This window comes from Protopterus annectens, chromosome 3.part1 (genome assembly GCF_019279795.1).
Source record: "Protopterus annectens isolate FY-2018-M chromosome 3.part1, PAN1.0, whole genome shotgun sequence".
Classification (NCBI taxonomy): domain Eukaryota; kingdom Metazoa; phylum Chordata; order Ceratodontiformes; family Protopteridae; genus Protopterus; species Protopterus annectens.
In genome coordinates this window covers 1,249,666,956-1,249,739,044 of record NC_056732.1, presented here as the reverse complement: position 1 = coordinate 1,249,739,044, position 72,089 = coordinate 1,249,666,956, and positions in this window count along the sequence as shown.

Sequence of the window (72,089 nt, the reverse complement as noted above, 5' to 3'; positions counted from 1 at the left end):
AAACCCCAGATAAAGTCACAAACCGCACCACATGTAATGAATGCGACACCACAATAGCAGCGGATTCGACACTTCCACATTCATCATAATGTAGTTTTGAGTAACTGCACTTTCCACTATTCGGTCTCGACGTACTGAAATTCAAGATTTCAGTACGTCGAGATTGTCTAGTGTATCCTCACAATGATATCTTCAGAGTCCTTCCGAATCTTTACAATAACCCTGGATAGTAGTTGAAGGGATGAAAAAGTACACAGGAACATTTCTGTCCAAGAAAAAGAAACAGTATCTGTCTTCCAGCATTTTGGCATGGAGTCCTGGAGCAGAGTTTTGCCAAATGATTGTTGTTAGTGGCAGCAAAACAATTTACTTGAGGTGTTCCATACAGCTGGAGCAATTCTTGGAGGACCCCTGATTAAATTTCCATTTGTGATAGCCTGTTCTGGTCTTATTTAGCTTATCTGCTACACAGTTTTGCTTTGACAATATGTAGCATACCTTTCATCTGTAATTGATTTTCCGGGGATGTCCCTGATTTTGACTAAAACTTTGGCTCTGCTCTCATAATCCCTCCTAAAACTGCTGACATCTGGAAAAAAGGTGTTGAATTACACTTAATAAATAATGACAATGGGTTTCTTTTATATCATAATATATATATATTAATTAATATTGTCTTATTCTGTCAATGTTTCAAGTTGATAACATTAATATTTTAAAAGTGCCCTTCATTGTCCTTTATTATTTCTGGATTTATCACTGATTATGTTGAGATTTATCCTAAATTCGTCAAGAGCTATGATATAAAAGATACTTGTAGAGTAGGATTGTACTGAAAAGCTATAGCCAACACTATCATGAGTAGTCTGTACAGAGGGTAAGATAAGGTCCTCCTGTTTGTTTATGTACCACATCACTGTGGTGTGTCTGTAAACACTTGAAGAGGTCCTAGGGACCATAGATAAGTGAGAGTTGAGAGAATTTCTAGGTGGCAACAACTGTTGTTTATGTGTTTTGGTTTGTCTCTTCTATTCCACAAACCTAACACTTTTATCCCATAGAAACCGTTCCCCCAGTCAAGTCTAAGCCACCTGTTGTGACAGACTGTACTGGAGTTGGAAGGGAGAACGGGGGACCTGGGCTTGGATGCCCTTGGTTTCCCCAACAAAAATAGAATTTCCTTTTTCACAAACCCTAATCTGGAATCTGGAATATTGATATTGGGACCATACAGATTTCAGGCACCATTGTATTTTTCTCATAAGGAGTCTGGCAAGATGGCACATGAGAATCATAGAAGCCACAAGAGCCAGAATCCTAAGAAACTCCCTAGCTAAGACATTAGTCTAAGTAGAAAAACTCAGGAATATATCTAGATACAGAAAGTATATTTGAAATGAGGTGCCCAGCAGACACCTCAGGAAAACAATCCTGAGAGACAGAGTCAAATTAAACTTCTACATGTTCTCCTTGAAACTCAGTCATTATAGGATTTTTTTTACCCAGGTGAGAGATTCCTGACACTTCGAGCAAGACTCCACAAAGACAAGCAAGTCATCTAAATAAGGAAAATGTGAACACTTTGCTTTCTGCATTGGGATATCACAGGGGCTGTACACTTTGTGAATACGCTTGGAACAGTGAATAGAACAAAGGCTAATGCAGAGAAGTGTAATGTGATCTAGATACAGAAAACCTTAAGAAACATCTGAAATCTGAAAATATAGGAATGTGATGATATGCATGTCTTAAATCTAAGGTCACCAGAAACAACAAATGGGGAATAAGGGGAAACTAGTTATGAAAGGCAAACATTTTGAACATGTGCACTATGGCAGACAGATTGAGAAAGGAAAGATACAAAACTGGTGTCCAAGAATCATCTTTCTTTCTTTGGTACCAGAAACATTCTTGAGTGAAATGCCTTCTCCTATCTGAGAAGGGCGGACTGCTTCTGTCCCCTGCTGAGAGAGAGAGAATGCTGAATGATGGGAGGGAAAGGAGATATTTGGTCTGGTGGATGAAGAGGAATGCCTTAAAAATGAAGGAGAGACTCCCACCACCATTTGTAACCTTTATGAATTACTTTCAGTACTTATCTGTCTGAAACTATCTGCTGTCAAAGAGAGAAATGGAGGTGCAAACTTTCTGGAAGGACTATGGGTTTGCCAGGCTGCTAAGGGGAAGAGAAGGATTGAAGATAGTTATTCAGACTTAGACTTTCCCTTGTTCTGGGAGTTTCCACCTTTCTTTTTGGAACCACCTTTCCATTGCTTTTTAACTGTTTGCTTTCCAGCAGCTTGCTAAGTTTATTTATTTAGCTTTTTAAAGAAGGTTATAGATGTGGCATTAACTCCATCCACCAGGGAAGCTGCCATTTGCTTGACTCAGCTTACCTATCTCATCACACTTTTTAAGGACTACTGCAGCAGATGGTCCAAAAACTAAAGTTTTATTGAAGTTAAAATTCCAAATTTCAGTTTTGGCATGTTCAGGAAGATTTTAAGAAGACAGCCAAGCAAATCTCCACATAAACTTTTAAGTGGCAGAAGGGCTGGAATTCCCATCAGCAGAATCATAAGCACATTTTGGACAGTGAGTAGCCACTTGAGACATAGACACAATCAAGTTATACAAGGCAGCTTTTCCCTCAGAGGAGGAAATAGATTCTATATTATTCCTTAAGTTTGCAAAAGAGGCAAGCATAAACTTTGACATATGAGCTTGACAACTTACAATTGTAAAAAACAACTGTTGCAGAGGAAAACACGTTTCTCAAATATATCAAATATATCAAAAGCTTTCCCATCCTTATCAAAAGGAGGACTGGTATTAACCAGATGTTTAGCCACACCTGGGTTCATTAAATTAATACTTGATAGGTCTGATCTGGGATGAGTGTATCTGTTTGCTTGGGGGCAGCAGGCCAGCTGTCAGACAAGTTACAGGCTGTGACAAAAACAACCTCTAATTTTGAAAGAACAGGACGAATAAAGGTAGGTTCTGGAAAATCCAGTTATAATAAATCATAATGCTTATTCAGGGTCAGTTAAATTTCATTATATTCCTATTGCAATAATTGATTCATTCTGGAAGTAGTTTCAAAGACAGATAATCCTTCAAAAGGAATGGCAGAAGCCACACTCTTATCAGAATCTGAATCAGAAACCTCAGGAGACAAAAACAAATCTTTTCTTTACAATTATTTTGTGACTCTAAAACTAGAACCTCCCTAGAAAAAAAGAATCTCCTTTTCTTTTACCAGAAACAACTAAACTGATAGGGTCACTGAACTAAACTTTGAGTTAAGCACAGGAAATCACTCCTATCCAAAGGAATTCAGACAGGAGAAGAAATATGTCGAAGGTTTTGCTTCTTTTTGACATGAATTTGCTGGCCCATTTTTACCCCCCCCCTCAAAAAAAACCTCCCTAGGGATGGGTGTAGGTTTCTGGCTAGGCAAATTGGTATTCTCTCCTCTTTTTCCAAAGACCACCAAGAATGGCTCTCCCTTGCAACTCAAACAGTCATACAGCATGTCCAACCCCTGATCCATGGTAGCTGTAGGAACTACAGAAGGAGGAACCATGAAAAATAAGATGAATGGCCTGAAGAATCAAAAATGGCAATAGCAGAGTCACCCATCTCTGCCAGGGGCATGCTAGCAGCCTGCTGTGGTGGCAAAAAATGTTTAGTAATGTTCTTATTGTGGCTGAATTAAGGAAGAACTGAGGAATTAGTAAGTTGTTCTATGGTTAAGCCAAAATGGATGCCTGATTCTCAGGGAAGCCTGGCAGCAGTAGTCTGTAAAACAAGTAAGTAATAAAAAAAAATACACCTCCACCCAAAAAGCACAGCAAAAATATTTTAAACATTTACCACAGCCCCCAAAAGTAAAATAACACAACTTTTACCTAGGAAAATGTAGCTTTAAATGTATCTTTAAATTAATTGCAACAACTTTTTTTCCTGATTAGTATCAGCAAGAAACTACAATCCCTCATAAAATCATCCAAGGCTAGCTTTGAAAGAAAAATTGCCAAGGACTCCAAAGATAACCACAAGGCATTCTTTAGCTATGTTAAGAATCTAAGTGGCGGGGGCGTGGCCAAGGATGAACACAGGATAGCAGCAGATTTCTTCAGCTCCACCAATTTCATTACACTGACAGGAATTAATTACTTAAAGAAATAATTTTTGAAGTAATTTTCTTTCTAAATATGTTTGTTTTATATAGTTCTTGAACTATATCTAAAAAGAAAGGAAATCTTAACAATATTCCTGTCAGAAATCACTTTGGAAATTTTCCTGTCAGTTTATCAGTCTGAAATGAGTTCCAGTAAGACAAATTCTCAAGACTCCAGCATCAAGAAAGAACTTCAGTCTCTGATAATTATAATCCAGCACCTTACTGCTAAGATGGATAAAATGGATACTAAAATAGACACCTTCATAGAAAAAACTACAAAACAAATAGACTTGTTACATATAGACCTGCAACAACAGAAGATCCAGATGACAGGCATAGAAGAAGCTGTGAATGACATGGAAAATAGAATCCAAGAAGAGGAAATCAACATTGAGTTTCTGCTGAAACAAAATACACATTTACAAACAAAGCTGGATGACCTGGAAAATAGATCTAGGTGCAATAACATTAGGATTTTTGGACTGCCAGAAAATATTGAAGGTAACAATATTACTTCTTTTTTAACAACATGGCTCCCTAAAACTTTAGACTTACCAGAAGCATTCTCTTTTGGTATCGAAAGAGCACATAGATCTATAGCTAATACTAACTCTTAACAAAAAATATCCTAGATCAGTTATAGTTAGAGTTCCATCATCTTTTGATAAAGAGATGGTTCTTAAATCTGCTTGGGCTAAAGCTCCTGTTAAGATTAATGAGACAACTGTGCGTTTTGACAATGACTATTCTTCCATGGTAATAGCTAAAAGAAAAGTTTTTCTGCCACTAATAAGGGAGCTTAAAAAAGCACAGTTTAAAACATACCTTCTGTTTCCTGCCAAGCTTAAAATCTTCCTTCCTGATGGTCCTAAAATTTTCGATGACTTAGACTCTGCTTTACTGTTTATCAAAAATAATAAGATTTTGGATAAAATAGAGGAAATTGAATGGGCTAGTCCTTCATTAAAGAGACTGGCAACTGAAACTTCGTGGAAGACTTCAGAGAAGAAGAAGAGACTAAAAAACAAATGATTTGTTCTATGTTTTTTTTCTCTCATCATTTTATTTCATTATTAATCTTTTTAAATATAGTTCCTGCATTTCCAGAAAGCCACGGATATTCTGAAAAAGATTTAATCAAAGTTATTCTCTGTGTGCAAAGAAATGTTTTGTTTCATAACCAGTCAAAATATCTGAAGATTTAATAAGCTATGATTTAATTTGTTTCTCTTTCTGAAAAAGAGAAGTAAGGTCAGTAATTTGATACATTTTTTTTCTTTATCTTTTTTTTTCTTCTCCTTTTCTTCTTTTCTTTGTTTAAACAATGACATTCTATTTAGATTATGTAGTGGGTAAAGGGTGGGGGAGGGCTGGGAGAGAAGAGTAATGAAAATATGATTAATAGAATAATAACATATTTATTCCTTGTAAAAAGTTTATATGTTCTTCAAATGCTATTCCTAATTATACTTTCTTGATTATACTGCTTATGCTTGTTTGTAAATAATCTGTCATGCTTTAACTAATAATAATTAGAACTAAATAATAGTAAATAATATGTTTTATTTTTAACTCTATTAATATAAACAGTAGTAATATTCCATTGTATATACTTCTTATAGCTTTCTCTTACATTTTTTTTATTTCTGCCTTACACCCTTTTATTTTCTACTCTCTTTTTCTTTTCTTTATTAATATATAGAAATGCTTTTGATCATATAGACACAGTAAATAATAAGATTTGCATAAAAATTGAGTTGGGACAAAAATATTGAGTTTTATTACTTAATAATAATTTTGGGCTTAATTTCACTTACATAGAGGCTGTAATAACCTGTAAAATACATTGTGAAGGTTTTGTCATGTTTAGATGCATTTACTCTGCTAAATGAATGTTTGTCACTAGTTTTTAATAAGTTTCCCGTCAAAATGTTAAGGGAGACAACCTGGGATGTGGGCTGTCTCATGCACAGTGTCCATGAGCTACTTCAAAAGCTTCAACTCTCAGAATTCTCACAGAGAAGCTGAAAGCAGTTAGTCTAACCTTTGACCTAGATATCACACTGACACATCACAGATTCAGGAAGAACACTCTACCAGGAAATAGAAATGATGCAAATGTGACTATGTGAAGGAAAATGAACTCTTTAACATCTAAATGTGAGTTATTTTATATAATTACTTAAATATCTATGTTATAATTCATAAAATATGTCAGTTATAATGAGTTTAAATGATGCAGTTTCTTGTAGTAAGTAAATGTCTTATTTTAGAAGGCATAGAAAATGAAACATTTATTCAAGTGTTTTTGAAAATCTACTTAACAGCAGCATAATAATATGTGTTAAAAACTTATGTTCCAAACATATACATTACTATAACTCATTTAATTCATCTGATTGACAAGCATAAATAATTTTATAACTCTATTCTGGAAGAAATTGTCATGTGATATATTTTAAAGCAGTAGTATAGCATGGTTGTAAAATCTGGTTACTAAAATGTAGTAAGGAACAGGAACCTCCAAGGAAACTCGTACACGAAGGAGAATGAAATCGTTTATTCCAACAATTGTGCAGTTAAGCGCTTTCAACTGGAACCCAGTCTTCTTCAGAACCATTTAAAAAATGCACACAATCTCATATATATACTCAACCCACATCACTCAATTTAAAAAGTCCGCCAAAACTCTTAAAGGTGCAACACTCATAAAGCAACTTGTTGCTAATACATCAAAACTGTTGCAATGATTGTATCAGAAAGGGAAGAAAATACAATAACATAGTAAAACTCTACAATACCCTAAACAATACCACATGTCAAGGATAATTTTACATGTCAGAATAAATAAAAAATTAAAAATATTATTAAAAATACTGGCACATAACCAAGATGCAAAGATGTGTCCCATAATAATAGTAACAAAGAACGTACTAATTGTTCTAAAAATCAAATCCCAAATATGTAATACTAATATTCATTAGCTCCATTTACTGGGAAAGTACTAAAAAAGGTTTAATACTGATGGATTCATTTAATCCAGGGGGTCTTGTGGCGTCCAATAAAATCTGCCATCTGCTTTCCAGGGCACTTAAGTGCATCTTCCAATTACCCCCAAATAATGAATTCCTGATCGTGTCAATGATGGCAAAACAGAAAGAATGCTCAGCCCCACATTCATGGATGTGCTTATATAAAGCATTCTTGGAATCTTTTTTCTGGATACGGTAAAAATGCTCATAGATGCGTTTTTTTAAAGTCTTTTCTGTTTTGCCAATATAGTACGCAGGGCATAAAAGACATGTAGCTATGTAAATCACCCGGCTTGTATTGCAATTCCCTGTTCTTGTCTTGATACAAGTAAAATTAATATCTTTAAGTCGAATGTATCTAGAATCATTAATGTACTTACACTGTTTGCATCTACCACATTTGGTAGTGCCTTTATACATGTCCATATTAGTAGTGTGGTTGGTGGCCTTCTCTAATATTCTTTTTAGATTAATACCTGTCTTGTATACAATTTTAGGTGAGTGTCCCACAACATGTTCCAAATTGGAGCTTATAAGGATATCCCAATGTTGGCGTAAAATATCCTTAATTAGAAAAGTATGTGGGGTGTATGTCAAGATACAGGCACGTCCAAACAAACCAAATTCGTTCCCTCCGTCTTTTCGATTAACCACATAATTTCCCAATAAAGGAGGATATTTCTTCCCCCATTCGTTGCCCACATAATCTATAACGTCTTGGAGCATATTAGCCGGATATCCACGGTTAAGAAATAATTCTCTTATAGTGTCAAGTTCTAATCTCATGACCAGCTCGGTCGAAGACATCCTAGCTGCACGGATGCACTGCCCCTTAACAATATTTTTAAAAATGTGGGGTGGATGGTTGCTAGTGAAATATAAGTAGTCATTGGAAAACGTTGGTTTTCGATAAATTCTAGATGTAAACCCATGACTGTCGAGACCAACCAACACATCCAAATATGGTATATCAAGGGTACTGATGTTATGGGTGAATTTCAAGAATGGGGAGGAATTGTTGATAAAGGACATGAAATCTTGCAGTTTCTCTGTCGAAGCCTGCCATAAGATGAAAATATCGTCCAAATATCTGGCGTAAAATTTAATATCAGTATAAAAATTACTTTTGAATAATACTTCTTCCTCCCATTCGAGCATCACCAAGTTGGCAAATATGGGAGCACAAGATGCTCCCATAGCAACCCCCTTGATTTGCTTAAAAAATTCCCCTTGAAATACAATGTAATTATGTTCCAACACCAATCCCATCATGTCACATAACAAGGAAATCCTGTCCCAGCTAAGGCCTGAATACTTCCTTAAACTGCTGGAAAAATGTTCTATACCTTCGTCTCTAGGAATACTTGAAAAAAGGTCTACCACATCTATTGTAACTAAAATAAGATCAGTTTTCCAATAATCCTGTGATAATTTCCCCAGGAAGCTCCACGAGTCTTTCATGATGTGGGGAATGACCCCATACATGTGTTTGAGCTGATGATCTATCCATTTCCCTATGTTGAATGTTTTGGAATGGGACCCTGAGATGATCGGTCTAAAAGGTGGTTGCTCTAGAGACTTGTGTAACTTAGGAATTCCAACAATTTTGGCCAACATTGGATGATCATTTTTCAAAAACATATAAGTCTCATTGGTGATCCTGTTGTCAATTAAATATTCCTCAATGGCCAGGTCAATACGATGATGTCCAATATTGATCTGGTTAATGGAAACATTTTCATAAGTATCAGTCTGATGTAATATATCATATATACTAGAGACATATGCTTCAACCTGAAAAAGTACTATCCCACCTCCCTTATCGGGTTTCATGATACGTACCTCTTTATTGTGCATCACTTTGTTTAAACATTCCCTCTCTGACTGAGTTAAATTGGTCTGAGATTCGTAATGTAAAAAGTCCCTATGTAGTCTATAAATGTCTTTACTAACCAATTTCTCAAAATTGGATATACTTGGGTGAGAAACAGGTACATAGGAACTCTTTTTGCACAATTGCATATTCCCCGTTCTATCTAACTGATCTACTTGATCACCATAAACCACAGCCAAATTGAGCTTACGACAGAAAAGCTTCACCTGTTTGATATTATCTACTAAATTGTTGCGGACAGTAGGAATAAACTTCATGCCCTTGCACATAACACTAATGAAATCAGCATCAACCTCCAGGTCAGTGTGATTATAGATGTTGAAACCTTCATGGCATGTAATAATAGGGTAATGATGAGAAGGCATGCAGCTGCCCACCGACTTGTCATCAAAATCAAAATTTAGGTCAAAAGAAGGTTCCAAGGTCTCAGTAACAATCACTGGAGTCTTATTTTCCATAGCTACACTGACTCTAGTGTGGAAATTTTTATTTATTTCTTGTAATTGTTCCACTGTCTGTTGGGATTTCTGAAAAAGGGGGGCTTGGCCCTCTGAAAATCCCTATGATCAGATCTAGGGGAAGTGGATATAGGACCTTGTTCAAACTGTATGTCTTTGGGCCAAATATAGGCCCTGTTAGTACTATATGCTTCTTGATCTCTAGATAACTTCTTACATTTTCTCTCTCAAATGCTGTTAGCTCTACTGTCAGCTTGAAAGAATTGTTTCTTAAACAATTCCTTCCAAGAATCATATTCAGCATCATTAGTGATAGTCTCATACATGCACTCCAGCTCATCCCCAAGTGAATCACATTTTTCCTGTTGATATCTAAGTAACAGTTGCATATATGCATATCCAAAGCTATCAAATAATCCATTAAATTCAGTCATCACATCTGAATTGTATGGGATGCCTAATGGCAATTTAAAAAACCGGAGGCCCTTAGGTACTACCTTAATTTTCATACAATTATTTAGAAAGCTAACATCTATCTTCGAATTTTTATATGCAGTAAGCTTTTTACCGAAATCAAAGATCATTTCCTTAAGTGAACTGTAAATATAATTTTTACTGTTAAAATTGTTAGCATGACTTTTTTTCCCAAAATCGTACACATCATGTTGACCATTTAAAACATTTTCAAAAAGTTCTCTTTCATTGGTACTTCTAGATAGCAAATTGTGGCTAATCGGTTCTGTAAAGTCATTACGACCAAATGTCTTAAAATCCTGCTTTGGACTAGATATAATGTATTGAACAGTACCTTTTTTGTCACAATTAGGCTTCCGCTTGTTACACCTATTTGCTTTATTAACATATGCTGTTTTGGGTCTAGCACCATTTCGTTCAGCCTCCCGTCTTGCCCGTGAAATACTGAAATCGAACGTAAAGTCCTGTGCTGGTGTGAGTCTCAACGGATCAAACATATTGTGTACTTCATCATGGATAATGAACCGGCGTTGCTCCTTAGGAGATGCTGCAGATCCGTCACAGGCATCAGGTAAATCAATTGCTCCGTTGATGGTATGAACTGCATCCTCTGAAGACTGTAGAGCTGCAGGAAATCCTCTTTCAGGTGTAGGCAACATCCTCCTGGTACGTGCACGTTCACAGTCGTGTGCACCGGGAATCGGTGTCTTCCGGTATACTTGGGGAACCTCCCCCTCTCCTTTGGAAGCCGACGGACTTCCATTTACATTAAAGGCATCACAAGAATGAGATGAATGAGACAAGTTAAAAGTTTTAACATTGGTGACATTTTTCGAAGCGAAACTGTTAACCAGTTCAAACAGTTTATGGAGCTCACTCTGCACGGCTGAGACTTCAGCGCGAAGCCCATTAAACTCCTCCCGAGACAATGAAGCCCCTAAGGTGGTCTCCTGATCTGACATAACAACCAACCAGTAAAAAAGTGAACCAACAACTCCAAGATGTAGTAAGGAACAGGAACCTCCAAGGAATCTTGTACACGCTGCAAGATTTCATGTCCTTTATCAACAATTCCTCCCCATTCTTGAAATTCACCCATAACATCAGTACCCTTGATATACCATATTTGGATGTGTTGGTTGATCTCGACAGTCATGGGTTTACATCTAGAATTTATCGAAAACCAACGTTTTCCAATGACTACTTATATTTCACTAGCAACCATCCACCCCACATTTTTAAAAATATTGTTAAGGGGCAGTGCATTCGTGCAGCTAGGATGTCTTCGACCGAGCTGGTCATGAGATTAGAACTTGACACTATAAGAGAATTATTTCTTAACCGTGGATATCCGGCTAATATGCTCCAAGACGTTATAGATTATGTGGGCAACGAATGGGGGAAGAAATATCCTCCTTTATTGGGAAATTATGTGGTTAATCGAAAAGACGGAGGGAACGAATTTGGTTTGTTTGGACATGCCTGTATCTTGACATACACCCCACATACTTTTCTAATTAAGGATATTTTACGCCAACATTGGGATATCCTTATAAGCTCCAATTTGGAACATGTTGTGGGACACTCGCCTAAAATTGTATACAAGACAGGTATTAATCTAAAAAGAATATTAGAGAAGGCCACCAACCACACTACTAATATGGACATGTATAAAGGCACTACCAAATGTGGTAGATGCAAACAGTGTAAGTACATTAATGATTCTAGATACATTCGACTTAAAGATATTAATTTTACTTGTATCAAGACAAGAACAGGGAATTGCAATACAAGCCGGGTGATTTACATAGCTACATGTCTTTTATGCCCTGCGTACTATATTGGCAAAACAGAAAGGACTTTAAAAAAACGTATCTATGAGCATTTTTACCGTATCCAGAAAAAAGATTCCAAGAATGCTTTATATAAGCACATCCATGAATGTGGGGCTGAGCATTCTTTCTGTTTTGCCATCATTGACACGATCAGGAATTCATTATTTGGGGGTAATTGGAAGATGCACTTAGGTGCCCTGGAAAGCAGATGGCAGATTTTATTGGACGCCACAAGACCCCCTGGATTAAATGAATCCATCAGTATTAAACCTTTTTTAGTACTTTCCCAGTAAATGGAGCTAATGAATATTAGTATTACATATTTGGGATTTGATTTTTAGAACAATTAGTACGTTCTTTGTTACTATTATTATGGGACACATCTTTGCATCTTGGTTATGTGCCAGTATTTTTAATAATATTTTTAATTTTTTATTTATTCTGACATGTAAAATTATCCTTGACATGTGGTATTGTTTAGGGTATTGTAGAGTTTTACTATGTTATTGTATTTTCTTCCCTTTCTGATACAATCATTGCAACAGTTTTGATGTATTAGCAACAAGTTGCTTTATGAGTGTTGCACCTTTAAGAGTTTTGGCGGACTTTTTAAATTGAGTGATGTGGGTTGAGTATATATATGAGATTGTGTGCATTTTTTAAATGGTTCTGAAGAAGACTGGGTTCCAGTTGAAAGCGCTTAACTGCACAATTGTTGGAATAAAAGATTTCATTCTCCTTCGTGTACGAGTTTCCTTGGAGGTTCCTGTTCCTTACTACATCTTGGAGTTGTTGGTTCACATTTTTACTGGTTGGTTACTAAAATGTGTTTGCTGTGCATTATTTTGTATAAAGCAGACAGATTTATTGTAGGGACAGCAAGTAGGATAGTGCTCAGCAAGGACACAACTCAGTGAGATCATATATATATATATATATATATATATATATGTGTTTGTGTGTATGTGTGTGTGTGTGTGTGTATGTGTATGCATGTATATATATATATATATATATATATATATGTGTGTGTGTGTGTATATATATATATATATATATATATATATATATATATATGTGTATATATGTGTGTGTGTGTGTGTGTGTGTGTGTGTGTGTGTGTGTGTGTGTGTGTGTGTGTGTGTATATATATATATATATATATATATATATATATATATATATGTGTGTGTGTGTGTGTGTGTGTGTGTATATATATATATATATATATATATATATATATATGTGTGTGTGTGTGTATATATATATATATATATATATATATATATTATATATGTATGTGTGTGTGTATATATATATATATATGTATATATATATATATATGTATATATGTGTGTGTGATGGCTTCTTTTTTTTTTTACAATAATGCAAGTGTTTCTGAGAATCTACATAACTATGCAGTATGATTTATAACAATTTCTATGAATACAATATTTTATTCTATTGACAATAATGAGTTTGAGTAAATGCTCATATACAAGCAATTCAAGGTTTTTTTTGGAAGCTGTTGATTGCATTTACATGACAGAAAATAGATGCATCTTAATATATTTAATGTCTGAATCATATTAGCCAAAGTTTTTGATTTAAATGAATGTTAGAACTTATTTTTCTCTCCTCTTGATTTCTAACATCAAGATTATTTCAATGCTATTTGAATACAAGTGTTTTATATTACATAGCTGTATATAGTAGTATGAACAGTTTTTAAAAAAAAAAAAGTTTATTTTAGTTTATATGATGCTGTTTTACCAAATGTGTAGTCTTGTCTTGCTAGATAATTGAATTGAAAACTGTTAACCTCAGTTAAATATAACTAGTATTAAATTGATAAGGTGGTAGCTGAGGTACTGCTGCTTAGGGTAGGGGGTTAACTTGAGTGGTAAATACTACTCTAAGTTGGAGTTTATAACTCCAGGCTGGATGCAAGGTTTAATCCTTACATTATTTTCACTTGTTCATTGTTATTTGTATATAGTTTTGACATCCACAATATATTTTGTACACTCATTGTCACTACAAACAAAATTGAATCCTATACAAAATCCCATAAGAGATTCAATAAATACAGCTATATTTAAAGGTACACCTAAAGGAGGAGATGTAACATTACTTATCTTGTTATTTGTTATTTTGATCATAAGATTCTTAAGTTTTAAAATGCCAAATGACATCTTTAAAAGGAATTTCTTTAAACATTAATGGATTGAATAATCCGTGTAAAAGGGCAAGCCTAATAAGATACATTAATTTACATAAGGCCAACTTAGTCTTCCTGCAAGAAACCGATCTCTTGAAAAAAGATATTGATAAACTAGCCACAAACAAATATACAGTATTGGTTAGTTCAGAGCACACTCAGAAAAAAAGAGGAGTGGCTATTTTATGGAATAAAAGTATGCCCATTCCTAAAACCATTAAGTCTTATCAGGATGACAAAGGAATGTTTTGTATGGTTACAATACAAATTAATGGGAAGACTTACACTTTAATTAATGTATATTGGATACCTGGAATTGGTTATAATACAGTGAAACATCATCTTGATAAGATCATATCATTCTCTATAGGAGATATTATTTTAGCTGGTGACTTTAATTGTATACTACATGAAAGTGATATTACCACTATAGGGAAAAGAAGAATTACATCTAATGCAAAACATTTAAATGATTTTGCTAATTCTTATCATTTGAATGATATTAATAATCAGATGGATTCAAAATCATTACCATACACCTTTTTTTCTAACAGATACAAAACTTATTCAAAAATAGATAGGGTCTTTATTTCTAACCAGATGGTAACAGATTTAATTAATTCCAAAATCATTTCATGTCCTATATCTGATCATAATTCAATTGTTTTGAATTCATGATAAAAATACTCATAATGTTCAGATCAAAAGGATACCAGCATACTTAACTCAACTAAAAGACTATAAAGAATATATACTTTCAGAAGTAAAACATTTTTTAGACATAAATGATACTCCTGAAGTCTCCATTGTTTATGTTTGGGATGCCTTAAAATCATATCTATATGGACAAAGTATCAGATGGTGTAATAATAAAAGGAAATCTTGGGATAAGGAATTGTTAGATATTCAAAGTAAATTAGACTCTTATAAACATAATAATAAAGAAAATATTATGGACAAGAAAGTTATTGAAGAAATAAACAAACTAAATGAGAAATACAAAGAAATTTTAACTCATAAAGTTAAAATAACTTTAGAGAAATACAAGTTTTTGTCTTATTCAATAAGCCCCAAATACTTACATAGACTTAAAAATAAAACAAAAGGTTGAATAAACAAAACCATATCAAAGAAATCTTTTCTCTAAGGAAAAAGAAGAATGTTTCTAGTATACCAGAAATACTAGATGAATTTAGAAATCACTTTCACAAAATTAACCATAATAACATTAACATGGAACCTAAATATAAAATAAAGGAGTTTATAACCACAAACATGAATAAAAAGCTTAATAAACAACAGATTAAACTATTGGACAAGAGTATTTCATATACAGAAGTTATTACACAAATAAATAAGCTTAAATCATACAAAGCACCGGATAATGATGGTATTATACCAGAGATATATAAAATCCTTTCTAAAAGTACATATTCATTAATACATAAGGTTTTTATTTTGGCCCAAACTGAGTTAATAACTCCCCCATCTTGGCAATATACATTTATTTTGCCAATTTTAAAACCTAATAAAGATCCAACTAGATGCACTTCATATCGGCCCATCTCATTACTTAATGTTGATTATTAAATGTTTATGAGTATTTGTGCTGATAGATTGAAGACAATCATCCCCGGCATTATAGATATAGATCAGACAGGCTTCATTGTAAATAGAAATACTTTTGATAATATAAGAAGAACTTTAACATTAATTGATTTTGCAAATAGGAAAAAGATAGATTTAACACTTATTAGCCTTGATATAAGTTCAGCATTTGATTCAGTAAGTTGGGACTATCTGTTTACCTTACTGAAGTGCACAAACTTCTCAGATGCATTTGTAAATCTAATTGAGCATTTATACAAAGGAACTTTGGCTTATATTAAGGTAGGAACATATGTTTCACAAAAAATACCCATTTTAAAGGTACAAAACAAGGATGTCCACTTTCTCCACTATTATTCACTTTAGTAATGGAGCCTTGGGCTAATTTGATCAGAAACAGTACTGACATAGAGGGTTTTGAAATAGATGAAAATATAACATCCAAAATTCAACTTTTGCAGATGATGTTCTAATTACATCAGCAGGATCTAATTCTTCTATGCAGTCTCTATTTGATAAAATGATGAATTTTAAAAGTATTTCTGGTTTAATATTCAATGAAGAAAAAACTAAAATACTACCTATATATACACGAAAAAATATTCTCATTAGTGATTTTACTAAATATGTACCCAATTCAGGTCAGATAACTTATTTAGGTATAATACTATCTAAAGATATTAAATCTATTATATATAATAATTATAATACCTGTTTTCTTTATATACAAAACCTTTTTAATACCTGGAATAATATGATTTTTACTATGGAGGAGAGACTTACAATTATTAAAATGATAATATTCCCCAAGATTTTATACTTAATACAATCAATAATACTTTCACCTACAAAAATAATTATCAAGAAATTGAATACACTAATGTTAAATTTCTTATGGGCACCTAATAGACCTAGGATTGCATTAAAGAAACATACTAATTGCTGGTCTCAAGGGGGTATTTCTTTTCCAGACTTTAATTTATATACTATCTCTTCTATTGTAAAAGTTATTACTTTATTAATAGATCAGTCATATGTTGCAAAATGGAAAGATTATTGGGAGCTAATTAGTATGCACTTCATGAAAATCTCCTTAACACATAAAAATATGATTGTAAATAACTCCATATTTTGTACTTCACCTATTACACCTAAACATATTGTTTGTTACCCATTAAACATTATTATTAGCTATCGTAACTTTATATTCATGCACCCTAAGTATAGGGAATGGAATTTTATTATATTCCCTATAATGTATACTCAGGGTATGCTTTTGTCATCTACTTCTGAAAGAACTCATTTAGCTATAGATAATGATCTAAAGTACTGGTATCAGTTGATATCTGATAAAGTTAAAAATCTAGATTTCTTAAAACAAGAATTTGATCTAAGAGAAACTTGCTGGTTAGAGGTTCAGACCTTTAGACAACATCTCATTAATAAAATATATCTAATGTCTATAACAGTTAAAGAATCTATTCCAACACTGATTGATTACTTGATATTAAATTTACAGCATAAAGTTTCTGATAAAGGTAAACTTTCATACATACATAAAATTATCAGACAAGAAACTTTTACAGTGTAGATTCATACTGGAATTATTTCACTTCTATTAATGGGGACCCACCAAATCAACAAGATAAACAATATATATTGGAATCTGCTTATAGAACTACATCTTCCATTGTCTGGAGACTTTATACATGGAAATTTTTACATAGATCTTTTTATACACCTTTGATGATGAATAAAATAAATAATAAAGATAATTTATGTAAGAGATGTAATGTAGAAATTAATGCTGACTGGGCTCATATGTTTTATGACTGTATAAAATTGAAAGAATACTGGAAGTCAATTAATGAATTTTGCAGGCTCTTTTACAGATAATTTCATTATTTCTAAATCTCTTATATTATTCAACACACCTGTACCTCAAAGTGTTAAAAGGTTAAGCTTCCCTTGTTATGGTCTATTCTAGCAGTGGCTAGGAAAATAATAACTAGAAATTGGATTTCAGATACACCTCCTTCGTTCAGTGAATTTAAAAATGTTATGAATATAGTGTGCCATATGGAAATAAACACAATTAGGACAAGAACAACTAGAAAAACATCTTATTATATTGTATGGGATAATTTACAAAATTTGTTAAAAAAATTCTAATTTCAATAGCACGGTATTTTAGTTTAATTAATTGATCTGATTGTAGTGGATGTCTTTGTAAATACTTTAGTTGTTTTGTTGAATATTATAATAATACCTATTTTTAATTACTTGTATAAAATTGTTATGATATTTCTCTTATATGTTAAAACAATAAACCTGTTTTGAAAAAAAAAAAAAGAATCTAAGTGGCAATTCTCAGATCTGCTTGGGCTTAGTGCAGAATGGCATAAATTACACTGAACTGACTGATATCTCCAACAGACATATTCAGTGCAAACTTCACCCCCCCCTCACACCCAAAAGGGCCCATAACCATACCAGAAGAAGGTAGTGCACCTGAAATCACAGACAGGTTAAAACAGCCCTCTCCAAAGCCAAAAACACAGCATCAATGAGACCAGACGGTGTCCCAGGCTGCGTCCTACATGAGCTCAAAGATGAACTAACCCCTCACCTAAACACACTGTTCAAACTTAGCCTCTCCACAGGCTAAGTGCCCATAGAGTGGCGCACAGCAATGGTTATTCTGCTCCACAAAGGTGGAGCTACAACAGACCCCGGGAACTATCAATCTATAAGCCTGACTAGCTTGGTCTGCAAGGCTATGGAACACATCATCATGGATCTCATTAACAGAGACATTGGGAACCTCCAAACACTGGACCCTACCCAGTTTGGCTTTGTTAAGAGCAGATCATGCCTCCTAAACCTGGTGGACTTCTTTGAGACTGTTACCAAGGCTATAGATGAGGGAAAGGTGGTCCACACAGCCTACCTAGACCTCACAAAGGCCTTCAACACCATTCCCCATTCTAGTATTATAGACAAGCTCACCAGTCTGAACATAAACCCCTACATCACGAGATGGGTTTCCAACTAGCTCATGGACAGAACCCACATGGTAAGAGTTGCGGGAGCTAGTTCTGACTCTAAACTGGTTACAAGTGGCATTCCCCAGGGCTCAGTCCTAGGACCGTTCCTGTTCGGCATATACTTCTCAGAGGTACAGGCAAGCATAGGAGGACTATGGCTGACAAAGTTCGCAGACGACTGCAAACTAGGGGCTATAACTGACTGTCTGGCTGACACAGACATTCTCCAAAAGGGTCTTATTGAGACAGATACCTGGTGTCAAAACCATGGCCTCAAGCTAAATGCCAAAAAGTGCATATTCATCCCCTTTGGAAAAAACAAAGTACCCACAAACTACCACATAGGTGGTAACCCCCTAAATATGGAAGACGTAATAAGGGATCTGGGGGCCCAAGTAGATAGTAATCTCTCCTTTGATAATCACATTGCCAAAGTGGTTACAAAATCTTTCTATCTATGTGGCCCACCTAATCACAAAAGGGTTTGCATCCAGATCAAAAGAGGTCATTGTGCCCCTCTATGCATCACTCATCAGACCCATCATAGAGTACAATGCCCCATTTGGGATGTACCTTACAAGACACCTGCAACAGCTGGAAAGACCACAGAAGTATCTCACCAAGAGGATCACTGGCCTAAAACAGATGCCCTATGCAGCTCGACTGAAGAAACTCCAGCTGTACTTGGTTGCATACCGCCTACTCAGAAGTGATCTCTGCCTGACATACAAGGCCATGTCCAACCCAGAACTGATGGACATGCTTCACCTAAAGAAAACCATATCCCCTCGAGCCACTCACTCTAGGGATCTAAACCTCACCACAACAATAAATAGGATGTGCTGGAGGGATATATTCCTGTCCTAGAGACTTCCCATGCTCTGGAACAAGATTCCAATCTATATTAGGCAGAGCTGTTTGCTAACACACTTCAAGAGAAATCTTGACGAGTGGATGGGAAACAGAACGTTTACCCAGGGGATCACTTCAATGGCTCTGCTGGACAGAGGCACAGGGAACTAATCTAAGGGGGTGGCGAAAGCCAATACATGATGGCTCTGTTGGACAGAAGCACAGGGAACTAATCTAAGGGGGTGGCGAAAGCCAATACATTCAAGCTAGGCTTATAAATGCCTTCGGGCAAATAGCCTAGTACCTACCTATGAACCTATAAAAGAAAAAAGTAACACTCATGTTTAAAAATTGCTAAAAATCATGTGACGGTTTTCCAAGATTAAAATAAATATTTTCACAGAAAAAGTACTGTCTGTGGCATATAAAGTAGATGTGAAAGTTTTCTCCCCAAAAGGAATTTATCTGCCTGGCGACAGAAAGCATTAGCCAACCACTGATAATCTTAAGCCTACAAGAACAGTGCTCTTCAGCAGAAGGAAATCTCTGAAGGGCTTGGCACCCAAACCTGTCTTTTTGGTTCGCTCAGCTCAAGCTGACTAATAGTTTGTGCATGTTGAGCATGCTCTGAAACTCTGGAAGGTGGCCAGTTGTTTTGTCCTAAGCAGGATATATGTCATATAGCTAAGGCTACTGCAGCAGTGACCCTAATGATGAACATTGCATTTTATTCTTGTGTATTACTGACCTACTGGCTTTGTATTAGATTGGTTTAGCATTAACCATATGTGGTCATTTGTAGTTCTACAGTAAGAAATGTATGATACTTTACATAAAAAAGAGTGGCTATAATTATGATGTTGGAATTTTAAAAATAAACAGCTTGTTACAATGCATTCTGTAAGCTGTGACTGCTTAGAAATGGGTAAGAAAACATGAAACACTACAAAGCCCTGCTTGATTGTGTTTGATCAATATTTTACATTTTCTATGTGTTGTAGCTTTCTGTGTAAAATATATATGTAAATACAGGGTGTATCTTTTCCAAAAGGATATGGCCCACATTGGACAGTGTTTCTTATAATGTGCTTCTTTCCTTACTACTGTTGGTAATTAACATAGAACATTTTTTTGCATGGTAAAGAGTACAGAGCTAGTAAGCAGTGATTTTATCAGTTTGCCTACTGGACAGGTTGAAGACGCTGACAATAAATTCTAGTTTTTGGTTAGTGGTGTAATTTAAAAAGGTGCAAGCTTGATTTTCAAAAGCCGATCTATTGCCATGTAGATGTGTAAGAAACTGCATATAAGGAAGACAATAGTAGTCAGAAGATTATGTTTGCAATCATTACTGAGGCACAGAATGAAATATAGCTCATTAAGTACACAGTAAAAACTGATGTCCTGATTAAAATGACCTTAATTAACTAAATGTTAATTGGAACACATTTCTCTAGAAAGTCAGTACGTGCACAAGATGTGTTGCTTTTCACAGCTGCAGGCAGCTGAAACATGGCATGCATAGCATTATAACCAATACCCTACAGTAAGCGCTTATACAGAAGAGGGGAAAAAAGAAGAAAGTATTTTACTGTTGAAGGGAATTCAGAAATGTAGGCCTGCATCTTTGTAACTGCCTTGTACAATTAGTTTAGAAGCAGTGATTTTATCATATCAGCTGTCAGCTAATTGTTTACTGTGATTCAGTTGTAGAGCTTGGATTTCATCTAACAATTAATTCAGTTTAATTCAGAGCTTAGCTAAAACCTTGCATGTTAACAAAAAGCACTGTTAATGAAGTGATGTGTTAATCAGTGATTAAACCACTAACTTGCTGTCAGAATGTTAAGTGGTTGTGTAATATGCTTAACTTAGTCTGTAGTACATGCTATCAGTAAGACAATAAGATTTTTGTTTAACTGGATTTTGACTGATAGATTAAAAAATTGGGCAGCTGTTTACACCTCCATGTCTGAAGTTTCATATTTCATTTTCTGTGAAGACAATATTTTGTTACCCTTGATCACTTTTTTCTCAGTATGCCAGTATATATTTTGTGTATATTGCCAACCTCATAATCTTTTTCCACTCATATCTTTTGTAACTAATGGGGTCTAAGTCAATACTTTTTGATTAATGTCTTCAAATGTTTAGGTCTTCTAATACCTTGACAGGAATGGTCTCCATTCCTAAGTCAGGGTGCAGTTAAAGCTCATGAAATTAGTATTGCTTCAATCTTTGATGTTTGCCCAGACTGTCTTTTTTCAGCAGCCACAATGTATCCAGAACTGCCACATTCTACCCATAACTGCCACATTCTACACTTCATATGGGATTACCTGGAATGGCAATATATTTAAGTGGGCATGACAATTCTAATTTTATTAGCCACGTTCCACATCTTCCTACCAATGGAATTATCTGTGGATAATTTTACTCCATATCACTCTAGTTTCTGCTTGTATATTCTTGTATTTTACAACTTTATAGGTTCATAGGATTCATAAGTTCATAGGATGATACTAGGCTACTGGCCCAGAGGCCCTTATAAACCTATCCAAGAATTTCACCCATGTTCCCTCAAAGTCATGTATGTCAGTACGCCGTACACTAATTACTAGGTACAGCTAAATCTATGATTAATGATACTTTTGTAATTTTATTTTCTTCTACTACAATATCTGATTTTCTTGCTTTTACATTCTTTACTGTTGGCATTGATTATTCCATCTGATCAATTCTTCTTCTTCTTTTGGCTTTTCCCAATCAGGGGTCGCCACAGTGGAACAGAGGTCTGCAGAATGATTGGCAGTGGAGTTTTACAGTGTCAAGTCACCAGCCTGGCACCCAACCTTCCAAAGAAGGCATGCACATCCACACATTCACACCTAGGGCCAATTTAGTGTGTCCAATCCACCTACAGCATGTCTTTGGGATGTGGAGGGAACCAGAGCACCCAGAGGAAACTCACACAACCACAGGGAGGACATGCAGACTCCACACAGAAGGCACCTCAGCCGAGAATTGAACCGAAGAACCTCCTGCTGTGAGGTGGCAATGCTAACCGTTGCACCACCGTGGCTGCACATCCCATTTGATCAATTCATTTTCAGTAATTCTTTGTGATTCGTGTTTGTAATGCTTCTCAGCTACCTGAATGTTGTAGTGTTTCAACAACCTCCGATGTAACGATCTTGCCATGTTAATGTTGTAGTGTTTTCCAAATCTCCAGTTTAAAAATCATGCCACATTATAAATACCAAATATTTGGACACTACACATAAGGCACTACACAGAGAATTGCTGGAAATGAATAATACATTTCTTTATTTAACACAACAGAAAAAGATAAAAAAGCATTTTTGTCTAAGTATCCCTCAGACTTCTTCAGATTAAACAGTAAAATAGCAATTTCCATCACTTTATATACACCCATTAGTTAATTGATTAATTAATACATCAAATATTGAAAGCAACAACTGTTTAAACAAGTAAATAAATACATTTAAAACTTGGTAATAAATATTAATCATTTGAAAGGCTAAATAAAATTGATGGAAAATATACTAAAAAATATATATATACTGTAGATAAAATATATTTTATAAAGATGTATAAATTATGAATTTGACAACATATTTAAAATGTACATGTTTCTAAATGACTAATATAAAGTCAAGTGTATATAATAAATATATATTTATGTCATTTAGAAATAAAAAATTATATATATAAAAATCCTCAAAATAGTACAAATAGTGACAAAAACAAAACTGAATAAAACATTATGTTCACAATTTAGCTGACTTAAGTTTAAGTAGGGGTACAAAGGAGATGTTATCATTTAAACCTGGAGGGTACAAAGGAGATGTTATCATTTAAACCTGGAGGTCTATTGGGCTCCAATGCTATCTGCCAAAAAGTTTCCCTATATTCTACTTTATGCTCCCAAGGCTCCCCTCTCAATTCTTTAGGGACAGTTTCAATGACAAAGAAGGAAAAACTTGCATTAGGGCATGATAGTGTATGTTTATAAAGTGCATTATTAGTGTTTCTTTTGTTGACAACATTCATGTGTTCATAAATTCCCTGTTTTAACTGCCTTTCAGTTTTTCCAACATAAAAACTATCACAAGCACCACAGGTGACTAAATAAACTAGGCCCTGGGAGTTACAGTTACTATAGGTTTTAGCTGTTAATAATTTTTGTCTAGACATAACAAGTATCTGTTCCTTGTTGAAAACATAAGTGCATTGGGTACAGGCCCCACATTTATAAGTACCCATCCTTCTATGTGTGAAGGCATTTTCGTTTTTGGCAGATTCTAAAATGTTCTTGATGTTGTGTCCCCTCTTGAACACTACTTTAGTGGGTTTACCTTTTAAATTAGATAAATCTGTGAACTCTGAGAATCTACCCCATTCTCTTTGTACAATGGTCTTAATTTGATAAGCATTAGCACTGAAACCAGTGACAAAGGCTCTGTTATAACTAATGTCAGTGGAGGGTCTAGATCCATGTTTATTGAAAGAATTAGCTCCCATACCCAAAATAGGACTATATTTGTCTTTCCTACCATCTGTGACTTTGGTTTTGATGGTGGTTATAACCTCATGAGGGTAGCCACTCTCCAAAAACATACGTTCTAAAACCATACACTCAGTTTCATAGTCAACATCATCAGATGTCATACGACTTATGCATACATATTGTCCTTTAGCAATCCCTTTTTTCTGGAAAAGTGGATGCGCACTGTTGAATCTAATGTAGGTATTAGTATTTAAGTATTTAGAAAAAGTTGGTTTTCTTAAAGATGGCTGATTTGAAGTGTTGTTCAACCTTATGGAAAGAAACATTCAAATAGTTAAAACTTTGCATTGTGGCCTGGTAGGTAAATTTAAAAAAAATCAGTGGTTTGATTTAAGTACTTAATGAACTCATCCAAAAGTTCTAGACCCCGTAACCAAAAAATACAAATGTCGTCAAGAAATCTGGTATATAAATTCCAGTACCTAGTATAATGACAATTGTGAACAAATTTTTGTTCTCATACTTAATATCTGCAAAAGAAGGGGCAAAACTGGCCCCCATAGCAACTCCAGTCTCTTGACGATAGAACTTGCCCTCAAAAAATAAAAAAATGTTTTTGAAGATGAGTTCTGCCATTTCTAAGCATAAGAAAATCTCTGTTTCTGTTACTTCAGATTTCATCTTCAGAGCTTCTTCTAACCAGGTGATACCTGCATGGTGTGGAATGACAGAAAATAATTCTACCACATCTATTGTGGGGAATATTATGTCAGGTAAACAATATTCGGGTTTAACTTTGCTCAGAAATTCCCATGAGTGTTTAAGGATGTGTATTTCCCCTCCCCATAATGATTTAAGTTTACAATCTAGATGGTTAGCTATGGGGGAGATCTTAGACCCCTCTGAAGCAACAATGGGTCTAAGTGGGGGGGGTCATCCACATTCTTGTGAACCTTAAGTATCCAAAATATGGAAGGTACCCAAGGGTTGGGGTTTTCTAAATACTGTTAAGTTTCATAATCAATTACCCCTGGTCAAAAAGATCTTTAAGTGCCAGGTCAATCTTCTTATAAGAAATATTGATTTCATTGATACAAACTTTGGTGTATCTTGAGTCCTCATGTAAAATAGAGTGCATTTTCCCTTCATATATGATTTTATCCATGACAATACCCCTTCCCTTGTCAGGTTCCATAACCCGAATATTAGGATTTGAACATAATGTATCTAGTAACCATATGTCCCCAGTATCAAGATTGGAGGTGACTCTAGAAAATTTAAGCTTTTTTTGAATTTCCATTTCAATAACATTTTCCAAATTTTTCAGTTGGTGGTGAATAGGGGGATTAAAGATACTAGATTTTTTAGTGGGCATCAGTCTAGGTTGTTGTTGTTTCTTTCGACTTTTCCCGATTAGGGGTCGCCACAGGAGAACTCCGGTCCACTAATGATTGGCAGTAGATTTTTACATGCCAAGTTGCTGGCCCTGATGCACAACCTTCAACAAAGGTGCGTCCATTCACACATGTCTCCACACAGAAGACGCTCTAGCTGAGAATCGAACCGGACAACGTCTTACTGTGAGGCGACAATGTTTCCGCAGCACCACCACCTGCAGGCATCAGTCTAGGTATAGGAGTAGTATCACCAAACATATTTTCTAAGTTGAGCCTTCTTATGAACATTTTTAAGTTTAAATGACTTGAGAAAGATTACTTTTGATCATAGGCACAAATTTAAAACCTTTAATGTATAAATTAACATAGTCCTCATTAATCTCAAGACCACTATAATTGAAAATATGAAATCCTGATCTACTGACCACATAAGGATGGTCATGGTATGGGGTATTATCCATCATAGGTGGTTCCGGTGGTAGTTCCCCCTGTGTCCTCCTCCCCCTTGGTAATGTGTCCCTTTGTAAAAATGGTTGTTTGTATTATTCTTTTTACTGAGTCTCTCAGATCTCTGTGGGAGAGCATCTTCATAAACTTTTTGGGCATTATCACCTATAGAGTCATAGTTCGTTTCAGCCTGAAAATGAATATTGTCAGTGTTGGAATGTTGAGGTAAAGTACGCCCAGAATCAAATAAATGATTATATAGTTTTGGCAGGGGGTACTGCTATTCCTTGGTATCCCTATCTAACTTCTTATACTTTCTATTCAGAAGTTCATCACATTTTTTGTCAATTTGGGCCCTCAGCTTCAATACCAAAAAGTAAATCATTAATTACACATGTATTGTATGTATCAATTTGCTCTTGCAAAATTTCCATTTCACGGTTATTTTTTACAATAGCTTTTAAAATGTCCAAACCGCAGTTGTCAAAAATCTGTAACAGTTCTTTGTGAAAATCACTTCCATTAATTACATTATTTGGATATTTGTAAATTCTAAGCCCTTTAGGCACAATACGTAATTTAATACATTTGTTTAAATATACATTGTCAATGCTATATGTATTGTACCTGGAAAGGGGGGTGTAAAGTTTAATCATGCCACATTACTGTGTTCTTCAATGTACAAGCCCTCAGCTATGAGTATGCTGCAGTCATCATCAGCATGGACAACTCTTTCTAGTTCTGCACTGCAGAACATAATTTACTGCATCCCTCACTTTTTCTATAGATTTTATAAACCAGTGTGCATGTAATCCACTATTTTAAGTGTCTGTTATTAATTTCTCATCTTTTGGTTAAATTTACCTCTCCTTGAAATTGTCAGTGTCCTATAAACTACTGATTAGCCATCAGTACTATTGATAACAGGTGTTTATTAAAGTAGAGGCTCAACACAACTATTTAACCTCCCTTGGAGGAATTGCACTACACTGCATAACCATGTACGATTCCTAATTTAACTGTAGTTATAACATGACCTTAAGGCAATGAAAGCAGCATTTAAAAAAATTGGTAAAATGCAGTGGCTGGAAACACATTGTAAAGCAATAAATAATTTAACAGTATAATTTGAGTTGAGGGTACTATTTCACAAATTGCTTTACAAAGTGATACTATCAAACATAAGATTTGAGTAATACAGAGTAAAGGAATAATGTGGTAAGGATACTTCCAAAATGAATGCATCCAGATAATTTATTTATTTATTTATTTATTAACATTTGATTACTGGGAAAGTCAGACTGGGTAGAAGCCCATTTTCAGTGTAGGCCAGGGAGAAAAGTTCCAAATTATTACAAAACATTTTAAGAACAATAAATTGGTAGAGGTGGAGCATGGCCGCTCCTGCTTGAAAAAGTTTAACTCTACTAGCAACTGCGATTGGGAGCACAGATATGGCCAGGTTTAAATGAAGCAGAATCTTTGGTATGTCTGCTTAAATTAAAAGCTTGTATGAGATAGATTCTATTTGGTATTTGCAATATGTTAACTTGAATTGAATATAAAATGTTTCAATGAACTGGGTTTAGCTACTTTGTATACGCAAATCTGAAACTAGTAGCTTTGTGAGTGAATACTGTGTGCTAGGGGTGTGTCATGAGGCCAACTACTGATTGGCTTTTGAGAAGGGGGTGTGTATTTTATTTGAATTTGTGGTTGGATTTTATCCTATTTAAGGGTGTGTTTAGTTTTTTTGAATATATCTGATGAAGTTCCGGTATTGTTGGTGGGACAAATTGCTGTTTTTAAGGATAATTTTATAATTAAACCTGCATTTTCTCCATCAAGCTGCTTTTTTGTTTTTTACGATCAATAATTTTACAATCTTCAAAAATAAAACAAAACATTTGCAGTTTCAATAATTATAACAAAATACGTTATAATATAAAAACATTGGCTAAGAATCAAGAAAAGTTACATGACAATCATTTAATGTGAGCTATGATTTAAAAGATGCCCCTAGAGTAAGATTGTACTGAAAAGCTATATCCCAGACTACCATGAGTAGTCTGTACAGAGGGTAAGATATGTCCCTCCAGTTGTTTATGTACCACATCACTGTGATGTGTCTGTAAACACCCGAAGAGGTCCTAATACAAACAGAAATTGCAATATGAAATGAGGAAAAAACTAGGCCAATGGTATATTCAGAGAGAAAGTCAAAGGAGAGAATTTGATAGAAGTAAGGAAGTAAGTGAAGAAGGGATAAGGAGGTATAAGAAATGAAAACTTACTTGTTCACATTTAGAGATATAGTTTAACCTGGTTTTGAGCCAGATTTTAGCTATGAAGTCTTTTAAAGTGGTTTTAAAAGACTGGAGGGAGGGTATTGACTTGATGGATACAGATAAGGAGTTCCATGCCTTAGCAACCTTGTACAAGTACAGACAATGTCCAGCAAATTGATAAGTTTGTAAACAGACAGGAGTTTTTGGTCACTCGATTGCAATGCCCGACTGGGAGCATAGTTGTGTAGAATGTTTTTAGTGCTGAACAGGCAGATGGTTGCTGGATAATTTTATAGGTGGTAAGAAGCTGTGTATATTTTAGCTACTGAGGCAATTCTAAACAATTTAGGATTTTTAGGGCTATACAGTGGTGGGTTTTATCTGTTGCAAATTTTGCAACTTTGTAATAGCATTGTTCAAGTTTTAATTTTTGTGATGTCTAGAGTAACATTAGTAAGGATGGGAACACCATAAAGAAGTGTGGGGAGGAGATAAGTAGTGGCAAGTGTAGTTTTAGTTGTGTTGGCAAGAACATTTTTGGTTCTTTAAATTATCCCTACTTTTTGATGACATTTTCTTATGCAATTTTGTATATGCATGTAGAATGTAAGCTTATTATCCACTATCACCCCTAATAATTTGCTATTAAAAGTGACTTCAGTGGTCATCTTATCAAGAGAGGACTTTAAATTTTGTCTTTTTCACAAGAGAGGATTTGGGGGAGAAAAGTGGTAGTTTGATCTTTTTTGGGTTGAACATGAGTTGTGAGTAATTCAGTGGCTGTTAAAATCTTCCTGAGTAATTTTTTGGCAGTGTACCATGTTGTCAGATGTCCAAATGAGAGTGGATTCATCTGTGTATTGTGTTAGGGTGGCCTGTTGTGTGGATGTATAGAGGGTATTGATGAAAATGTTAAGAGGAGGGAACTAAAGATAGAGCCTTGTGGTACACCGGTGATGACTGGGAGGTAATGAGAGAATATGGATTACTGTTTTACTGACTGATACCTATTCGATAGGTAGCTTTTGATCCACAGAAGGGAGGGCTGAGAGAGACTTTCTGAGGACATTAGAAGTTTGTTGTGACAAACTGTATCAAAGACTTTGGACAAGTCTAGAAATAAGGAACATACTAGTTTGCCGTTATCGCCAGCTTTATTGACAGTATCTGTATAAGTGAGAAGTGCAGTGCTAGCAATATGGGAAGGACACATGTCATGTTGTGTAGGGGACAGGAGTTCTTTCTGAGTAATTTAGTACATATTTCAAGTATTTTGGAGAGGGGAGATAAGATTGCAATAGGTCTAAAGTTATTAATACATGTTGAATTTCCTGCTTTGGGCAGTGGAATAATGTGTGACTTTTTCCAGAGAGAAAGGATCTGGGATTCCTGGAATTAACTATTTATAAGGATTGAGACAGAAGAGGCAATGCTATTGGCTGCTAGTTTAGATACTTGCTTGGAAGGTTATCAGGTGAAGAAGAGCATGGTTTAAGTTTAAGAGTACTTTTATAAAGGACCTGGGAAAAAGTTTGAAGGTGAAAGTGGATGTGGTGATATGTGGCTGTTGGCCAGGGTTGGGATTAGATGTTGAGGAATCCTTGGTTAGAGATGCTATACTCTCTATAAAATAAGAGTTGAACTGTATTGTAGTTTCAAATGGTGAGTTATTGGGAGAGGAGTTTGGGTTGAAATTTTGGTTGGGATGTAAAATTTCTTTAAAGGATATCCAAACTTTTTAGGGTTCCGTTTAGTATTATTCTGAACATTATTATAGTATAGTTGTTTTGTCTTCATTTATTTGCTGAAAGTATGATTGTGAAACATTTTTTGCCATTCTTTCCATGATTTTTCTCTATCCTACATTAGCATTTTATTCTTTTTTGGATAGCCAAATTGCATTAGGAGGTGCAAGGCTATTTAAGATATTTAAAAAAGTTGTATTGAATCCCTTTAGAGCATCATCAAAAAGGAAGATTTTTAGGTGGTTTCATTTAATAGATGATAGTATAGTAATGAACATGTCTGGGTTAAACTTGGAATGGTTGTGTGTTGTTTTTTAAATATGCTTTTTAACTGGATGTGTGAGATAGCTGGTCATGTAGCTTGGGAAATGATTACTGACAGTCTGACATTGTACCTGTGGTGGTATATTTACTAGGGTCTGAAACTAGGATCTAATTTGTCTTGCTATAATGTGTGGGGCTATTAATTAGTTGTGTAAAACCATATGCGTTCATGTTATTATGTCCAATCAATTAACATTCATGTTACCTAGTAGTATTATTTCTTGTGGAAATTATATAGATAGCCAATGTAGGGAATCTTCCAGTATAGCTGTATTGTTACCAGAAGGGATATAAAGGACAGTAATACATATTTGTTTATAATTGTTTATTTTAAGGAAAGCAATGAGAAGCTCTGCTGAACTGAATTTTGGTGTTGGTTTGCTCTTCGAGGAAATGTGATAGTTGTTGGGAAATATTAAAGCAATTCCACCACCTTTCCTTTTTATATCCTCATTAAGGATGATATTATAGCCAGGGGGCATAACTTTGGAGTTGTTTATGCTGGGTTTAAGCCAAGTTTCAGTTACAGAAAGAATGTCAGGCTTATTTGTATAATCCAGGCATGTAGTTCAGTAGTTTTATTTCTTATGCTTCTGACATTCATTGCAGCAAAAATTAGATCACCAGGGTTGGGGACTGGCTGCTGTTGGGTTACAGAAGAGTATGGAAAATAATTATCCTTGTGTTCAAAAGTCATCTACATGGCTCAGACTTTAATTTCAAATACATGAATGATGAATAATGGCATTACAATAGGGTGGCCTAATGGTTAAGGTGTTTGCCTTACAAACACAAGTTGCAGGGTTTGAGTCTCACAAGGGATAATTGGCTAAGCTTAAAATGGCTCACAAGGGCAGCTAGCTTAGTACTAATCTATGAACCTATAATACATTCAGGCTCACATACTCCTAATTTAACCAGCATGCAGAATATTACAGTCAAAAGATAGATGTTTAATCATTTTGTTTTATGTTCACAGCAAATGAAAGTAAAATGTTGGGGCTGTACAGATTAGAAAAAAGACTGCAAGGGAAAGTCAATAAAGCTTACACGAACATTTTTCCAGTGTGTGCATCATGCCACAATGTGCACATGGGCACAAACAATTTTAGATTCAATAAACTCTATGTAGTAGCATGAAATCATGTGCATGCACGTGCAATCATGGAACCTTTTGTACAATGCAAATTGTGGCTTAAGTAGCTGAATTTTATGCAAATTAACCAGGTGACGCGACCCAACAACACTTAATGCATCTGTGCAGACTCCGTGTCTGTATTACACTAAAAGAAAGGGATGTAAAAGTCCACAAATATGGACATAATTCCCCAGAAGAGGTAAGATCTAATACATAAATGTTCAAATCATACAATGTTGATGTCTGTAAACAGCATTAATTATGTCAAATAATTATTTTTTTTAATTCCCACGTTTGCACTATGCATGACATTGTGCAAACACATTTACCATAAAACATAAATATAAAAAAAAATTGCAAAAGAATGCTATAATATACTCTAGACAAAAGTAATGTAAGACCTTTCATTGGGTCTGCATGGCTATGCTTTTGTGCTGTTAACCAGTTTAAACGGCTATGAACAGTGTAGTTTCTAGGTTGTCAGCACAATTATTACGCAAATGAGGGGCAAATGCTACGGATATCTTGAATCTCTAAATGGAACAACCATGTACGGATATCCACTTCATGAGGCTCCTACACTGTGTTTATATTCCCACTGGATGTGGATGACATCAAGGGGGTATGTCATGTCACTTTTAGAATTTTTTTTGTGCTTAGTGCACATTTGCAAAGCTCGCCACTTGCTGCAAATGGTTTGAGCATAGCTTAGCTTGTTAGCACAATCAGACCACCCACGTCCCAGTGAAGAGCTAGACAGCTAAAAATGGAAACCTGATGTATTCAATTAACAATATACAGTTTTGCATAGCTATGTTGCTTGATGCTGCACACTAAAGTAAGGCCATTAAATCATGTCAATTATATCCTAAGCAGGTGAGCTGCATCATAATTAGCCAATCCCACACGGTGGACCTACAGCAGAACTGTGTAAAGTATGCATACACCCTACATTCTGATTTTCCCTCAATGCTCTGAACCATTCGAGTAGGGACTTTGAAGTTTTAACTGAGATAATGCTAGGGGCTGCTGCAGCTATTCTACATCTCAGCTATTCTACATCTGTATGTGCTAGATGCTGAAGTCAATGCTGCTGGTGCTGCTGACAATAGGCTTAGGCTGGGAAGTAGAAGAGTGTTCAGGCCCAGGGTAACCTTCCAGGAGCTACATGAGCTGGAGATTGTAGAGTACTGCAGGGTGGACAGGAACATATTACAGTATATCAGTGAGCTCTGTCACCCTCATCTCAGAGACGGAGCTAACAGAGGGGAACCCATCCCAGTTGAAACTAAGGTATGTGTAGCCCTTAGGATACTAGCTACAGGTACTTTTCAAAGACCAGCTGGGGATATGCTGGGGGCGTCACAGGCATCTGCATCCAGGATACTCCACCAATTCCTGGATGCTATGCCTCCACTTGCCAGTAAGCTCATATCTCTTCCCCTTTCCCTTGAGGTGAGGGCCAGCAATATGCAACATTTCTATCATGTAGAACACTACCCTGAAGTACTGGATGCCATAGATTGCACTCATGTACATATCACGGCACCACCTAGTGAGCAGGGTAGAATCTACATTACCCACAAGGAACACCACTCCATCGACTGCTGAGTTGTGTGCAATGCCCAGGTTCTTATCATGAATGTGTGTACTGGGTACCCTGGCAGTTATCATGACTCCCATATCTGGCACACATCACAGCTGCACCAGATGTTTGCTGGGTGGGGGGCATCCCACAGGGCCATTTACTAACGGATGCTGGCTATGCCCTGGAACTCTGGATGGTGTCATCCATCAGAAATGCACAAACACCCACGGAAAAATTCCATAATGAGGCACATGCACAAACTACGAACATCATAGAGCATGTTTTTGGGCTTCTGAAGTTACGGTTCCAGTGCCTCTATATATATCTGGTGGAGCATTTCAGTATACTCCACACACACGTGCACAAATATTCACAGTATGTGCCATGATACACAATCCAATCCTGCGGAAGCAGCTGCAGCAGGATCAGCAAAGGGAAGGGACACACAGCCCCCCACCAGTGCCTAGGTCACCACAGCCACAGTCACATGAGGACTCTGAGGAGGAACTCCCTGCTGATGTCCCTGTCAGCAGACATAGGCATGCTCTGTATGCCCTGGCTCTGGCTAAGAGACAATGCATAGCAAATTCACTGACAACTTAGGGACCTAGGGACTAATACCTTACTCTTATTCACATACATATATTAAAATCGATGCCAGGCAACTTACACATTCTGTACCAATCTATGTATTAGCTGTGTATTGCTTGCATCAGACAAAGTCATCCCTGAACTACAGTTGTGTCAACTGCTGCATTTGCAAAGTAAGCCTGTAATTTACAGCATATTCTACTGGATTATTATATGTCATTGTAGCTATGGACCTGGTACATTGGACAGAAATTACATCCATGTGGCAGTACAGACACCCATTCCACTATCAAGTCTCCATTTGTAATCAGTAGGCCTCATGCATTTAATATTCATGCAGTCCTACTGCCACAGATTACTGGTACATCATTCCAGGGAGATGTTTGAAATTGAGGTTAAATGAAAGTCAGAATAGTGTGTATCCTAACAGAACATGGGGTTTGTTCCCCACCCCTCAAAACAGCAGTGTCCTCTTGTAACTGCCATAACCGTAACTCATCTATGCTATATGAACATTTCACACAGTTAGCATGCCACATAGTGTCAGGACAGTAACACAGAATTCGATCTTACATTGTATGTTTTAGGTAGCTGAGGAATACCAAAGCACATATTTAAGCAGGTGATCATGTGAAGAATAATCCCCTTTCAGTCAAGCTGCTTCTGTGGCTCAAAAGAATAAGGCAGTCAGCTTTTGTGATGGTGCTTATGGTTCTAATCCCAAGATAAGCAGATATTTTGGATGGGAACTAGTAATAAATTGTGTTTTATAGACTGTGACTCTATGTGTGCTATACTATTATTAACATCTTTCTTTTATTAATTCCACATTTGCATGCTATGCTGCATGTCTACAATCTATTTAATAAGTCTTAGCCAGTTTGCGTGAAGAACAGCAGTACAGAAACAGGGGCAGAGGTCAGACTGCATAACAAAACAAAATCCTGGTCTGAAGTACAGCTAGGTGCGGGCTGGGTTATAGTTTATGTAACAGTATGTCTCTAATGTAAGCAATGTGCCTCCCACTTGCACACTGCTTAGCAACATGCAAACAAGTCTAAAAAATACCAAAGTGCATGCCTGTACCATTACTTCTCATGCAATTTCTTTTAAAAAAAGTATATATATATATTTTTTTTTCTGTCTCTCTATAGCAATATATATATATATATATATATATATATATATATATATATATATATATATAGATAGATAGATACACACATACATATGTACACAAACATACACACACACACACACACACACACACACACACACACACACACACACACTGTCTCTGTGTATGTCGGTAGTGCCCTACATACCCAAAACATAGAGAGAAAAGCTGCACTAAGCTACATATAATGTTGGACAAAAGACCAAAAGTAAGGGTTCTGCTTTAGATAATGCACTTACAAAATGTGGAAGTGCATAGAATGACATGTGTTGCATTTGGAGGACTATTAGGAAATCTGAAGTTCAGATTTTTGGCAGTCTTCTGTCACTTCATGCATAAATAATGTCACTTTTGACAGCAAACCACAATTTAGTGTGAAACATACATAAATATGAGTCAAACCCGTGGATTTGCTGCAAACATCTGGACAATGGCGAGTTATAGTGCCCAACTATTCAAGACCATATATCTTCCTAAGACTGCACGTGGAAACCTTGAAAATGTATGATACAGTATAAGAATATGTACATATATTGTGAAGCCATATGTTTGTATCCACGACAGCTACAAAACCCACATCCATTACAGCCCCTGTATCTGCTGGATTTCACCATACATACATCAACAAATGAACAAATTGTGTAATGTATATTAGAGAAGGGGCTTGCTGTACATCAGTACCCTGACTGGAGAATGAGTGTTCTCCAGCAGGGTATTAATGTACAAGTAATGCCCGCTGAAAAATTAGTCCATTGCTTCATGGCAGCTTATCAAGCTTCTGTGGAGCTCGGACTGAGAAAAACGGAAACATCTCCATTATTTTACACTTACTAAGCAGAGCTTTAAATAAAAGTAAAGAAAGTGCTGTATGTGTTTGTTTGTGTGTGAAAGTGTATGTGTGTATGAGTGTGAGAGACAGATCGGTTAACCTGCTATTTTACACTAGCTAAGCAGTGCTTCTGCTGTTTAGAGAGTATAAAATAAAAAGTGTGTGTGTGTTTGTGTGTGTGTGAGAGTGTGAGAGAGAGTGTATATATACATGTATGAAAGAGAGAGAGATGATCACGTGTATGTGTGTTTATGTTGCTGTCTGCTTGTGTGAGTGAATGCGTGCATGAAAGCAAGAGTGACTGTGTGTGTATGTGTGTGTGTGTATGTGAGAGAGAAAGAGACTGAGAGTGATCACTTGTGAATGAGCATGTATGAAAGCAGAAGTGACTGTATGTGTGAGAGACATCGAGAGAGTGAAAGAGATCTTGTGTGATTGAGTGCATGTATGAAAGCAGGGAAGACTGTGTGTGTGTGTGTGTGTGTGTGTGTGTGTGTGTGTGTGTGTGTGTGTGTGTGTGTGTGTGTGTGTGTGTGTGTGTCAGAGAGAGAGAGTGAGAGCGATCTTGTGTGAGTGAATGTGTGTATGATGAAAGCTGTATATGAGAGAGAGAGAATGCACTATCTGTAAAATTGTTGCGTTTTACTTAATTTTTTCTTCTTTTTTTAGTACTATGTTATATTTTTTAATATATTTTTTATGTAAAATGCTTCTTCCAACATCATTAACATGGACTACAGAAAGTTTGAAACATTAGGCAGAGGAACTATTTTACCTCAAAAATATACAAAAAATAGTGATATAGTACTTAAAAAAATAAGTAAGTAAAACACAATAATTTGACAGCAATCCCATTCTATAAGTGCACTAATACCCTCCAGGGTGTGTGATAATGTGTAGTTTATGCCTGTCCAGGAGAGCAGAGGCCCTCCGCCTGTGGCATCAGGTCTCGTAACACCCCTGGGCAGCTGCTAATTACACATTATTGCTTACATGTTGTGTGCTTGCTTATGGACAGGGCAAATTGATTGTTGCCACAGGCTGCACATCTAAATACAAACAGATACATATGCTCAAAATGGGTACTGTTGTCACATAGCTAGGCTAATAAACAGTTATCTGGCTGCTAGGCTACTAGCCGCAGATGACAGTAAGAAGCAATGTGACTCTGTAGGTCTTCCAAGCTGTTCATCAGAGGGCTTGCTTAGGTCCTCTAGGATTAGTTCACCTGCAGTCATTTATAAATCAGACTTGAGATGTGATGTGTGCATTAAGTACTGTGTTTTGTAGCCTGTAAAACTAGATAGGTAGGCGTTCTAATCTCCTTCCATCACAATTGGTGTGTGTGTGTGTGTGTGTGTGTGTGTGTGTGTGTGTGTGTGTGTGTGTGTGTGTGTGTGTGTGTGTGTGTGTGTGTGTGTGTGTGTGTGTGTGCAGCTCCCTACGGAACAAGTGTGAATTCCAAATAGGCATGGGTTTGTACTGTTTTGGGCCTTAAAGTTGATGCAGGCCTCTAAACTCTTTTCCTGCACAAGGCCTGCTGATGTCATCTACTATAAGATTACCTAAAGTCATATGAATGTCAGACTTGACCCATGGTGCTTATGATAAGTATGGTGATCTGTAGTCTGTAAACATAGATAGATAGGAGTTCTAGTCTCCCTGCATCCAACTTGTTGTGTGTGACCTCTTAGTGGATGTTAGGCAGATCATTTTACATCAGCCTATGGGATGATGTCCACTTCTCTTCAACAGACACTACTAATGTCCATGCGGGGGTAAATGATCAGAGATATTTCTCCTTAGACTATATGAAGGAAAGACATCATGGAGCTCTTGGAATATGTATCTCAGGTTGGTATGCACCTAGCATTGAGCAGCATTTCACCTTTTCCAAGGATGATGCCACAATATGAACAAAAGATGATTGACTTTAATAATTGGCTTAGTTTCTGCTGTCATTATAAGAGGTGCAATATTTGTCAGCATGGAAGGAGATGGTCAACCGACCACTCTGCTTTGCCAGGGATGGTCTGCACCTCTCCCCTCTATCTAGGCCTCCAAATATTAGCTAAAAGATTGTGCTCCCCCATAGTGCTTTTTTTAGGCAATGCCAAACTAAAAGTACCTCTGATAGAGCAAATCAAAACCAACAAAATCTAAAGGTATTATTGTCTAAACAAAAACTCTACTCCCTAGAAGCTGTCTTCACTCTACAGAATGATGATGTCTGTGCAGTCACTGAGACATGGTTTAAACCCACAGAGAACAGGCCAACAGTGTAAGGTTATAATGCCTTCCACACATTTAGACCAGCGACTTCACAGGTAGGGACTAAAATGGAGGTGTCCCTATTACATCAAAAATATATATACTTCATAGCTTGTGAAACATGGCAATGCACTTGAGTGTTCTATGTTCAAATCACCATAGGCAAAATCCAATACTACTTCCTTGCAAGCTATACCCCCCCATTTAATTATCACACTATTAACTGGGAATCCTATACAGCACCATATGACAGGCACAGAGATTCCTGGATTTTGTAAACACAAAGTCCCTGGACCAGATAGTCAGTACACCAACCATGGGTGCAACCATACTGGATCTGGTCCTCACTAATATGGGAGAATGATGTACACCCCTTACTATAATCTTTCCCTTGGTAAGGTTAGACCACAAAGTGGTCTCCTTTAAAATAAAAATAACATTTGGACCCCACCCCCCCAGCTTAACCTGGAATATTCAGGAACTACTCCAAGGCTAACCTCCTGCTATTAAGTGATAACCTGGCAAGAGTTCAAGCCCCCATAAACCCTGTGAACACTGCTGCCTATGCCGAATTGTTCACAGAAACATTGTACAAGCATGTGAATAGCTGCAGAGAGGCAGCTGTACCCACCAGGAAGAAGTACATAACTAACTCAAAAAGCAAGCCACCCTGGTTGAATGACAAAATCAGTAGGCTGTATAACAGAAGGAAGACAATCATGACAAAACTTAGGAGGTGCAGCACCCAGCAGGATAAAAGCACTCTCATCAAACTAAATGGACAACTCAGAGGACAAACAAAGACTACCAAAGCCAAATTTAGGGTAATATTGGCCTCCCAGCTGAAAGACAGTTACAAAGCCTTCTTTAGCTAGGCCCACAACCTCAATGGCAATACAAAATTGTGTGCATAGTTCATTGCAAATGAAGCCACCTAAATTAAGCCAGAAGATATAGAAAACATCCTGGCTGATAAATTCAGCTCCAACTTTATCCCTGTCTCCCTCAACCTTCCCTCAAGAAACACCATTAAATATAACTCCCCCTACTACAGGAACATAGGATCATAGAAAGTTACTAGGCTATTGGCCCTGAGGCCCTTACAAGCCTAACCAAGAATTTAGCCCATGTTCCAAGTCAGCACCCTATACCACTGTCAAGCAGGGATACAGGTGGAATCCCAGGGGTGTATTTTCTGTTCCCATCCAGTTATCCAGATTGCCCTTAAAAAGGTTTAATGAGGTACTCTGATTTACATGGAGAGGGAGTCTATTCCACAAAAGGGGGAGTTTCTGGGACACAAATCTATCCTGCCAACAAGTCACAGACTGGGTTGAATTCAGGTTACTAGAGTGGAGCTTGACTTGCGGATATGCAGCAGTCCCATCAGGGCGGGGTCTGAGATTGCTTTGTATGCCAGATAGAGGTCACCTCTAAGGAGCCTGTAGGAGACTGAGTAGAGGGACAGGGCTTTTAGCCTATCTGTGTAGGCTAGATGTTTGAGGCCCTGGATTCTCCAGGTGAGGAACCTATGTGGTCTCTCCAGCTGCTGCATGTGCTTTGTGAGGTACATGCCAAAAGGGGCATTGTAATCAATAATGGGTCTTATAAGGGAGGAATACAGGGATTTTTATGACCACCTTGTCCCTGGATGAGATACCCTTACAAATGAGGCGTGCCATGTAGAAAACTTTCTGCACGATGGAGACAATATGGTGGTCAAATGTCAGTTTGCTATCAACCTGGGTGCCCAATTCCCTTAAGACTGATTACATGCTTAGTGCCTTATTATCAATGTGATAATTTGTGGGGACGTCATGCTCCCCAAAAGGGATGATGATGCATTTTTTGGCATTCAGTTTGAGGCCATGTTTCTAGCACCAGTCATTTGGGTGAGACCCTCTTGGAGGATGTCCATATCATTAGGGGAATTGATGACGGCACCCAGCTTGCAATAATCTGCAAACTTGGTCAGCCATAGCCCACTAGATTTGGCCTACACCTCTGAAAATTAAATCCCAAACAGCAGAGGCCCCAAGACCAATCCCTTGGGTACACTGCTTGTTACAGGACTACTACTTGAGGTGGCTTCCCTTATTTTGACTAGGTGGGTTCTATCAGTGAGCCACTTTGCTACCCATCTGGTAACATATGGATTTATGCCTAGTTGAGAGAGTTTATCTGTTATACCTGGGTGAGGAATAGTATCAAAGGCCTTGGCTAGGTCAAGGTAGGTGGTATGCACCACCTTCCCTTCCTCTATGGCCTTGGTGACTGTCTCAAAGAAGTCAACCAAATGTAATAGGCATGACCTCCCCTTGACAAAACAAACTGTGTGGGATCAAGTTTCTGGAGGTTGCCAATGTCCTTGTTAATGAGGTTCATGATAATCTGCTCCATGGCCCTGCAGATCAAGCTAGTTAGGCTGATTGGTCTATGATATCCTGGATCAGTGGATGCTCTACCTTTGTGCAAAGGGATGACAGTAGCTCTCCTCACTTGGCTGGGACAAAGCCGGTACTCAGGCTTTGGTTGAATAGGGTGCCTAATGGTGCTGCAAGTTCCTGCCTGATCCTCCCTATTACTAGGGAACAGGTCCTTAATGGTCTCTATAAGACCAAGAACACTGCATCAATGGGCCCACACAATATCCCAGGATGCCTTCTAAATATCATGAAACATGACCTATCAGGGCCTTTAAAATTATGATTTAACTGTAGCTTCCAATAAGGCTTCATGCCTCATAAATGGAGAACAACAACAGTCATCTCTCTGCACAAAGGTGGGTCATCTACAGACCACAGAAACTACAATCCTATAAGTCAAACTAGTCTTATATGTAAATACATGGAAAGAATTATTATGGAAATGAGCAGTAGAGATATACTAAACCTCTAGACACTGGCCCCAACCCAGTTTTGTTTAGTCATGCCTACTCAACCTGGTGGACTTCTTTGAGAAGGTAACCAAAGCAATAGATGAGAGAAAACTTGTTCACACTGCCTACCTTGACCTAGCCAAGGCATTTGACACAACCCCCCCATTCAGGCATTGATGACAAACTCAAGAGGTTAGTTAGGTACAAAATCATATGCCACCCACAGACAGGACCCAAGAAGTTAGAATTAGGTAGTCCACCTCTACAAAGAGGCCATTCACAAGTGGACACTCTCAGGGATCAATCCTTGGACTGCTCATTTTTGGCATTTACTTCTCTGAAGTCATGGTCAGTGTTGGTGGTCTCTGGCTGACTAAATTTGCAGATGATTGCAAATTAGGAGTTGTCATTAAATCTCACATTGGCATTCTACAGGAGCAGCTGACACAGATAAACAACTGGTGTAAGATCCATGGACTAAAACTAAATGCCAAGAAATGCATAGTAGTATTCTTTGGACAGGCATCCACCCCTGATAACTATCATATTGACAACATACCTCTTACAGCTGACCTGGTAGTCAGGGACTTAGGGACACAAATAGCTAGTAATCTAGCTTTTGACTATAACGTGCCTACAGTAGTGAGGAAATCATTCTATGTTGTGCAACGTATAAACAGAGGTATGGCATCTAAGTCCAAGGAAGTCAATTTTCCACTGTATTCGACATTCATCAGACCTATCATTGAGTACAATGCCCCCTTTGGTATGTAACTAACCAGGCGTATCCAACAATTGGAACGTCCACAGAGGTTCCTCACTAAAAGAATACAAGGCATAAGGAAAATGTCCTATGCAGACTGCCTCAAAGCCCAATCCCTGTATTCTCTCTCTTACAGACTTTTGAGGGGAGATCTATGCCTGGCATAGAGGCCATTTTTAGACCCCACTCTGATAGACCTCCTTGCCTGTCCACAAAACAAACAGCACCAGAATTATCCATTCTAAAGACTTAAACCTTGCCTGTGATATAAATAGTACCTGCTGGAGAGACAGGTATGTATCCCAGAAACTACTCCATCTATGGAACAGGCTCACCATCCATGTGAGGCAGAGTTCATAGGTTCATAGCTAGGTACTAGGCTATTGGCCCTAGGGCCTATACAAGCCTAGCCAAAAATGTACCCTGGCTTTCGCCACCCAAGAAAATTATTTTCCTGTGCCCCTGTCAAGCAGAACCACTGAAGTGATCCCCGGGGTGAATTTCCTATTACCCATCCAATCATCAAGATTTTTTTTGAAGAGTGCTAATGAGGAGCTTTGTTTGGTATAGATAGGTAGTCTGTTCCAGAGTATGGGAAGTCTCTGGGACAGGAATCTATCCCTCCAGCATGTTCTGTTTATTGTGGTGACAAGGTTTAGGTCCCTAGAGCGTGTAGCTCGGAGGGATTGGAATTTCTTTAAGTGGAGCATGTCCAACAGCTCTTTGTTTGACATAGCTTTGTATGTTAGGCAGAGATCACATCTGAGTAGGCGATATGTGACGATGTAAAGCTGGAGTTTTTTAAGATGGTCTGCGTAAGGCATCTGTTTGAGACCAGTAATCATCTTTGTGAGTTATTTTTGTGGCCTTTCCAGTTGTTGTAGATGTCTTGTGAGGTACATACCAAAAGGGGCATTGTACTCTATAATGGGTCTAATGAGTGATGAGTAGAGGGGAACAATGACCTCTTTTTTTCTGGATAAGAAACCTTTTGTGATGAGGTGTGCCACATAGAAGGATTTCCTGACCACTTTGGCGATGTGATTATCAAAGGAGAGACTACTGTCCACCTGTGTCCCAAGGTCTCTTATCACACTTTCAGTGTTAAGTAGACTACCGCATATGTGGTAGTTCATGGGTACAGAATTTTTACCAAAGGGGATGACAATGCACTTTTTGGCATTGAGCTTGAGATCATGTCTTTGACACCAGGCATCTGTCTCAGTGAGGCCCTTTTGTAGGATGTCCACATCATTAGGAGTTTCAATTATGGCTCCTAGTTTGCAGTCATCTGCAAATTTAGTTAGCCAAAGACCTTCTGTATTAGCCTGTACTTCAGAGAAGTAGATACCAAACAGGAGAGGACCCAGGACTGAACCCTGTGGTACTCCACTTGTCACTGGTCTGAAGTCTGATTTGGAGTCTGCTACTTTCACAGTGTGGGTTCTTTCAGTAAGCCAGTTGGCAACTCATCTTGTGACTTAGGGATTTATACCTAGTTTAGTGAGTTTATCTATAATTCCAGAGTGGGGGGATGGTGTTGAACGCCTTGGCGAGATCTAGATAGGCTGTGTGAACCACCTTACCCTCATCTATGGCTTTGGTGACTACTTCAAAGAAGTCTATCAGGTTTAGGAGGCATGATCTGCCTTTTACAAACCCAAACTGTGTGGGGTCCAGGGTTTGGAGATCTCAATGTCTTTGTTTATGAGTTCCATGATGATACGTTCCATGGCCTTGCAGACGAGGCTCGTCAGGCTAATGGGGTGGTAGTTCCCGGGGTCTGTTGTGGCCCCCCGCTTTGTGTAGTGGGATAATTGTCATGGTGCACCATTCAATGGGCACAAAGCCTAAGATGAGGCTATGACTGAACATGGTACTTAGGTGGGGTGCCAGAACATTCTGTAGTTCATGTAGAAGGCAGCCTGGGATGTTGTCAGTTTCCATGGATGCTGCATTCTTGGCCTTGGAGAGTGAAGTTTTTACCTGTGCAGCCATGATTACAGGAACTTTGCATTCTTCCGGTGGGAGTAAAGTTAGCACTGAACCCATCTGCCAGGATGTTGGCAATATCAGTTGGTTCTGTATATTTAGTGTCATTGTGCTGTAACTCAGAGCAGATCTGAGTGTTGCCATTGAGATTTTTGACATAGCTATATAATGCTTTGTGGTTGTCTTTAGAATCAGTGGCAATTTTGTTTTCATAACCAGCTTTGGAGGATTTTATGAATGATCTCATCTTCTTACTGAGGCTGACCAGGGAGTTCCTCCAATCATGGGATTTTACTCTTTTTTGCAACAGTTTCTTTCTTCTGTTGTAGAGTTTGTTTATGGCAGAAGACCATACATATTTCCATGAGACACGTTTAATTGTGTGACTCCACAGCCCTTAAAACAGCATCCATTTCAATGCAGACAAATTATTAAGCTATCCAAGGTATAAATGGCAAAGTACAATATATGTAAATGATCAGTACAAGTAGCATGTCAACAGCACCAACGGATGAAAGTACGTTATACAAATGTAGATAGTCACACTGTGCATCAGACACATTGCTTGATTTCTCTGCATCCATGAGAAAGATGATAAGGATGTGGCACAGTTATCATCACTTGCACAGGGTGCTGTGTGGGGGTGCAGGGGGCCTAGGCTGATCCAATAGGTTGGCAAGAATGTGTGTGAGTAAGCAATAAAAGCAGGCAAGATGGTCCGTGGAAATGTTGTGTGTGTGTCTGCAGTTGCTCTCAATGTGGCATTGATGTGTGAGTGTCTGCATGAACACAGCAAAGCTCAGTGCTAGCCCTAAATGTCTGTATGTTGGATAGCTGTGAGCAGTGCATGGTAGAGTTGACAGTTCATCATCTCTGCCCCCGAACATGTGAACTGGCTCTGCAAGGAGTTGCACTGGCTCCCTCATGCCCAGGTTCAGATGCTGTGCTACTAGCTGAGGATGACTGATGTCTGCTGGGCATGTGTCCTGCACAGGAATGCCCAGGATCATGACCTGCTACAATTTGGTGTGGACAGCACACTCTCCTCTGGAGCACTGGATGTTCTGCCAGTACAGAAGCATGGCTGAGCATGGTCATGTTGACTCTCACAGATGTAGTTGCTGACTTTTGCCCATGATGCCAGTGCTCAACTCCAATCAGATGTTCCATCACATACAATGTGCATTCCATGACAGAATGTCTGTGATCTGTCTCAGACCTATCTCCTTCCACTGTGTCAGTCATCCAATCAAGGGGATCAGCAGCACAGTGGAGGCAGTCATGGATGCCACACTGTGCTGCATCCATAGCCCTGTGCTTTCATCGGGAATTCCTTCTGAATGTGCCTGTGCCTCCATGATGGCCCTAAACATATGCCAAGTGACACATGATGAGACACCTACAGCATGTGGTGGAGGGACAGCAGGACTTCTATGAGTACCCCTATCTATCCGCCTGAGTGGAACCTCACCAACAGTTTGGCTATGGCCAGTGCCAACAGTCAATGAAGCCACAGTAGCTACACTTACCTGTTCAATGTCCCCACCCTCCAACTGTCCAATATCTGTGGCCTCAGGGGACTGGGAATGCATAGGCATACTGGCTGTGTACAGTGACAATGAGGGTGGATGAGGGATGTAAACCTCTGTGTCTGATTCAGCCTCTGCAATCCCCAGCTGTGCCACAATTTGGCCACCATCATCATCAGACTCTGAAGAGACACTGACATCAGATGGTGTAGGGGATACTGAACAACCTCCATGCTCACCTGTGATAAAAAGGAAAAAGCAATACATTAATACCTGCACTGCTATGGCACAATATATGTTAAGCTGTATACACTGCTGTCACTATTATAGACTTTTATATCTCCCAACCTCACATAGTAGGACATGTGGACATTATTTTCTAAACCCAATTGGTAATGACTTGGAAATAATTATTCAGAAAACAACTGTGGACATTCTACAAATATCTGTACAGTTGACAGTTATGGCAGTCATTAATGTCCTGACAATAGGTTTTGAGTCAATCACTATGGTCATACCTACTAGGCAGGGACATGTGTCTAAACTCTGGACCTTCAAAAATTATCTGTACAGTTGGCAATTATGCAGACAGTACACCAATCCAGCCAGCAGACCTGGGATTACACTTTAGCCAATACATTGAAATATATCTACATCTCTGACATAACAGTTTTTTGCTTACCAGCACCAGGAGCATGGCATCTTCTAATTCCAGACGGTCCTGAAAAAGTTGAGGGAGAGATAATAGCAACAGCACCACATGTTTCAGTATAACAGGGGGTAATATGTCCAATAATCTCATATCTTCAATAACTGCAATGTTAAAAGGTCTGTGGGTGACAATCTCTACATGAGCTTAAAACTGCAGCTAACTTACCCCCCCTCAAGAAAAACAACTCACACCCATGTAAAACTATATACACCTTGACAGGATGAATGCAACAGTATTCTATTGCTGATCTAAATAAGCAAACCTGGAATCTCCTCATGACAGGAATGGTGGCACCCACATCCACAACATATTGGCTAATAGATGTCTGGCAGGTGTACTGTGTAGTAAGGTTTTCCAGGAATTCCTCTGTGACTGTGTGAGGAGGTTTGCTGCCGGACCACCACCAATGATCTGACGATCCCTTGCCACATCAGCTACATGCCTCCTTGCTGCATTGATCATGTCTGTGGCATGGTGTTGCACCTGCTCGTAGCTATGATTTTGATGATCCACTGCATTGATGTTGTGCACCAGTTCATCCCACAGGGCTGCACGTTCTGACCTATTTGCCCTCCTTCGGGACAGCATGACTTGATAATGTTGCAACGGCTCAATGATGAGGTCATTTTCCACCTCAGAAAATGGTGGCCTGTGACATACATGCATAACGTTTACTGAAATACAAATAATTGAGAAAACATATAAAGATCACATACGTACATGTAAACTATGTAAAGATAGAGCAGTAAAGGAAGGTTCTTAATATTCACCACTTGATTACACATCTCATATTCAACAGTGGGCCAAAAATACAAAGGGTGTGGATGCAAGTAAAATCGTAGACAAAGTCACATATTCCTTTTTGTGCCATGACAGATACTCATGTATGCTCACACACCCAACACAGCAGTCTATTGATGTGTGTCCCAAAATACAAAGGGTGTGGATGCAACTAGAATCGTAGACATAGTGACATATTCCTGTTTGCGCCATGACAGATACTCATGTGTGCTTGCACACCCAACACAGCAGTCTATTGTAGTGTGTCCCATAGCAGGAAATACCCCCCCCCACAAAAAAAAAAAGAAATATAAACAATAATACCAACAAAACAGCAATGTAGAATTACAACTGCTATCAAAGGAAGTATGCAGGAGACCTGTGTACCTAGTTATCATAGCATTATAACACTGGTGTACCCTACAACCTCTGTATGTCTAACAGGGCTGGAGATTAATGCCATGTAATGAGTGCAGTTCTAACAAAGGCTTACTGATGTAATCCACATTCCTTCCAAATATATTCAAATATATGCATCATGTTGGAAACAAAATGGGTACATACTGGATGGAGTACAATACTCTGCTGTTGAAAGATACTGCTCTACAAGAAATGAGTCAATGAGTTAGACGTAAAAAGTAACTCTTATCCACACTGGTTTGCCTAGCTATAAATTTGCCTTTTTTGATGGTTCTCATTAGCAGTTGATTGCCTCTGAACCAATCTGTGGTTCAGAAATGCTAAATGCAGCATATACAGCTGATTTGCAGTATAATCAGCTAATCCCATGCAACTACTCAACAAGATATAAGGCATCAATGTAGATTCCACCCCCTTTGTTATATGTTGGGATGGAAATGTCTGGGGTAAAAGTACATTAGCACAGAGTGAATGTTTGTAGCAGCTACTTGTTACATACAGATGTGTGTGTGCTACAGGCTAAAGCTGCTGCTGCTAGCAATAAGTAGAGACAGAGAGGCAGAAAACTTTGCAGGGCGACAACACAGAAGAGTAACTGTGGGATCTGTGGCACCCTTGATTAACAGCCAGAGCCAGATTGAGGAAACTCATCCCACTGGACATTAAGGTATATGTTTAAGGTAAGCATGTTAGCCACAGGTATCATTAACAGAGTAATAGACAACATGCTTGGTGTGTCCTTGAACAAGGTATGGGGTACATTCACCATAATGTTAACCACTTGAACAACTGCCAAGTCATGTGTAATGTCATGGTAGTCATCTGGAAAGTGTGTGATGGCAACCCTTGCTTCTAGCATGACTCCCTTATATGTCTGTTACTTTTACACCTGTGGTTGTCTGGAATATTATTGGCAAATCATTGTGGACTTCAATCTGTAATAACTGGGCTACATTTGAATTACATACTTCAAATTCCTTTAGAAATTCATGTTAATGCATAACCTGACATTCTAGGCACTTTCTTGGTTTCTAATAGCAATATTTAACATGTGTTCCTATCTGTATGCCTTTGTTCTCCATTATTTAGAAGCAGACATTCCAACTGTACTGCATTGGGTGGATAACTAGATGATGACACAGTCATACATACCACATTTATAATGGTGATGTACACATACATGTATTTTAAATATTAGACACAGCTGTATTTGAACCCAGGACCATGTGAACCATAAAATAAATGTTTTCAAAGCATTTCACAGATTGAGCTACAGAGTCATTGATATAGCAGGTGTATTTTTACATGTTGTACAGATAATTGCACACTGAACTGCTGTCACTTACGTGCCTTACTTACATCTATTATTATGTGTATGGCATTATTGTGATGCATTTCTCTACCAGATTCCCAGTTAAATCCCTAGTTTTCCATTAATCTTTTAGCAGATTTGCCACATGATGCATTGCGATGTGCAGCATCACGTAAACATGCTTATTGACAAGAAAATGACAATTATGTTTGTCTTTCAACACCTGCGCTAATTAACTGGCTGTGCGGCTTGACAGGTTAATGCACTATTATCCAAGTCAGATGGTACTGGGTTTCAAATAGGGCAGAGGTGAACTTTTTGAATGTGGTTATGCTTTCAGATACATGTAAAAATATACCACCATTTAGCTTAGCTTATGTGCAGCATTGCACAATTTAAAGAAAAGACATTTGGGGAGACAGGAAAGTGGTGAAATGGGGTGCAAGCAGGGAAGGAAAACATAGAGAAAGGCAGGTAGAAAATGTGCATGAAGAGTGTAGGAAAGAACCATAGGTATTCATTTCTTCAACAGTAACAACTGTGCACTTGCAAAGATGTTTAGCTGAATTTGAATTGTCATCCCCAGAAAGAGGGGTGATGACAATATAGGTACATTGTCAACGCAATTGGACCAATTAAGTGTGTCCAGTGGACACATGTGAGAAATGGAGAGCTATGCATAGGAAGAATTTTTTTTTTTTGGTACAGGTGCCTTTTTTGTTGCTGTTGTTAAGGACAGTGTGGAATGTTGGGAAAGGGATATAGGTATGTGTGGGGAACGTAAGTTAGGAAGGTGAGGAAGCATTTGCAGACAGACAAGACAGCACACAGGGGTTGGAGAGGGACACAAGAAGGAGGTGAACACCTTGGTTGCAGCCAGACTGCCACACCAGGGTAGGCATGTGTCCGCAGTCTACTGCACAAGCCTACACACTATGCCTGGTAGTTGTGCATGGGTGTCATAGGCATCTCTCCACTTCCACTCCCAGAGGGGGGAACAATCCCAGCCTATGGGGAGGAACTACCTGAAGGATCAGGTAGTGCAGGAGCAGTAGGGGGGTGCCACCAGACTGAGGCCCAGATGTGCGGGGCCTCAGCCAGGGCAGACAAGGCAGGTGGATTGCCAGGAATTGTCCTACCTTGTTGCACTGTGGCAAATAGAAACATAAAGGAGAAAAAAAACATAACCCAAACAAATATAATGAATACGATAAAAGAAAACAACAATGAATAATGGAAAAAATTAAAAATAATATGATGAGGAACACAACAATAAATAATGCTAATGAAAATTCATTTAACAACAAAGCAATATTAAATTATACATAAGGACAACATAAGAGGTAATAAATAATATGATAATAGCAAATGATAATAGCAAATATACTGATTAAATATATAAGAAGAGAAGGGGTGGGATGAAAGAAGAAAGGATAACATTAGTAACTTCACAAATACTACAACAAATACTACAAATAAATACTTTTAGGTATGTTAGATTTTACTTGTAACACTATTGACTGCTGCAACATTTATTATTTGAAATACTACCATGTTCCTTACACACACACTATAGTTCAGATCATATTGCATCCAGCAATCATTCAATGTTGCTTATATTGGATATATGATGTTTCTTGTATGTACCTCACAAACTCTTAGCATAAGACATTATGGCCCAAACCATACATAATTGTGAAAAAAGGCACAACTACAGGAACATTCTTACATAGTGTGCTCTTACAGTAGTAGCAAGGTGTTTGGATAACAGATTTCCCATTAAAATGCATTTAGAGAGAGGTCTATTATCTGCAATTCAGAGGACTGACATTTTCTGACATTGATCCTCACTGATTTGACAGAGACTGGCCAGTAAAACAAGATCATATACCAAACAGACCACACATATGGAGCAATAGCAATTCTGCAAAAATTGTGACATTTGAGAGGTATGTCCATGTACACTTTTTATACTTGACAGCTGGACATTCAAGGCACAGGTCTATGGTGTGCACTTCACATGCAAGCATGGTTGTGTTTTATTGAGGAAATGCTAAAACAGTATTAAAACAGCAGAATTTTACAGTTGGATGATGTGGGATTAGAATCTACAAGCAGTAACTACAGCAATACTGAACATTTTAGCTGAAATTATCATAGCAATGTCTCCTTTTGCACTTTATTGATTCATGTTGTTTCAAATCTTGCATTTACACACATGGATAGCTGACTTCTGTTAACATACATGTTTACTGTAATCAGTTACTGACCACAATCAACAGCATATTTCTAACAATGAGCGGACCACAACATTGACTCTTAATCTGGGTATTCAGCAACATTAAGTAATGGTTGGAAGCTATGCTATATAGTACTGAATGCTTACTTGCTTTTACAGTTCAGATATGCACTGCCATATTAATGAAAGTCTATAATTTCCCAGGTATTTCATATATGACTGTTAAGACTGCATTATCTGTATTTTTTATTTTGTTATTAATTTATTCATTCAATTATTACATTATTGATTTTCTTACATACAACACTCTTGCCTCATCCTGGCCAAATGCTTTGCATGGGACTGCATGTTGCAAGCCCTGTCTTCTACAACTGTGGTAACAGAGGGAAACCATTATGCATAGCAGTTTTGCACAGATTCAGCTTGTATATTTATAAATTACTAGAAAACATGCTTACATATCTGTGGGGTGTTCTCCACCTGTACATCTTGGATCCACTGATGCAAAGTACCCCTCTTCCTTCATTGGAGGTCATCATAATGATGACAACACTGCTGTCCAGTACAGGGGATACCAGTCTCACTAGTCAGGTCCCTGGCCAAACTATCCCAGGTCTCAGACTTGCATTCTGATCCAACATAGTTCTCATGCAGCAGCTGTGGTCCATGGTGCTGTACCAGGAGTCCAATAAAAATCCTAGACTCCTGAATTCCCCAATTCTGTGCCCAAAACTACACTCATTCCCCAACGACAGCCATGCCTGCACACAAGATTAGGCTTCAAGGAATACCGAGCAATTCCCACCAATTGCCCTTTAAATAGGATGCATTCCCACCATTGCACGTCATACTGAAACTTTCAAAAATGCACTGCCTCACTTAATATCTCACAAACATAAAAACAACAATGTTTAAGCGATGTTTAGCAAAGCGCAAACATGGAAAAAACATTACCCATGTTTAAACAATGCTTAGCATCGCACACCTTTTCTAAATATAATAACTGAATTTATAGTGAACAGATGTTTCAGTGATCTAACCAGTTTCACAGCACTATATATAAAAAGGCATCACTGCCCAGGACCCAAACCCTGGACTACAGTATAGAGCATCACTCAACCTATCTCACTACAAGAGAAGTGAAGGGATCCTATGTATTTTTACATATACTGCGAAGGTACTACTGCAAGCGTAGCGCAGCTTCACTGGACGTGTTTGTGTGGTGCTTGGCACCGTGCAGCTAAAACAATTGAAAGCATCCAATTTCTATTTTTAGATGTCCGGAACATGTCTGATGTATGGGTGCACAGAGCTAAACATAGCTAAATAACACTGCTCATTGTGTAAACTTGCACATAAGAGTAAAAAATAAATAAATAAATCCAAATTAATGGAATAATTGCATACACAGCTCCAGCAGTATTTCTTATACTCCTTTTGGTCAGGATAATGGGTTGACAGGTATGTGGGTGTGCCATCGGTGTTACACGGATTAATTACCCATGTTGTTCTGTGAGGCTTCATACCACAAAACCTCCCTTAGGTGCTCTGCACCATTAATATGCATGGCGCACTGCTGAGGGAAAATCATGGCCGTGTACACAGATTCCATGTAGGCTCTACACAATGCCTACATGGACTTTACTGAATCCTGAGTGATTAAAGTAGAATTTTGGATAAAACACCAACACATTTAATTATTTATCATTTTTTTATTTGCTCGGTTAACTGGGTAAGTGAACTGGTCATCATGGACACTTTTCAGCCATGAACCAATCCACAAGGACAAGCTTAAATCTAACATATATGGACACAACAGATTAATCCATCATCAGCAATATATTATTTTGGGAGGTAGGAGGGTACTGGTATACTCATTGAAAACCTACAGCAACACAAGGAAAATATCCAAACTCCACACAGAGTCGTGTGAAGTCATGACTGACTCTAGAACTGTGAGGGAGATATTTTAACTACAATGCCATGGGACAAATAAATATGCCTTTTGTATTACTTAGATGGAAAGGCCTTCAAACCCATTTGTCAGTAAAAGTGTCCATGCTAATTATAATGTCTATTTTTTGCTGATAATTAGGTTGACACTAGCTTTCTCAGTTTTGCTAATTTGTTTAGTGAAGTGTAGCAACTAACTCACTAACTAACCCACTAACTAAAGCAGAATGTCATGCATTTGGAGGTGTCTGTGATGTACTCTGTGTGTGGTGCCAGATATTGAACTTGTCAAGTAACATTTTTTATGTGAAACCATTATGACAGGGGAATGTGTTTCTGCAGCAGTTTGTTTGCATCTTGGGTTTAAGGACTGTATTACACAAGTGATGCAAGATGTGAGACGTTGAATTCCCAATGACCAACAGGGAGTGAATTGGCATGCAGTTGTGTGGAAGTATGTTTACTGGAATCACACAGTGGGTGCACTGTATAACTGGAATATAAACAGAAATTTACAAGGTCCTTGTGTTATAGTATACTGAGGCTCATTCTGTTGAAGCTGCTTAACATGAACTTCTGTTTGCTGAGCTGAGCTGCCAAACAATCTGCTGAATGGGCAAGACTTCAGAGAAGCCAGCCTATGAGATTCATGATGCTTGCATAGCTTTGCATTTATGTTGCTTAGTTTTCTATTTTAGGTGTGCGAAACAAATAGCACTGCTTCAGTTTCAAAAATAAAAACCTTTTAAAACCATTGCCCTATTAGAAAGATCCTCATGCAATTATTTGCCACAAATAAGAAAACAGAAAAGGAGTTGATTGATTGCTTTGTTACCAATCTATCTTCAATAAGATTATCACTGAGGTTTGAAATATCACAGTTCATATTCAGGTTGAGCAAACCTTGTTAAATCCTTATATAAACCAGAGCGTTTCAGTCAATGTGCCAATGAAAAATTAGTAAAATTGTTATTATATAAAGTCTAGCTTGAATTCTTTATAAAATTCAGAGTCAATGACATGTAACTGAAAGGAGACAAATTAGAAAAATGAAAACATCATTCAAATCTCACACTACTGGGAGAATTCAAAGGAACAGAGGGTAAGCTATGCTTTTTGAAGATTCGTAGATTCATAGATTAGTACTAAGCTAACTGCCCTTGTGGGCCATTTTAAGCCTAGCCAATTATCCCTTGTGAGACTCAAACCCTGCACCTTGTGTTTGTAAGGCAAACACCTTAACATAAGGAAATGGAATATTAGGAAGAGTATAATACATAACAACTGCAGAGTATATCGACACCCCTGTTATTTCCCTATTTGCTGTGTATGACCGAAGATGCCCTGATGGAAGTGGACCAGGACAGGTTAAGGCTTTTCAAGAGTTTGAGAAAGAAAAGGAGAGCTACTATAGTAAATCAGAAGGTTCAAAACTAGTAACAGCAGTCTCTTCAAAAATTTTATCAAGTTCTTCAACTACTGTTTTATAAGTCACTGGAAAATTGAACAAATAAAGGTGAACATGCAAATGAAACCACAAGGAAAACAATAGCAGCTATTATGAAAATGAAACTGAAAAAAACAATTGTTAATTGTTTAAACAATAGAAATGAATGGGCTGTTGTGTGTTTTAAGATATGGTTAAAAAGATGACATAAAAACATTAAACACAGACAAAGACATAAACATTCTCAGTGTAGGCTGTGTTCATCACACTTCATGATGTTATACTATGTATATAAAACTAAAACCACCTACAGGCAAATAATTAGTTAAACAATCCACAATGAATTAATTTTATTTTATATTTGTTTACCGGGAAAGTCTGAATGGACACAGGTCCTTTTTCAGCAGAGGCCCTGGGAGAAAAGCTTCAGATAAAATTACATAAATCAACAGGAAGAAATCAACAAAGTGTAGACTATGGATATCTAGTAATACATAATAAATGGCGTAAGATAACACATAGCAAAACAAGATGGGAAACATTAGCACATAGTTTCATATGGTAGATAGTACCAGTATTATGCATTTCTTACAAGTTTCCTATGGTACATAATAAAAGTAATATACATTTCTTACAACAATATAGATGATGCTACTATAGAAAACACAGAGCATTCGCTCACACAGTGGTTTAGATGGGATACATCAAGATTAGGTTTAGATGGGGAATAGGTTGTTCAGTAGTGTTTATCCCGGGAATCACAGGAGCAATACCAGGTATTCATATAGTGTGCTTTGAGGAGGTTTTTGAATTGAGTGGTGGAGCTTGTGGAGGTTAGGTGGTAAGGTAAGGTGTTCCAAGGTTTAGAAATAGAATAGCTGAAGAGAGATTTCCCGGCATCATTGATATGTTTGATGACATCTAAATGCTTTGGGTGCTAGATCTCAAGATTCTTGTAGTAGAATAAGGTATAATTAGATTCTGGAGGGCTGGAGTTTTAGCTGGGAGTAGTATATTTTGTGTGCCAGTGACGATTGGTTGAGTTTCAGTAGCTGTGGCAACTGAAGCCAGCTAAGTTGCTTGAGAGCTACAAAGTGATGAGTCCTATAGTAGCAAATCTAGTCAACTTGTTATAACAGGATTCTAATTTGCTTAGGTCGGCTTTGTGGAGGTTAGTTAGTATTGGGGATGCAAAGAAGAGGGTAGACAGCAGATGTGTCCTGGCTATGGTGGTTTTGGTTTGTTTGGTGAGAAATTGTTTGTTGTGATAGAGGAGACTGAGTTTTTTGTGAACCGTCCAGATAGTTTGGGCTATATGAATGTCATATTTAAGGTTGCTATCTATTTCTACACCTAAGAGTTTAGTGTGAGAGGTAGGGGTGATCTGGTTTTGTTTTTGGATATGATGGAGAAGTTGTTATATGGGGGAGGGGATCTACAAGGGTTGAAAATAAGTTTTGTTTTATTTGGAATTAGGATAAGCTGGGAGTTAATGAACTAGGTTTCAGTTAGTGAGAAGGATCGTTGGGTCAGGGAGTATAGTTCATCTAATGTGTGGGCTGTGCATATGAGGGTGGTATCATCAGCATATTGTACTACTGAGGCATTGGGTGTGGAGGATGAGAGCTGATTGGTAAATGGAGAGAAGAGTAGTGGGCCAAGTATGGAGCCCTGAGGGACACCTAAGGATGCTGGCAAGAAAGAGGATAATTGGTTCTGCCATTTTACCGCTTGTTGACATCCTGATAGGTAGCTTTTAATCAATGAAATAGAGGGGGTGCCAATATTTAGGGTGGATAGTGTATTATGGAGTCTATTATGGTTGACCATGTCAAAAGCTTTAGACAGGTCTAAACAATTGCAGAAACTAGTTGTCCCTTGTTTCTGTGGTGCTTAACTGTGTTGGAAAAGGACATTAGAGCTGTTGTGGTGCTGTGGAAGGGTCTAAAGCCATGCTGATTTTTAGAAAGCAGGTTTTTTTTAGAAAGTCCGTAAGTTGGGTGTGAACAACTCTTTCTAGTATCTTTGATAAGGGTGATAAAATAGCAATTGATCAGTAGTTATTGAGTTCTAAGGAGTTGCCTCCCTTGTGCAATGGTATTATGTGGGAGATTTCCTATATAGTAGGTACTTTACACTCTGATATCAATCTATTAATTAGAATAGCAACAGGTTGGGCTATAGCCTCTGCAGTCAGTTGTAGGAATTCTGTTGGTAAATTATCTGGACCTAGGCTGGTTGGTTTAAGCTTATGGAGGAGTTTTAAAAGGGATTTGTTTGGGACTGGGTGCAGAGTGAAGTGGGAGATATTATCTTGTGAGTTAGTGCTATTTTGTATGGGTGGTAAGTCAAGGTAGTTACTATTACTTTGGGTATCTGCAGGGGTTGTACTGCTTTGGTGAAAAATTTATTGAACTGACTGGGGATGTTCTCATGGTTGTTTACTGTTGTAGGTGTAGAGGCAGTAGAATTACTTGGTTGTAATATAGAATTTATAGTGGCCCAGAATTTTTGAGGGTTGTAAATATGTTTTTCTTGGAGGTTTTGGTAGTAGTTAATTTTGTCAGATTTAATGAGTTTTTTGGCTTTATTACAGATTTCTGAGTAGTTTTGTTTTGTTGATTGGGATCTATTTTTATGGAAATGTATCCATGCTTTGTCCCTGTCTTTGAGGATGGATTTTGTTACCTTAGTTAGCCAGGGAGCATGCTTAGCCTTTTTTCTAATGGTTCTGGTGGGTGCACGATGGTCTAATATTTGTAGGAAAGTTGAGTTAAAGTAGTGAACTGCCTCATGTAGTGACAACAGTGTTAGTAGTTTCCAATTGCAACTCTTTAGGGCATTGATAGAGTCATCTGGCTTGAAGTACTTTTTGTTTCTGACTACTCTAAAGGTTGCCTGGTTAATTTGGTGAGCTCTTTTTTAAGAAGGAAGGTAGCCTGATGGTCGTTGCTAAGGCTGTTTGGCAGACAGCCTGCTTGAGGTGTGAGTGAGTGATCAGATATAAGAATATAGTCCAGGATGGACTGTCGTTTGGTTATTTTATCACCTCTGGTGGGGGATGAGATAAGCTGGGTAATCCCATGGAGATTAATGTGGGTGGTTGGATTGTGGCCAGAGCAGTTGTGCCAGTCTACATTGAAATCTCCTAGTAAAATATTTTCTTGAGGGAGGGAGTTTGAGATCCATTCTAGTAGGTTTTCTATACTGGTAACATTGTTACCTGGTGGGCAATAGCAGCCTATAATATTTATGTGCTTATTGGGATTCAGCTTTAACCTGGTAAGGATGATTTCTGCATTATCTAAGTCTGATATATTAGCATCAAGTTGTTCTAAGATGAGGTGCTCTTGCAATAGTAGTGCTACACCTCCACCCTTTTTGCTGTCCATGCATAAGATGTTATAACCTGGTGCAGTTAGTTCATTGTTATTGATTTCTGGTTTTACAATTAGATATTATGCATGCAATCATTCATTCATTATCAGACTTCCCACTTTATTCAGTGGAGAAAGATTAAAGAGGTGAAACTTCTCCTGGCATTCAGTGGACAAAAAGGAGAGAAGCTTGTCCTGGAGTGGGTACCAACCTGTCATAAGATACACACACTCACTTGATGTGCATACTTACACACACACACACACACAAATATATAGTGGCAATTTTAAAAAGTAGTATAGTAGACATAACAGAAAACTTAAAAAAACAAGAAGGCACATCCATGTAAAATTCATCTTGTATCCTTAAAGAATATGATAACTTTATGCCTACAGACATTTACAGAAGAGAAACATCATTTGTTGATCTGACTAATGGATGTATTACCAATATTAAAGTATGATTGCAAAGCTTATTTGTGCTGCATCCAAAAAGCAGATCAGAAATGTCTGCAAAAATTTATTTTAATAAAGATTGTAAGTGTTGCATTAAAGATGTTTATGTACTGTGACTGCACTAGAAAAAAACAACCACACAACAGCAGCAGTAATGATGGACAAGCTAAGAAAACTTAATAAGGCAAGAACAGTCATAGGCTACAAAGTTTTTCCTGGATACAGCACAGGACGCTCCTGATGAGAATCTTCAAATGTTGCCATCCAAAATGTCCCAGATACATGTTGTCATCAGGGGCAGCTCATGTTATAGGACTGCAGCCCCCCCCCCATCTGTAAAAATAATGCCCCCACTGTAGAAAATAAAAAATAAAATTAAATAAAAATTTTACCGTCCCAGAACTCCACGCATGCGTGCTTAGTTTCTGACTGCTGTGTTAGGCAGTCCAGACTCCATGCATGCATGTGTGCTTCATTCCTGAACTCCAGTCTGCTCTATTAGGCAGTCTGGCTAGGGAAGGCAGGGAACTCTGCCCTGCCAGCCCAGAGGTCTATGCGGTGTCAGCCAGCCTTCTCGCAGGGAGACCCAGAAAGCCTGCACGGGATATTATGGAGGAAAGGTGATCGTCAGGCTGCTGCAGAATTGTTGTGGGACTTAGCTGCCATGGAGGATCTGCAGTTAGGGCATGTGTGCTGCAGAGAACAGAATTGCTATCTTAGCTCAGGTAGAGTGTGTGAGCTGCAGAGAACAGAATCACTACCTTAGCTTGTGTGTATGTGTGTGTGTGAAATACCCCATTTACTACATGGTGGTGGGTAGAGAATAAGACGTGAACCCTGTACCTTGGGCCCAAGTGATAAAAGCCTAAATTCTCTACCCACAACCATTTGTAAAACATTTGCTTCATATTTTTTCTGTTCTGTTCCTCATAAAATCTGTGGTTTCTGTATTTTTGTTACTTAACATAGCCAGTAATGCAGTGGGGCAGTGTAGGCAATTGTACAGGATGTCTGGTTTGATTCTTGGCTGGGGTGCCTTCTGTGTGGAGTATGCATGTCCTCCCTGTGTTTGTGTGGGTTTGCTCTGGTGTTCTCAATGGATATTTGTCCCTATTTTTTGGACTGTATTCCCCCAATATTGGCTTAATCCAGGTTTGTTGTGCGAAGGTTGAGAGCTATGGTGATAACTGAGCTCACTGAATATGTTTGGGGGCTATATTCCCACATTATTGGCTTTTTTCAGGTGTTTTGTGCTAAGATGTTGACAGCTATGGTGAGAACTGAATTATCTAAATGATAGCCATTTAAGTTTCAGTCTTCCTTTCTTTCATAAAACAGATGACTTGGCATAGTGGTATGTTGCTCTGACTGTTTTGCACAGGGTCGTGGGTTCAATACTTGGCAGTAAAATGTATGGTGGTAACACAGCATTTTATTCTAACAACTTTCCAGCATTATACAAGCAATGTTTAACATGTGTTCCTATTTTCTGGTCTTTTGCCCCCCCTCTAAATTTTGGATTATTCCATTTTTCTTGTGCTGCAAAGTTCAGAGATGCAATTGAGTGTCAAGTAGATTTTTACAAGAAGCTGAGAGCTGCAGGGGAACAAAAGTTTAGTACTGCTTATGCCACGATTGCTCGTGTTGTTAATAGCACAGTAGGTAATCTACTTGCTTTTGATGCAGAAGGCAGTGGGCGCTACTCCCACAGTAGGTAGATGCATTGCTCATACTGTACTGTATTGTAAAAGGACTGGATGCTGAAGTCTTTTTTGGTGAAGATACCTAGTAACTATGAACCTGTTATCAGTTTGCCATCTATTCTCTATTGCAATATTACTAGCTTACCGTTTTTTAATGCAACTCAGACAGTTTATTCCTCAAGGGCAACAGGCACTTTATTTGTAGATGAAACAATGAAATATAAAGTTGTTTGCTAATGGCAACCTCTTCATTAGTTACAGATTTCTTTAATGTGGAATTACTTAGATGACTTTTACTTCTTCAGAGATTGTGCATATTTACTGATACTGGTGGACTGTAGAAGTCTGAGTAGACTTTTATGATAGAAATGTTCTGAATTGGGCAGTTTTGTCATTATTGGTGCATGCATTTTGTTTCATTGTTTACTAGAAAAATGTTCTGAATTGGGCAATTTTATCATTATTGGTGCATGCATTTTGTTTCATTGTTTACTGGAAAAATGTTCAAAGCAAATTTAAAATGCCATCTAACAGCTGTACTATATTGTACAAGGAATATAATTTAATACAATCAGGAAGGTTCATAGGTTGGTACTAGGCTATCGGCCCTAAGGCCTATACAAGCCTAGCCATAACAATTCCCTGGAAATTGGTGTATAAAAGACCACGTGTATGTTTCATGTGCAAGGGGTCTATGATTTGAAAACAGCCCAAAGTTAATCTTTATCTGCCACTGGCAAAATGTATTGTCTTTGAATGTGGGTTTCAATGCTGTTTCAATGAATGTGAGTTTCAAGGGCAGAGAAGTTTTAATGTTAAGTCTGTTTTCATTGTGAGATTGCATTGCTTTATTTAGATGTCTTAATGTTTGTACTGTAAAATGCAAAATAAAACTTTGTAATGAAGTCCAAATCATCGTAGAAGTAAAGCAGTATGCACATTAGTGTTTCTGGTAAATGGGGTGAAATAGCCAATTAATAGTTCATTGGAATGGCTGCAGGGGGGAGGCTCCATTCGACCATGATTTTGTGAGGGTGAAGGGTGGTAAAATCAAAGACAGCCCCGGCTGAGCGATACCTCTCAACTGTCCAGATTTTCACAGAAAGAATAGATTTTTGTTTCTTATTTTTGGTTTCCTCATACAATGTGTGGTTTTCTGGCAAATAATTTAGGAATTAAGTCAGTAAATAATGACAGACACTGAGTTTCAGACTTCATAACCTTCAGAAAAATGCATGCTAAAACAAGACCTGTTATTCTATCAATTGTCTCAGTTTATACAACAAATTATAGTACTGTTTATATGTTCCCCCAGTATATTTGGCCTTGTCCAGATTTCCTGCATTAACAGGTTGAGAGGTACATGCAAATAAATTGCTTTATAGAATTAGGCATATCCAAACCTCTCAACTGTCCCCGATTTTGACTCAAAATGTTGCTCTTCCCCTAATAATCCTGCCACAAAATGGCAATTTTGGAAGAAAACGTGGAGGGCTTACAATTAAGAAATAACTTTAATAATCAGAGTTATAGATTACTTTTATTTCAGAAATGCATGTAGATTCTTTTATTTTGTCAGCTGCTCAAGTTAACAGTACTAATATTAAAAAAGTGACTCTTCTTTGACAGGCTCCCAGATGTATCGTGTGGCTATTTTATATTTTTACATCACATTTTTTGGTCCATTTTTCATAAAATTGTGTTTTTTTGGCAAATTAGTGGCAAATCATTAAAGACTGAAGTTAGAAAATAATGACAGACATTTGACTTTCAGATTTCATACCTTTCAGAAAATTCATACTAATGCAAGACCTACTATTCTATTATCTTTCTAAGTTTATAAGAGCAATATTTAAAAATTGTCCTTATTTTTGGGCCTTTGTCCCACTTCTATGTATGGCTCTGTCCATATTTCTTGTTCTGAGGTTGAGATGTATGACAAATGTGTCAGGGCCATCACAGTCAGCCAGAGACATTTCAAATTGTGACATACTTGTTGCACCCCACTCTTCCATGTAGTGACTCTGGATGTGTCCAAGCAAGGCAAGGAGCAGTTATGCAGTGTAAATGTGCAGAGTATCCCCCATCCAAGGTAGACACAAGTGCTACTTTTATTCTGTCCTTGATTTTGCAGAATGTTCTGGTTTCTGCCATATTTTTATACTGTTGATTTATGCTTATTATTGCTCAGAAAGTGCCTGTTGCTCTGTGTTTAAGTAGCAATGCTTTAATGACCATCAGGTAAGCTTGTCTGAGATTGTAAGATGCAAGTAAGCTTTAATAAGCATACTGTTAAAGAATTGCCAACATTGAAAGCCTTTCTGTTGTTGCCATGCAGAGAATGCTTACATAACTAGATAATGTATAAGCCTTGGGTTTTGAAATGCATATGACAGTATTTGTAAAAAAGGACAGGATTACATTATTTTAAGAAGCTCGTTACATTTGTTGGAGACTTGCAGTCATCTTTGCAGGCTTTACCTGTAAACCAGACAGAATGCCAATCTATCATGTGTGGTCCATTACCTGTACAGTAATCCTGTAAGCAATGTATTTTGAGCATGTTTCTTGTTTGCTTTTCTTTTTTTACTTTGATCATGTTTTCCCTATGAAACCAGTAGATAGTTGTCAGGCAGCAAGTCTTTTTTGGATAAGAAACATTTTTACAACTGGGGGTATCACAGAGATTGCTACTTTCAACATGTTCGTTTGTTCTTTAATAAAGCTGAATATAAATTATAATTAAAACTGCAGTGCAATGAGAAGTTGTTTGAGTTGAGTGCTGCTTGTTTTTCTTATACTTGATTTTGACTGGCATTTGAGTAATGTATTTAAAAAGTAATTTATTTTTTCATGCCTCACTACCTTTTTGTTTCCATGTAGATACTAAGTAAACTGTCATGCATTATTGTTATGTTATTATACCCGATACCTTGATGAAATCTTTATTTTGCTTGATGGTGATGAACTTGTCAGTAATGATATCTAGACATTTTCAATAACTCTACTGAGTTTTTGAAGTTCACCTCTACATTTAGCACTAGTGCCATTACCTACCTGGATATCTGGTTAGTTAAAAATGTTGAGCTAAAAGCATTAGTAGCAAGAGTTCACAGGAAACATACTTACTGCAACTCTTTTCTCCACTTCAGCAGCTGTCATCCCAACCACCAGAAAAGATCTGTGGTTAAAGGACAACTTGTCAGAGCTGCTCGAATTGTGAGTTTAGATGCGAACTTCTACACTGAATGTGAACTTCTGAAGAATATGTTTACCCTTAGAGGATACCCTTCTCATTTACTAGAAGCACTGGTTCAAGAAGTTACAACTAAAAGAGAGAACGGATTTTATAAACCTATTCTATGCTTACACAACAACCGGTCATACAATGAGTCAGATGTTACTTTCATTATATCTCAAATTTCAGTTAGTATTCCAACTACTGATGCGGTTGTGGAGGCCAATTGTACAGGCCCTAAATTAATTCTAACTTACAATGTGAATAGTTATGATATTATCGACATTGTTAAGAAAAACTGGGACATCTTTAAAACTAACTTTTTATTGCATAGTAAAATGGGCGCTCATCCTGTTACTGTATTCAGGAGAGGTAAAAATCTAAAAACCATACTTGAACAACAACAATGTACACTATTAAGAACACCGGGTATGTTTAAGTGTCAAAACTGCAATAAGTGTAAATATATTTTAGAGTCCAACAGGATTACTATAAATGGTAAGACCTATGACCTGAGGTGTAGGGCTACTTGCAATTCCCGTATGGTTGTTTATTTGGCACAATGTCAGAAATGCCCCGGATTCTACATAGGCAAGACAGAACGTAGACTCTGTGATTGACTATATGAACACCTGTATGCAATTAGTAAGAACAAACAAGAGAACGCTTTAGCTAAACATATTTGCTTATTTAGTGATCATAGTTTTAAGTTCCTTGTCATTGACCAGATAGTAGATAATTTGAGGGGAGCTCCTTCCCAATTACTTCTGGAAGAACTAGAACTAAAGTGGCAAATTAGATTGAACTCCTACTCTTTTCCAGGGTTAAACGACTCTTGCTCTATAAGCTGTTTGTTAAAATTGAAAAGTCTAGTGAGGTAAAACTTGTTTATTCATACAGTAAGTAATTTGAGGTAATTTTTATAACCTCTTTTGAGTGTGTATATATATATATATATATATATATATATATATATATATATATATATATATATATACATACATGTATTCATTTTCAATTATATCATAGGGCTAGTTCAACTCCACACGTTTCTTCTATATAAGTCATCAAGTTTATTTATTTGTGTAGGAGGATTAACCCATTTTATACAATGTATTCTAGTTTTTATACATCAAGTTGTATTTTTACCCTTAGTGCATTGTTTCTTATAGCATGGTTCATATAAATATTAATTTAATACTATACTATTTTCATTAGTTTTTTAGATTTAAGGTAGGATTGAATAATGTATGTGCATATATGTACATACATTATTTTTATAACCTATTATTTTTTATATACATTTTGCATACTTTGTGCCGAGGTTTATATTATAACTTTGTGTATTATGATGTCTACCGAATGTAGTTAGGTTAAAGGGTTCCTGAATTTATTTAGTGAATTTTCCACTCTTGCATTCAGTTTTGCTGTCATCAGTTAATCATCAAGAGTTTAATTGATTATATTCTATTCGCTAACAGTTCACTGATTGTATTAGTGTTTAATTATTTAATTATTTAATTATATAAGGCTGTTTGTTCATCCTTGTTTTATGCTTGTCTGAAGAAGTCTACTGATGTCAGTAGACGAAAAACGCTTTATTTTATTTCATTTTATTAAAGTGTCAGTGAGATCTGCTATTGTGGTTATCTATTTATATTGTGCATAGTGCCAGTTACTGCTCTTGGTTCCTGTTCAGTGTTTTCAAACTGTCATGCAACCAATGCATTTAAATATTTTTTTTCTTCTACACTTCATTTTGTCTTGATTGGACTCTCATAATGACGGTTTGGCACCCAGGACAGCATATTTAATTAAAGTTACAGTTTTTGTGATTTTGAGCATAGCTCCTCCCCTTTCTAGGTGGTCACACCCCTTCCCATTGACCCCACCCATTCACCTGTCTCCTGCAGCCCTCATTTGATTTGAAGTCACCAGCCACCACTGGTTGTCATTAGACCAAGGAAAGAAAAAGGAAAAAAACAACCAGATGCACTCCAAACCATAAAAAAGATTTTAAACCAAAATGGTGTCCTCTCCTGAAAGGCAGTTTCTTGCCCAGTTTGGCTGATAACAATTCTAATAACATAAATACATTACAATGAACAAATGACTGCAGCACTTTCATCATGGTCTTATCTCCGATATTAGTAACAGGAATTAGAGTACAGCCTAACTAAATAAACAAAGAAAGAAATGGAAGATTTAACTGGATAGTAATGGGTGTGGGAATGCAGTCAAACCAACAAACCAAACAAATAAAAGAATATATAAATTCTGCTTTCAGTAATATATATATATATATATATATATATATATATATATATATATATATATATATATGTGTGTGTGTGTATGTGTGTGTGTATATATATATATATATATATATATATATATATATATATATATATATATTCATGTATATCAATTAAAGGTACCACCAGTGTAACAAAAAACAAGTAAATTCAAAACACTGCAACAGCAGAGAAAGACACCAACCAGAAATTAGCATAAAAAAATCTCTTTACTCAACGCTTTCGTCTCAAAGACTTCTTCAGAAATAAAATTAAATACATTTTCCACACTTTTATACAAAAATCATGTCCCTCCCAAAATTCCAATAAATACTTAATCAATTAATTAATGCAATTAAACAGTTAATCAACATTTAAAATGCAAATCGGGCATTCCACCTTAAATCACGTTCCTTCTACCTTAACAGCAGCTGCTACAGCATTGGACTTCACACATTCACAAGAGAACATTAATGGCTCTAATGGTTCATCTACACTGAAGGGCAACACTACAACTTGTATCCTGTGTTCTAGTATAATACTCCAAAAAATGGCAAGGGGTCGACAGAGAATGCATGGGTGAAACAAGGACAAGGAAGGAGTCATTTTCGGAAGTAGCAGCTCAACACCATGCTGACTTAAGACTGGCTTACAGCATGAGTTCAGACATTAAAATCTACAATTTATCTGACCTTGTTTTATCTGAGACTCAAAGAAGTTTGCTTAGATAGGGACTTAATTTTGTCCCAAGTAATAGAGCAGATTTGGCTAACACTCATTCTAAAGCTGTATGTTAGAAAGTTAAATTTGATGTATGTTTTTAAAGCTGTACATGTACCATGTTCTGCTAATTTTAAAAAACCTTCAGCCTTTAATCCTGCTTTGCATAATACTCTGAAAGTGTTTGAAGCTTTTTGCAGTAAAGATATTAGATCTGTGTTAGGAAATAAACCTGAACATTTTTATTTGAATTTAAGTTATGAAGAGAAAAAAGCTCTTTATGAGCTTCAACATACAGATAATATTAGATTTATGAAGGCTGATAACGTGGGTGGGCTGGTTATCATGTCTAATACGGGTTCCTATTACATTGTCGAATCCTAGAAACTTTGAACCTGAGAACATCGAACCCAGATGTTCGAAGTTTCAAGAATTCGAATGTAAATAAAAATAAATAAACTAAAACCTACCTGTTTGAAGCTGGAGGCAAGCCCCACTGCACCCCTTATGTGGGGGGGCTGCAACCCCCACACCCTTTCTTCCTTTACTGCACTGTATTGCGATCTCGGAGTTGGTATATTTAAATAGTGGGGGGTGTGAGGGGTGCAGGGGTACTTGCCCCCCTGCTTGCAAGACTTTATTCTTTGTTTTTTGTTTTTATTTACTTATTTTTTTTTAGCATTATCGAAGTTCTGACACTTCGAACATAAGGGTTCGACCTTATGGAGTTCGAAGTTTCAGATTTTTGATAACGTAATTGGAACCCATCTAATACAGATTACATTTCAGCAATGGAAAAGCTTTTAATAATGCAGATGAATATGTGGAAGTAAATAGCAGTATTATAGATAGAAGTTACAGGTTTGCAAAGTATGTATTATATGATTTTCTTGTTATAGATAATCTTAGATTGAGTATACTATTTGGGATACCCAAAATTCATAAAAATACATCTAATCCACCATTTAGATATATTGTTGTTTCATCTGATAGTATTACAGAAGGTCTTTTGTTATACCTAGACTCATTACTTAATCCAGTGGTTCAAAGTTTGCCTTCATTTATAAAAGATTTATGGTCATTCTTGGATCAGATAAGGCTATTAAGTCAATGTCAGGTGAACTTTAGTACTGATGAGACAGTTTTTCATAATGACTGTAGATGTTGTATCTTTATATACGTGTATTCCACACGTTGAAGGAATAGAGTTTGTGTCTCAGTTTCTCTCTAAATACACCACTTGGTCTGAATCTTCAGTAAAAACATGCTGTTCCTTGTTGGAATTATTATTGGATAATATTTTTTTCATCTTCAACAAGAAAAGCTATAAACAGCTTTGTGGTGTAGCAATGGGGGCAAGTATAGCCCAAGCTTTTACTGGTTTGGTGATGGCATGGTGGGAGAAAGAACGTCTACGTTTACCTCGGATATTTTATTTTACTGCAGGTACATTGATGATTTGTTTTTTATTATTAAGGGTCCTTCTGATAAACATTCCTTGTTTCTAACAGAAATGAATGCAAGTTGTGATTTTTTGAAATAAGTGGTCACAACAATAATGTAAACTATTTGGATGTGATTCTGGAGTGGAATTCTTTAGATAGATGCTTTTCTAGTCAAATTTCTAGAAAAGCTGCTTATATTAATAACTGTCTACACTTCAGTAGTAACCATCCTATGTATATGAAGAGAAATGTGCCCAAGGGTCAATTTATTAGAGCATCACGTATGACTGCAGATGATAATTTTTTTCTTAAAGAAGTTAAATGTATAAGTGATTTATTTCTATGTAGAGGGTACCCACTGTCTTTACTTCAAGAAGTGAGTAGTAATATTATGGACAGAAGGGAATAAGAGTTTCCTCCTATCATTAAGAAGAGGCTTTATGTTAAGAGCATTACTGGCCATTACACCTCTACTTCATTTTTGACTACACCTAAATGTAATATTGATATGACTATAGATAGTAATAAAATTAAATCAGTAGTCATTAATAATTGGAAAATTATTTCCGGTAATAATGAACTGTGTAATATTTTAGGTAATAAACCCACTTTTGTTTATAAAAAATCTAATACCATTATGAGTTTGAAAAAAATTAGACTTTAGTAACCATGCCGGTTACTGATGAGCCTAGGGGCATGTATAAATGTCTCCATTGCAACATTTGTAGATATATTTATGAAGGACATTATATTAATTTACTTCATTTAAAAAGTACTATCAGTGTACCTGGGAGATTTAACTGTAATTCTACCAGTTTAGTGTATATTGCATTATGTTCAGGTTGCACTGCATTCTATGTAGGGATGACTACCAGGAATCTGAGCAAATGCATTAAAGAGCATTATTATGCCATTAAGATGAAGAATGATAAAAATGGTTTGTTCAGACATTCCATACAACATAGGTCATATAAAAAATTTACTTTGTGTCCTGGAACATATTGAGGTTGACTTAAAGGCAGGTAACTAGAAAAACAGAGTGGGAAGGAGTCATTATGGCAGCTTAGACTGGGGGCTGATAATCCCCCAAGTTTAAATGAATTCATTAATATTAAATGCTTTTTAACAGATAGTAAATAGGAAATATATTTATGTTTTAATTGTTTTATTTTTATTTTTTGGTATTTTTGTATATTAACTGCAAAATTATAAAATGTGCATTTTAAATGTTGATTAACTGTTTAATTGCATTAATTAATTGATTAAGTATTTAATTGGGATTTTGGGAGGGACATGATTTTTGTATAAAAGTGTGGCAAATGTATGTAATTTTCTTTCTGAAGAAGTCTTTGAGACAAAAGCGTTAGTAAAGATTATTTTTACACTAATTTCTGGTTGGTGTCTTCCTCTGCTGCTTCAGTGTTTTGGATTTATATATATATATATATATATATATATATATATATATATATATATATATATATATATATATATATAAATCCAAAACACTGAAGGGGTTCACTACTAAATATTGAAATTCCACAATCCTGCGACTCTGAAAACAGAGGACCAGAATCTCAAAATTGCAGAATCTTGAACTAAAGAAAAAAGAAAAGTAAAACACAAAACTGACTATTCTAACATTTATGCAGGGGGGCAAGCCCCCCTGCACCCAGTACCCCATACCCCCTGCAAATTAAATATACCAACTCTGAGATCACACTACAGTGGAGTGAAGGGCAACATTCTCGTTCTGCACTGTACGGCAAACTCCATTCAATATTTTTGAGATTCCGCAATCTCGAGATTCTGGTCATCGGTATCCAGAGTCTCAGGATTGTGGAATTTCTGTATTACGTAGTGGGTATATATATATATATATATATATATATATATATATATATATATATATATAAAGAGAGAGAGCTATTTATATATACACTCACACACATACACACAGATATATACATATATATATATATATATATATATATATATATATATATATATATATATATAGATAGATGCATACAGATTTTTTTTAATTGATATGTTGACTTTTTTTACTTGCTGATTGACAATGTTGAAATTAAAAATGTTACCCTACATCCAGGACTAATAACAATTGAATTATTTGAGATGGCCACTTATCTTATCTCACTTCATCACCAGAAAAGTGACTTATATAGCTTTTTAAGCTAATATTGATACTTGTGCATCTGTTTGTTGTTTGTAATGTAGACATAACACGCTGGCAAATTAGGTGGCCACCAATGGCTTCACGTTATTAGGGATGCCTTTCTGCCCTTTATTTATTTATTTGCTTATTATTTTCTTTATGTATTTGTTTATTATATATAATGCATCCCATTTATTTCCTCAAAAATAAACAACTGTATGGTAGAAAAGCTCCCATAGCTGAATGGCAGCCTATGGTATCAGTGTTGCTCACCAAGCCAATCAATTTGTGAAGCTTTGCACTTCTTGCCAACAACAGCAAGAAGTAAGCGAAGCTCACAAATTTTGAAGGGCAAAGGGAACTGAAAAGACACTATGTCTGAGAGCAACAGCAGCAAGTGAGAGCATAAGGTATATAAAAACAATGTTTAAAATCTCTTCCAGATTTTGTGCCATGGTTTCCTCAAACATTTTTGCCTTTGTCTCTCACTCTTAAACTAAGAAGTTTAAAGAGAATTTTTTTTACTTTTTATTATTATTATTATTATTATTATTATTATTACTTTGTAAGGGTCAAATATCTGGGATATTACAAGTCAAATTAACCATAATTATGGATTTGTGTATGCTAAGTGCTGTTTGCTCATTATTCTGTTTTTTTTTTTTTCAGGATTAATGTGATTTGTATGAAGCAACTTGGAGGGCTTTAATGTGTGATTATGGTTTGTGTTAATGTTGAAGGTAAACATTTTTTATCACAATTGCCTGAGGTGCACACAGAAGCAGCTGAAACTACCATACCTCTCAACTGTATAGATGTTTACAGAATGTCCATATTTTTGCTAAATATTTTTGGTCTGTTTTCATAATATTGTGGTTTTCTGGCAAATTAGTGGCAAATCATTAAATCCTGAATTTGGGAAAAAAATGAAAGACATTTGAGTTTCAGACTTCATACCCTTTAGAAAATTCATGCTAATGCAAAACTTGTTTATTAACTTTCTAAGTTCGTAAGAGTGATATTTAAAAAATGTCCCTATTTTTGGGCAATTGTCCCACTTTTATTCATGGCTTTGTCCAGATTTCTTGCTCTAAGAGGTTGAGAGGTATGGTAACTACTGGATTGGGACAGGAGCAGTATATAGACAAAAAGTATGTGACCCTCCTATTGTTTGTTCAGTTTAAACAGTCACTAGTCTGGCTTTATATTTATGTAAAGAAAGAGGAATATATTTATTTATGCATTTATGTATTTGTTTATTTGTTTTATTTATTATTTATTTATTTAGCACAATCAGGTGTCTTGGGAGCAAACAGTAAAGAGGATGCAATTGAGGAGTACATAAGCCTTTTGTAGATGCAAGTAATTTACCCCTGCAGTTGTCTGATCACTGTTAAACAGCAAGCAGTGATCTGAAATGACAGGATTAGTGTCAAACAATATCATTGTTGTAGTTATGCTTTGTGTGTCTGGATGTGTGTGAGGAGTTTGCAGTGTATTTAAGAGTAATAACATGGCCATAATTGTGTTTACTTTTCTTCACAAATATCAGCATTGCACATGTACATGGCTACCTTTGGTGTCTGGTAAAGGAAGGTTGTATGTAAAAGTAACTGATCAAAGACACAGTGAGACAATGAGTAGTGCTGCCTTCTCACAGTACATGTCTCTGGTTGAGTTCCTAAATGTGTGTTTGTTTGTGTGCATGTGTGTGTGTGTGTGTGTGTGTGTGTGTGTGTGTGTGTGTGTGTGTGTGTGTGTGTGTGTGTGCATGCAAAAAATCAATGTGTTTTATGATAGACCTGGCTTTCAGGGGCAGAGTCAACATGTGTGTGAAAAAAATAATATCACTAATATCTAGTTTTGGACACATGCAATATTGACTGGCACATACATAGTCGCCCTGGTTCACACAAAAAAGAACACTTCATTATCTTTCAAAAATAAAGTATAATATGCATCACAGAATAGACTGTCTCTCACTGCTTTGGTGGTCTTGGTTAACCCCTGCAACCTAGGCTTTATAAATAGATTTTGACATGTGCTTAATAGTAGCCAGTACACTGAACCTTACCTATTCTAAAACCAGTCCTGCTCAGAGGTGCACACAAAATGTCACTGTAGATTGTGTGGAGGTGGGGATATTGTTGTCATTACGTCTTCAATCTTCCTTTAAAATCAAACCTTTGAGGTGTTCACATATGTTGCTATAGACTGTGTGGGGCCTGTCACCATTGTGGTCAATACTTTTAACTTTCTTCATAGACCTCAGAGACATGCATAGAATGTCACAATAACTTACTTTGCATTTGGAGATTTGGTCACTATAGATTGTCTAGGAGCAGTGCACTGTTTAATAGTGACAAACTGGAATGCATTACTGCGATCTTTATTTTTCATTTCCTCACAGTCAAGTATCAAACACACATTCAAGTGGTTATCTATTGTAGGAAGGGATAAGTAGGCACATTGATTATATACATCTAACAGTGACAGGAAGAAACAAGTTACTGTGTTCTGTTTATTCTCTAAGATTTGTCAAAGTCTGACATCAGAGCGGTATACAGAAAATAGTTGCTTTTGGGGTTAGGAGCAAAATGTCATGCTATAAATGCATAACAACAGCCACTTGAAATGTATGGCTGTGGCCATTTGTTAGTAGTGCCTGTTCTTTACTTCCAACTCATCCTAAACTGACATCAGAGGGATATAATAA